General features: G+C 43.7%; 4 protein-coding genes across 5 annotated transcripts; 1 reads left to right on the top strand and 3 right to left on the bottom strand.

The window, feature by feature from the left end:
• Nucleotides 1–21,959: 21,959 nt before the first annotated feature.
• On the bottom strand, nucleotides 21,960–40,985 carry LOC139366389 (ras-related GTP-binding protein C). Its single transcript, XM_071103833.1, has 7 exons — nucleotides 40,569–40,985; nucleotides 38,297–38,500; nucleotides 34,533–34,732; nucleotides 30,690–30,804; nucleotides 25,631–25,773; nucleotides 25,219–25,367; nucleotides 21,960–24,819 (listed from the first exon to the last, which is right to left on the bottom strand). Exons 1-7 carry the CDS (start codon nucleotides 40,749–40,751, stop codon nucleotides 24,668–24,670), a joined length of 1,146 nt encoding a protein of 381 aa, XP_070959934.1. The 5' UTR covers nucleotides 40,752–40,985; the 3' UTR covers nucleotides 21,960–24,667.
• Nucleotides 40,986–42,206: 1,221 nt separating this feature from the next.
• On the top strand, nucleotides 42,207–46,964 carry LOC139366383 (c-Myc-binding protein-like). The gene is made up of 5 exons (XM_071103820.1): nucleotides 42,207–42,335; nucleotides 44,905–44,977; nucleotides 45,072–45,120; nucleotides 45,438–45,567; nucleotides 45,680–46,964. Exons 1-5 carry the CDS (start codon nucleotides 42,321–42,323, stop codon nucleotides 45,722–45,724), a joined length of 312 nt encoding a protein of 103 aa, XP_070959921.1. The 5' UTR covers nucleotides 42,207–42,320; the 3' UTR covers nucleotides 45,725–46,964.
• On the bottom strand, nucleotides 46,943–48,433 carry LOC139366379 (gap junction alpha-9 protein-like). Its single transcript, XM_071103808.1, has one exon. It carries the CDS (start codon nucleotides 48,431–48,433, stop codon nucleotides 46,943–46,945), a length of 1,491 nt encoding a protein of 496 aa, XP_070959909.1.
• A 4,259-nt stretch (nucleotides 48,434–52,692) lies between these two features.
• On the bottom strand, nucleotides 52,693–61,066 carry LOC139380860 (rhomboid-related protein 2-like). 2 transcript variants are annotated; one of them, XM_071124003.1, is made up of 8 exons: nucleotides 60,942–61,066; nucleotides 59,249–59,500; nucleotides 57,935–58,083; nucleotides 55,655–55,767; nucleotides 55,143–55,243; nucleotides 54,979–55,039; nucleotides 54,791–54,852; nucleotides 52,693–54,043 (listed from the first exon to the last, which is right to left on the bottom strand). In XM_071124003.1, the coding sequence occupies exons 2-8, from the start codon at nucleotides 59,483–59,485 to the stop codon at nucleotides 53,867–53,869; spliced, it is 900 nt and encodes a 299-aa protein (XP_070980104.1). In that variant the 5' UTR covers nucleotides 59,486–59,500; nucleotides 60,942–61,066; the 3' UTR covers nucleotides 52,693–53,866. The 2 variants fall into 2 exon arrangements, with proteins under 2 accessions (XP_070980104.1, XP_070980097.1); XM_071123996.1 differs by lacking the exon at nucleotides 60,942–61,066 and adding an exon at nucleotides 60,554–60,761.
• Between the last annotated feature and the right edge of the window lie 10,725 nt (nucleotides 61,067–71,791).

Here is a 71,791-nt window from a genome sequence, read left to right as displayed (position 1 = left end):
TCTGGCAGGATCGGCTAGAACCCATCGAGTCGTGTATGGGGGGGGGACAAAAAAAACATCAATAAGTCCCAAAACTATTTCATCTCACCACTCTTTCAAGGCATTGACACTCAGTCAGTCAAGGATTTCTCAGAAGGAAAGTGAAAAGTCAGTGAAAAGTCATGGCCATTATTGCATCACATGTCCAAGGAGGACATGTCTGGTCATGTATACGCATTTGGTATTTGCAAACAACAAACTCCAGACATTTGGCATTTGTATAACCTGGTTCCAGATCTGTTTGTGCGATCTTGCTAACTCCTATGGTCATTGTCAAGCACAACAAATGGCAAGACAGCACAAACAGATGTGGGACCAGTCTAATTTTGGATGCTCCACATTGTGTTTCAGGGATTTCAAACCGACAAGGCATTCATTAAACACCAATTACAGCACCCTAACAATATTGGTCATATTAAGATCGAGGAGGATGGAACATTCTTAAATCTAACATTAAAACGACAGAACCCAGGGTGCACCAACACACCCCTCACTCAAACGACAGGCTCGCTGTCCAGCCTCCATGGCCATACTGGCTAGCACTAGGCTGCTGTACCTCTATACCAGTGTTGTTTATGCCATGGTTCTCTGGTTTGGTGGATAACACATTAGCACAGTACCAGCAACTGTTGCGAGAGGCCAGGTGATGAATGGCCATGGCATGAGTGAGGACCTCTAGCCCCCCTCAGGCGTCTGTGGGTGACCCATTACAACTTTTCATTAAAACGTCTGCCCGACTACCGGCATTTATTTGACCATAATTTATGATGCCATTATGGGCTAATTAGTGCCACAATCCCTGTGCCCCGTTCAGCTCAGCACAGCACATGGTTAGCGCTCTTGGCTCTTAGGCACACGGCTACCTTTCTACTTCTAAAGCTAGTAACAAAGACTATATTATCAGTCATGCGACATTGTAAATCATAGACAGGGTTAGACAGTTGAACTCAGCTCATTATGTATTCATACGTGATATTCTTCAATTATCAATGGGTATATATATCATTCATTTAAATGATCAAAAGCTGCTGTAAGTATCACAGAGCAGGCCTTTAAAAGTAGCTGCTTCATGTCCTCAAAAGGAACAAGAGACCCACTAGAAAGTGACTTCCTCTATCAGAATTTTAACCAGCTAGAAGGAAAACCAGCCTCAGAATATCATAGATTTTTTTGTTTCACCTTCATTTATTTACAGTACATGCATCTTATTTTATCAAATCTATTTGTCAAACAATGGCAGGTCCAAGAAAGCAGCAGAGACACATTAGAGACGTGTCTGCTTCTATAGACTGCAGCACTCAACATCTCCTCTATCTACATCAAGTGAGCTAGAGCAGTGGGGCAGGACTAAAGACGACTGTCCTCTCCTCTCCAGCTTATCTATAAGAAGAGGAGATCTCATCAAAGCCGGAGCACCCAGGCGTGAAAGTCAACCCACTGCACGCTTGTGTTTATTTATTCATTAGTGACACGAAGCTTAGCAAAGAAGAGAGAAAAATATAAAGTTCCATTCAAATAAGCATGGGGTCCCTGGAGCAGGGAGTGGGAGCTGGAGGGATGGGATGACTTCTTTTAATTTGGGGACCCCCTCGGGGGAAATCGTGCTTGTGCACACGCAATTACGACAGTCATCAGTGAAGCATGCACGTGAAGAAGAGGGGCAGTGTGCGGAAGAAAACGTCAGGATAGAGACAGAGAGAGGAAATTATTTGAAGGATTATCATTTCAAGTTCTCTCCCTCCATCTCTCTCTCTCTCTCTCTCTCGTAAGCAATGCATAGGTAATCTAATACTGTTAACTGACAGTTTGGTGGTGGGGGGAGGCGGCAGGATCATTATCATCTTATTATGGGAGCTACATAGCCCCATATTAGGGTCAATGCCCTTCATTTCAGTGAAAAAAAACGATTGTTAACCTCCGTAATAGCGATACACAGAAACCATTTAACTCACCCCAGGGGGATGCCTTGGGCTAATCAATGGCCACTTTGACGGACAAAATGGCCGCCTTTCAAACAATCGCAATCTGACGCTTTAAACAGTCACATTGCGTCGTCGCTCCAGTAAGGTTGGAGAGATAAATAAACAGAACAAAGCATGCCAAATGAACTTGTGCATATCATTAGCCACATGACTGAGATATGAGACAAACAAAGAGATTCACATGTTCATATTTTGACTGTAAAGCACTATTAGCATGTCTCAAAATACTATAGAAGCTAACCGTGAAAGCTGCTTTGGTGGTTTTGGCTGCATGTTTTGACAAGTTGATTGTTTTAGAGAACATTGTGGCATGAATTGGAAATCAAAAATACTTTGGAAATATTTTGTTCAGCCACAGTATCAGTAGTGGCACATCGGGAACCACAACCTCCCCAAATCTTATTTCCGCAATAACCTTTTTCTTTGAGTCAGGTCAAACCAAATTCATTTAACTAGACGATATAACCATAGATCTTATATGGATGACTCTCCTAAGTCAACCTGGGGTTTTTGATTTTAAGAAAATCATCATTCTTGAGTTTCAATTTCATTCACCAAATCTGTTTTTCACAAATTCCCCTCCGGCCATATCACACCTGCCTAAGTCATCTTTATTGCGGTGGCTCTCCAGTGGCCCCTCTGCATGGTAAAGTGGGACCCCTAGGCCCTGTATCGCCTCTGGCTCATATTGAGAGAGACACCAAAGTGAAGATCCTCTCAACAGCCCATCTCAGTGAGCCGATCCACTAAGTGAGTTACCTATCTTAGAGGCTAGCTTAGATAGAATGAAGGACTCCCATGTCAGTTATATTAACCCTCCTTTACACCCCAAACTCCTCCACCCCTCCAAAACCTCTCACCCACTCCCCTTACATTCTACAAAAAAAAATCCCCTCTTTCTTTTTCTCTCGCCCCCAAGCAATTCTCCCTATCATACCCCCCAGCTAAATCATCTCTGCTTTGCATAATGCACTATTTAAACTGATAGCGGTGACATGAGCGGTGGAGGGCACTCAGAGGAAGATGGGATGATGGAGACAGAGAGAGAAAGAGAGGAAGTGATGGTGTTTTATTCTCTTCCCAGGTCCTTCTTAAGAGCAGCCCGGGGACATGGACCTGAAGCGCTGACCTCTGTGACAGTTATTATCCGCAAGGTCACGGACCGGACCCCTGTCCCACGAGCAGGACACAGACCCTCCTAATGTAGTCCCCCACAGGCCTGCCCCCCCCCCCGTCTTCCCCCCTCGCCTACTCTCAGCACCAGCCCCTCCCTCCTCTCACTGTTGTTCCTACATGGAGATATAGAGGCGTAGCAGAGAGACAGTACGTGACATCATTCTGATGAGGCTGTCAGAGAAAGAGAGAGAATCTCTCCCGGTCTTTCTCATCATAGATTTATACTGCTGTGGTTTTCCTGAGTAGTGGTGGTTCCATCCTAGGATAATGTCTGAACTAAGGGCTCAATAAATGTGTTACTGTCGTTATTAATGATGAAAACTGTGTTACATTGAGTTTAACTGTATCTCTATGCACAGTGTACAAAATGTTAAGAACCCCTTCCTAACATTGAACCCTGCCCCCCAACCCCCCCTTTGCCCTCAGAACAGACTCAATTAGTCAGAGCATGGACCATACAATGTGTCAAAAACGGTCCACTGGGATGCTGGGCCATGTAGACTCCAATGCTTCCCACAGTTGTGTCAAGTTGACTGGATGTGGTGGACCATTTTTGAGTATAAAAAACCCAAACTGGTGTACCTGGCACCTACTACCATACCCTGTTCAAAAAGCACTTCAATTGTTTGTCTTGCCCATTCACCCTCTGAATGGCACACACACACAATCCGTGTCTCAATTGTCTCAAGGCTTAAAAATCCTTCTTGAACAGGTCTCCTTCCCTTCATCTACACCAGTGGTCACCAAACTGGTCGATCTTCAAGGCATTCCTAGTCGATCACCAAACTGGTCGATCTTCAAGGCATTCCTAGTCGATCACCAAACTGGTCGATCTTCAAGGCATTCCTAGTCGATCACCAAACATTTGAGGAAAAGCCAACGATAAAGGCTTTACGCTCCTTTTTTGTTGTTGTTCGTGTTGAATTTTTTATTCAGCACTGTCAACACGGTCTTCCTAACGGGCTCGTTTAGAGGCGAAGGTGGAGTCATGTGTCCTCTGAAACATGACCCGCCAAACAGCGATCCTTAACACCCGCCACCCGGGAGCCAGCCGCACCAATGTGTCGGAGGAAACACCGCTCAACAGGCGACCGGGGTCAGCCTACAGACAACCGGCCCGCCACGAGTCGCGGCTAGGGTGCGATGAGCCAAGTAAAGCCCCCCCCCCCCCCGGCCAAACCCTCCCCTAACCCGGACGACTCTGGGCCAATTGTGCATTTTCCTATGGGACTCCCGTTCACAGCCGGTTGTGGCACAGCCTGAGAATGAACCTGGGTCTGTAGTAACGCCTCTAGCGCTGCGATGCAGTGTCTTAGCCCGCTGTACCACTCGGGAGATCCCTATCAACACGGCATTAAAAACATAAACTTGACTTCTCCCTACTTCCACTCACGCTGCAGCTGAAATGAATGAGGAGAAAAGTATCAATAGGCCTGCGTTTTATTATTAGCAGCTCGTCTATTTTAATATGAGGATGTGGTGAGACTGGAGTTTCTCCATCAGGCGGAAGACGGTGTCCCATCTCTCTGGTCAGTCTCACTGGAGGAAAGCAGGGACCGTGAGAGGCAGACCCTCTGCTGCGCTCTCCCTCCCACCGCTCAGACTAATGCTGTGTTCAAGACAACTGGGAACTACAGTTACTCGGGAAATCAAAGTCGGAATTCCAAGTCTGGAAACTCTGGCATCTTTGTAGAGCTCCGACCTGAAGATCACGGATATCATTATTTGATCAGATGCACCATCAGTCCAGTACAATAAAAAGCTAATTATTTCAATTTATGCTCAGCTGTGCCTCAAGTGCTACACGAACTGATCTATTTTGTGATATGTTTTTAGACGCACAATATTGGTGGGCCAAGAATATCGCCAATATGCTGTGAAAATGTATTAGGCCTACAGCACAAACCTCATTCCTGCAGAACACTTTTGAAGTCATGTTTTTTTTTAAAGAAATCTAAGCGGTAGAGCTCGGTTTGCATTTTGACTGTGAAAGTGATCTTTAAGGGAGCATAGCCTGACTAGATGAAAGCTATGTTCATGATATTTTGTACACTCAGTGTATTTTACTATATTTGTTCACTATGTATTTCACGACATGTATGCAATGTATACAATACAACAACAATTTTTTTTAAACCACTTAAATTCAACTAATTCTAATCCGAAAATAAACTAATTATCTAAGCGTGTGATGCCCTACTCTGAGAGGAGAAACAAAAAAAGAGAAAGACAGTTCAAGTAAAGACAACTTTATATTCTAATCGAGAAGTGTGGGCAGAGACACACAACCCAACCTCATGAATTCAAATGGTGGCTGCCCCAGAACGCCAATGTCGTCTCTCCTCCCTCTCCTTCCTGCTGCTACCAATTTTTATTTTTCATATGGGTCCTTAAAATGGCAAATGTAACTCATTGCGTGCCCTTCTTTCACTCCCAGCTCCCCCCTGGAGACTGAGGCGGTCAAAAGTCAAGGAAATTCAGATTCCAAACAAACCAAACATCTCAACAATTCTATAGGCAACGGAGCAAACTCCGGGCCCCCTCCATGACAGATTCCATAATATTCTAAATGGTAATTATTAGTTTTTAGGACATGACTGCCACAATGCAAAATAAAAAGAGAGAGAAAAGGGAAGGGAGGAATGAGAGAGAAACAAAGACAGAAACAGAGAGAGTAAGAGGAAGGAAATGAAGAGACTGAAAGACAACAAGAGAGAAAAGAAGAGAAAGAAAGAGGAAAAAAACTGAAGATATGTAAATAGGGAGTCAGAGTTCAGGAGGAAACGGTCTAAATAATGTGGGGCCCTGACCTGAGGGCTGGGTGTTTGGGGGCCAGTGGCCATCTCTCAGTGGTTATTATTATGTTTGGGAGAGGTCATCAGTGTGTGAGGAAAGAGGGCTCTCTCTCTCTGAGGCAGCCCGGGGAATAAGGAGAGTTGAGGGCCAGCGGAGGGCACGGCCAGGGTCACTGGCTGTCGTTAGCGATGCAACGATGTTAGCGACGCTCACCTCACCTTCAAGTTTAGGCAGGCAGACAGGCAGGCAGGCAGGCAGGCAGGCAGGCAGGCAGGCAGGCAGGCAGGCAGGCAGGCAGGCAGGCAGGCAGGCAGGCAGGCAGTACCACTATAACTCAGGCCTTACTGGGCAAAGTGCCATTTGTTTGGAAGTAGTGTACACACATCCAGTAAATTGCAGGAGCAGCGCACAAAAAAGTAAATAAAAAAGCATAGGTAAACTGTTAGTTGCTCTTGTAGTTTTAATTGTGCAACATATCAATTACACCTCCTGAATTTTCAGTTCCAAATACTTTCCCCTGGTAACTTTTGTTCAGTGTAAAGTAACTCATAATGGATCATGAATCGGTTTTTAAAGATTGAATTTGATTATAGATCTTCAATGATCACAGTTGTGCTCTATCGCCATGTGTACCATAAGTGGGAATGAACCAGGCTGGACAAAGGCTTGAAGAGAAAAGAGAGAGAAAAAAAGAGAAAAATATAGAAAAATATAGAAAAAAAGAGAAAAAGAAAGAGAGAGCGAGAGAGAGAGAGAGAAAGAGAGAGAGAGAGAGAGAGAAAGAGAGAGAGAGAGAGAGAGAGAGAAAGAGAGAGAGAGAGAAAGAGAGAGAGAGAGAGAGAAAGAGAGAGAGAGAGCTTGAGTGGTAGATGAATGACAGCAGAAGGGCTCTTACATAGCAACAAATTCATGACACAGCGCATGGCCGGCCTGTCCAAAAACACGGGACACGACGATTAGAACTCATCTCGGCTTACAAAAGGCTCAAAAGACCACAAAAGGTGTTATTTTCATTGAAGAGATGGAGCTGAGCCCCATAGGCGCTAAAAGAGCCTGGGTCCCTTTCATTGTCAAGCATTTATTTTCTTTTTCTCCAACAACACCCTGCTCTTTATCAGCACAATTACGCCACAAACAGTCTCATCACGGACCCAACTGTCCTCTCCAATCGGCTCCATTTCCACAGGCAACCTAATTAGTTCTAGAGAGAGAGAGAGAGAGAGAGAGAAAGGAGGAGGGGGAGGAGAGGGAAAAAGCCCCAGGTATCATGTCCACCTGTGTGTGTTTGCGAGTTTCTCGTCCCACTTCTTTTTTTTGTTGCCCGGAGAAATGAAGAAAGCCTTCAAAGGAGTGATTGTGCGGCGTTGTGGCTGAAGTGGTCTGTTGGTAAGCGGCAGCGGGGCGAAGGCGGACAACACAACAAACATGGCGGGATCTAATCAGGGCCCCGGCTAATGTAAACAATGTCATTTTTTGCCCTTAATGAGCCAATTTTCCTCGGATACGAGAGGCTAACAATTGGGGCAGCGGCTTTGATGTGTTTCATTTGAAGGTTTGTTTGTGATCGCTGGCACTTTTGTTGGAAGCCACACGCGGGGGCCTCTTTCATCTCCCTGCTTGAAAAGGGAGAGCCACGAGGCACGTCTGACTTGGGTACAAAAAAAAGGGAAAAAAAGAGAAAGAAAAAAATAGATGACAAACACCCCTTTTTTCAAAAAACAATCTCTCATCAGCTGACCTACCCCTCCCTCCTACTCATCCTAGCCTCCTCAGAACACACACACAACGGTGGTGTCCAGAACTAAAACAACGCGGGCGAAACCAGGGTCGGGTGTCTATTGCGATCAAATGCCGTGCTCATTAAAAAAGGCGCCCCAGTGAGTGCGGAAGCTTCATTAACATGGCGCTGACAAAAGGTGATGTAGACCAAAGAGGCAGCCGGCGGGCCAGGTGTGTGTGGCGCGGCGCCTTTCAAGACCGCACCGAGCTCGGACTCTGACCGTCAGCCGACACTGACCAAGAACAGGCTTGTTCCGGTGGCGGTGAGAGAGAGAGACAGAGAGAGAGAGAGAGAAAGGAAGACAGAGAGAAAGAGAGGGAGACAGAGAAAGAGAGCGGGGGAGAGAGAGAGAGAGAGAGAGAGAGAATGAGGAGACAGAGAGAGGGGATGAGAAAGCAGAGGAGACAGAGAAAGAGAAGGAAACAGAAAGAGAGCGAGTGAGAGAGAGAAAAAGGGAGACAGAGAGAGAAAGAAAGAGAAGGGGAGAGGCAGGAAGAGATAAGGAGAGAGGGAAGTAGAGAGAAAGAGAGAGGAATGGATACAGAGAGAAGGAAATAAATAGAGGTATATGGAGAGAGTGTGTCAGGGTAAGAACCTCATCACGGTCACCCTCTCATCTGTACATCAATCACTTAGTATTCATAAATTAATCAGTGAAAAGAGGGATATTTTTTATCTGATCTCGTACAGAGCATTTTTCTAACACAGTTCCTGACCCAGACTAAAATATATCATTATGTCTGATGTCACTATCAATGTGTCATTCCATTAGCAATTACCAGAATGAACATACTGTACACTGAACACCCGGCTCTCGTACGTGACTTGTTCCTTTTAGCCACTAGTGGAGCAAAGGGCCTATCGTACTATTTCATTCATACTCCACAATAATTCAACCTCCTACCCAAGGTCTTCGTGAATCACCTGTACGAACGCAGTCAACTTTCTAAGTTGGAGAGTTGGGACGGTCTGACAGAACAAAAAAACAAGAAGAACGTGACAGAGGGAGGCAGAGCGAGAGTGAGAGGAAAAAAATAGATGAATGCATAATGTTGGAGGGTTGGCGGTAGGAAAAGCTGGGTTGATGTCCAAAGGCGATGGGAGCGTGTGTGTCCAGGCCGGTTCCAATCAATCAGTGTAGTGGAGGTGAAGTAAACTCCAGGCTAGTCAGCCCAGGACCCAGAACACACCTCTCTGCCTATGAGTCAGGGGCCCTCTGGGGCCACACACACCACACCTGCCGGGCCCTGCAGTAACCAACTGTCAAGTCTACAACTACACGTGTGCCCCCATGTCTGTTAACTGGTGTGTTTGTATGCGTGTGTGTGTGTGTGTGTGGGAGGGAGAGAGGAGGGTGCTGTTTGTGTGTGTGTGTGTGTGTGTGTGTGTCCAGGAATAAAGAAAGAAACAAAAGTTGTATGGCTCAGCTGGTGAGGTGGGAGGACTGAGAGACCCTTAAGGGTATATAAGGGGGGAAGGAGATGACCAATAATGCTATATTAACCTCTTCAATCACCTCTTCTATCACCCCCCCCCCCCCACTACAAATCAACTATAAACAGCCTGCCAGGTGTGTGACTGGTCTGAAAACACACACACACACATTGAGGTACACCACAAAAACAACAAGATTCTCCTCCCTGGCTCCTTTCAAAAACATGCACTCCCTCATCAAACAGTCAGTGCTCTGTCTTACAACATCCGAGTCCCCCAAAGAATCCTTTCCATATCCGTTTCAACATAACAATTTGTGAAATAATAGTGGACTATCCTGAAAAATGAGACAACTTACTGCACTCACTTCCAGGGCATGACTTAGGAAACCCCCAGCCGACCGCAGAAGAAACGCTGAAAAACAGAGCTGTTTTTTTTTGGGGGGGGGGGGGGGGAATCAATAATGTCTTGTGATATGAACCATTTCCCCATTGGATTTTCCTTTGCTCTGCACATTCTTCCCTGTGCGCCCCTGAGGTATATAGCAGTACTTTGTTACAGTGTTGTAGCTGTAAGCCTTGGAGACCGTCTTGCTGTGCTGGAGCATATTAGCCAGGCCCATGTCAAAGAGGGCTAGAGCTGGCCTGGCATGGGATACATGTGTCTGTCTGCTCGCTGGGCAGAGAGTGAGAGACAGAGAGATGGAGAAGAGATTTGGGGGGGGGGGGGGGGGGGGCAATGTCCTGATCAAAAAATACATGGGGATATTGGGCAAACTTCACCTTTGTTCAGGCCTACAACTTGGGTAAAAGTGAAATTCTATTGTTGTACCAAAAATGTATAATCACATCACTTTTTTTTATGGCAATATGGTGTCAGATTTGACAGTAAAAGACAGACAGCTGGGAGAGCTGCATGGCAGTTCAGGTTGAAGAAGGGGATGAGACCGAATGAGAAGAGGTGACAGAGGAGAGAAGGCTGACAAATTCACAGCTGATGGCTATTTAGAAGCAAAGCAAACACATTTCCCCTTACAGCAGAAGCCAGGGCTTGAACACTTCTCATTTTCTTCTGTTTATTTCCCCCTCTCCGCGGTAAATTTGTTTGTTTTGCATAATACTATTGTGGTGGAGGGATCGTGGTGTGGTGTAGGGGGTCGTGCTGTGGTGTAGGGGTCGTGGTGTGGTGGAGGGATTGTGGTGTGGGGACCATCTCTGACCCCCTCTCCCAAAGCACCCCATCCCCTCCCTCCTCCTAACTCTGTCTCCCTGCCCCCTCAATCCTCCCCCTCCGCCCCCCTTACTCACCGCCCCTCCACGCTCCCTGTCCCCGTCTCTCCAGGACGGCAGTTGTCAATCATGTGCTTCTCCCAGAATCCCTCTGGAACTCATTGTGCCCGCCGGTCGCCGGCGGAGGCGAGCGCCTGCGAGGCAGCGGAGAGCCGCAGATGGAGGGAGCGCTGTCAATCATTGTCACTAATTATTAATTTCTGTCACTCAGCCCCTGTGGCTACGACACGCTCCGGCTCTCTCCCCCTCCCTCCTCCTCCTCCTCCTGCTCAGTCCCTCTCTCCCCATTGCTTGTTCTCGGCCCCTCTCCCTCCCACTCGCACTCAGTCCCTCTCTCCGGCCCTCTGTCTGTCTCACTCGGTCCCGCTCCCCCCTCTACTAGCCTCTCCCAGTGGCAAGTTGATTTGGTATGCCACCCCGGCAACTGCAAAGTTCAACCTTTCATTATGTGGCGCACACACACACACAACACTTTCTCCACCCGGGTCAGTCCCCTTGACTCACTGCTCCGCCTTTTAATTGTATGCTGCATGCCCTCCCCCCACTGCCCTCCTGCACCCCCCACCCCCACATCATTGTTCCTTACGGAGTGCAAAAAGAGCGAGGGAAGACCTGGTGGTTAGGTTGAAAAGTCCTGTCCGTTGCATTGGTTCAGGTTTTGATTTGACTTTGATGAACTCGCCGCCCGTTTCAATTTGCATGCGTGTGGCTTTGGCGCTCTGATGTCATTTAATGGGTGGTAATGAAGGATCGTGACCTTGTGTGTTTAACTGATGCAACACTGGTCCACTTCCTCTAAAAGGTTTGAATCCGTTTCTTCTCACCTCATTACTGGAGGTGGTGGCCAGGCCGGGCGAAAGGCCTATCCACAGTTAGCAAAGACACACATTCAGAGGTACACACACACACACACACTTGTGCATGTATGCAAGCATACACATCCATTTATCCACACACATACACTTCTCCTCCTGCCCCCTCGCCACTTCCTCCCTGGATTACTATTCGGGACGGGGACATGGCCCTGTTCTAATGAGGGGCAGAGGCAGGGGCCAGCTGGACATCAGTGATCCCGGAGCTCTCCCTACATCCCTCCTTCCACACACCCAGTGCCACAAATTCTGCATTAGCCCTCCTCTACCCCTAACCTTCTGTCTCTCACCCCCTCCCTTCCTCCCACCCTCCCTTGATCGCTCGCTTCCTCCCTCCCTCCCTCCCTCCTCGGCGTCTGTCTGCCTCTCGGGTCGGTCCTTCCTGGTCCCTTCTCTTTCCTCTCTCTGACATCTGTTACTTTTCTTTCGCATCTCCTTTTTATTCCTCCTTTGTGTCCCCTCCTCATTCTCCCTCTTCATCACTTCTTCGTTGTCATTCCTCTTCTTTTCTCATCTGATCCGCTCTCTCCCTCACAACAGTGTTTGTGTGTCTCCCTACTCAGCACCTCTGTGGAGACAGGGTTTATTGGGGTAATGCATTTATCACTGCTGCAAGGCAGGGCCTCACCTCCTCCTTTGAACTGGTGAGTAATGAAAATGGGATCATTTCTGACAACACCTACTGTGGTGTGTGTGTGTGTGTACAGGCTTGCACCCCCCACACACACAAACATCCACTCAAATACACAGAGAAAGACGTGCGTGCGCACACACACACACACACAAATAGAAATGGCATGTGTTAGCACACACACCTACACACGTAGCCCCATGAGTCAGCCATGCTCCCAACTTAAGGTGGTGGACTGAGTTTAGTGAACATGCACCACATTTGTCATGTTCTCTATTCCATTTACATTAATATTCCATTTAAATTGGATTTAAGAAAAAAAAAAAAAGTAGCTCTACAATTGTTACATTTACCAATCTTAAATTGTAAAGAAATGTTTTGTGCTAAATAAAAAGTCAGTCTGTCCGAAGAAGGCGAACTGTTTAAAATGTGAACATTGTGCCCCTCGTCTATTTAACATGTCTTCTGCAAGTTCATTAACTGACATGAATTTATGTGCTTTCATTCTCTTGTTTAAAATGAAAATGTGACAGAGAATTTCATTGTCTAGCTAATTGTGGGACAAAACGTATGTAAATTGCTCACCAATTACACAGCACTTCGGCATATGCAATGAAATGTCCCCATTATCTGTCCTCTGTGCGGTTTAACTTGTCGTTCTTACATCTGTCGACATTCAACCGTTTTGTTCAAATTTGACTTGAATATAGAGAATATTAAGCGTTCCACTGCTGAACCCACAAGACATGTTATTAAATTACTTGACCACTAAACATCAGGAAGCCTCTATACCATATCAAATATCAAAACATAAAAAAAACACAAAATATCTCATTTAGGGATGAAAAAAATAACTATTTATGCCTTCTTAAAATAAAGCATTAGGACACACCTGATAACTAGAAAAGGGGAAGAATGTGTTGAATTTTGTGCCAATGGTCCTAGTTGGATTTACAACAAAAAAAAGAATTTTAAAACAGGTAAGGGCTAAGGGGCGATTGCCAGGGGTGCTTGTCCAGTCTCATTCTATTTACTGTTGAGTTGGGGATTTCTTCTACGCAGCTCAAATGATCCCATCACCACAGGTGTTAAAGCCGGGCTCTGATTGTCCGTGACAGAGTAAACATCACGAGGGCTTCAGGAACGTCAAAGTCTGGGAGACGGACAAGGTCGGGGCAGGCCTGACACTAAAGTTTCATCAAAACACAGAGCTTTGAAAACAACCTAAAAATGCCCCTACTTCTAACAAGCCCAAATACATTGACACAATACTACCTGTATGCATGTGTTCTAAATGATTACTAATGTGCAGCGATGACAAATACATCATTTGCCGTTACTAAACTGCAAACTGGAGTATTGCTGACTACAATGCCAAAATGTGCAGAAAAACGAGGAAATGTGTTGCATTGCGGATGCCGGTGATATTTGGTATTCATATGCCCCTCAAGGTGTGCCCACGAGCCATGTGTGAAAGAAAGGAGAGTAGGGAACTGGAGGAGAATTGCCTCTGCAGTGTTGAAGATGCCATTAATGCTCGCTGATCGCTCTCCCACATTTAAATAACAATACTGCAGTGAGGGAAACCACTGGTGTGGATCCAAGCTGCAAAACACCCATCTCCCACTGTTTCTGTGTGCACGTGTCCAAGTGTGCACACATGTGAATCCATCAGTGTGTGTGTGGGTGTGTCCGTGCGTGTCAGGTTTTGTGCATGCATGTGTGTGTGCATTGAGTACAAGTGAGTGTACAGTTCCAAGGGCCTACACTCCAATGTTCTGCACAAATTTCAGGGCCATACCATTAGCATGTCGATCTTGTGTTATTGTGTTCCTGTGTGTTGCTTGCCTGGCCCCAGATACTGTATAAGGAGCAAGAGGCTGAGAATGGACCAGTGGATGCAATGGATGTAGGCTGGGCTATTGTCTGTGTCCACCTGTCCGTGCCTATTGGTCTCTCTCCACCTCTCCACTCGTGTTCTCTGTGTTACGTATCAGCACATCTCCATCCACTGTCACATTCCGCTCCATTCCTCTACAGTCATCTTCCTCTAATCCTCTGTCCCATGGCTGGTTACATGTAGTTGCTCTCGTTTTCTTGTGCACGCACACACACGCTCGGCGGCAGGATGCAATCCGTCACACTCACTTCTCACTTGCACTCTCTCAGTGTGTTGCCCCTGGAATGCTCTAAGGGGCAAACACACACACACACACACTCTCTCGCTTAAATAAAGAAGAATAAAGAAGACAGATCACTTCCGATGAGAATACTAAGTATACGACCAGACTATAAGAAACTCGTCAGTACAACAAGATAGTTAGCTTTAGAGCAAAATAGAGAAAGCAGAGTCCCAGGGACAGAGACTAAGTATAGAACGTAGTGTCTCGCAGTGCCATTTGAATACATGGCTCCAGTAGTTACCATGGAGAGACTGCACTTCACACAGCATCAGGACATCGCTCTGCTGGATGTCCATGCTGCTGCTTCACAGTGCCATAGAAGGGTGTGCGTGTCTGTGCACACACACACACTTCTACATGCACAAGTGTGTGTGTGTGTGTGTGTGTGTGCGCGCGCATCAGGGCTCCATGGTTCTCATTGCAGTCTCCCTGTAATGCGCTCCTCTTCCTGAGAAGACCCAGCAGCATTAGACTCCTCTGTCTCCTATGCTCACATACAGGCCTCTCTTAGAAAAAGGCCTCATCAACTGCACCGAATCCTTTAATAGATGTTGTCTTCTTAAAATCGGGATTTGAACATGATTTTTCGTTTTTTTTGTCTTCTCCAATGATGCCGATCATTGTCACCTAAGCAAGGCATGACGTCATACCGAAGGTCTGTTTCCAGTCACACTGATTAAAAAGAGAGAGAGAGAGAGTTTAGAACGCAGGGCTGGAGGGGGTACAGTAGTGCCCTGATTAGTCTGGCAGCAACAGTGTCAGACACTCAGCAGGGGGGGGGGCTGTGTGTTTGTGTGCAAGCCTCAATGGTGGTTGAGGCTGAATTGGCGAAGTAGCAGTAATGAGTAAAGAGAGGCCTAAAGCCAAGATCTGTTTCCTCACAACTAACTGGATTTATCATTCACCTGTGGAGATTCAAAGACGATGGGAGGAAATGTATCACTGCAGAGAGGCCTTCACTCCTCCATCACAGACTGTCTGTCTGCCTCGCCCTCCCTCCCTCCCTCTCTCTCTCTCTCTCTCTCTCTCTGGCTAAGGTCCAGAAACTCCAACCCAGTGTTCAGTCTCAGTCTAGAAAATGACTGGAGGGCTGACATTCCACTGTCAACATCCATCTCCACAGTCTACATCACTGTCCCATGTCACCACACCACACTGAGCAGAGCTAGCACAAATTTGTTATACCCCAAAAACGCTGCCTAATGACTCTCTCCCTCTGCCAAGCCTGTTAAACATGCTGCCACATCCCCCGTACGGCCCCATTTTGGTTCTCCAAATGACCAGAACATCCTTGGTGAAGTGGAAACTGCATATGTTATAAACCCAACACCAGATGAAACGCGGAGAGCATGCAATATGGTTTTCATGATCCCTCTGAATACTGAGCGAGAACTGGGTGAGTGATCCAAATGTCTAGCAGTAACTACACTGGTCATGCATACTCAAGCACACACACTCACAGTCAGTTGCACACACACAGTCAGTCACACACACACTTGGAGGAGTATGGACGAGTGTGAACAGGCAAGTCTAGTCCCAGTGATAATCCAGTGCTTCTCTCGCGTTTCATTAACTTTGCACACGCAGACACACACACACACACACACCATCCCATATCCCCTCCACACACCCACACATCCGATACACACACAAACGCACACCACTTTACCCCCTCCACACACACACACACAAACACAGGGCTGCCTGCCTGTCTGTCTGTCTCTAGGCCTGTGTCTGCATCCAGTTGTATCTGCATGAGGCTGAGATAATGGCATCTGTCACTGCTCCTTTTGTCACTGTGGCTGCTCTGCTACTGCCCATTAGCTGGCTGTTGTCTGACTGGCCCTACACTACATGGTCTACTGGCTGACCAGCCACGGAAATACAGGAGACGGCTGCCTCTACCTCCCTCTTTCTTCCTCACCGTCTCTCCTCTTCCTCTTTTCCCCCTCCAGTGCAGGGTCAGAGGGTGGGAGGGGAGAGGAAATCAGGCAAGGGGGTTTGACAGTCAGGGCCCAGATATAGGTGCTCCTGCCCCCCGCACTGAGACCCATGTTTCAAGGCTACTGAACATGACAACACAATTGCAGTGGCATCGTTTCAGGGTATCTATATAGGAGAACAGGGGAATTGTGTACCAAGCAGACTTCTACTTTCAAATGAGTACAAATGGGATTCCATATACTTACTAAATTTGTTACATAATGTTATTGAATCGTAATTACTCTGATATAAGGCTGATCTAAGACCAAAAGTGACTCATGATTTGAAAACCATACAATCCTAATGAATTAATCCTAATTTGCTTGAAAGTACGACAGTACACACGGTGAGGATGTATTGCCTGACAAATAGAAAGATATCAATTAACTACCTTCACATTTGTCACAAATTCCAACATGCCTACCCGAGTCGACTTCATTTCCTCCTCATCACGTCTAATACTAACACACAGATCAAAAAGATAGTTCACGGGAGCTTTATTAAGGGTTTCACTGACTGTATCGTTGCTATAATGACAGCGCACGCAAATAAGATAAAAGGTTCAACTAGACGTGCATGTGCTCGCAACGTAATGGAGCCGAGAGTGTGACATCACAGACAGGCAAAAGTATGTTTCTGCTGGTTTAATTTCATTATTGGGTGAGTTTTCTTATTAGATGGGATGAGGAGGAGACAAGCGTCGGTTTTGATAAAGCAAGGCAATTTCAAGAGCTGCTATAGCGCCAAATTACAGCTGTACATCAAGCTGCTCTTCCTCTCTCTCATTGTGCAAGTCTGCGATGTTAACATTTGATTTGCATGTTGCCCACCACAGTGAGAAAGAGTGATGGGGGAAGACGGAACATTAGTGACTCAGGAAGATTCAAAAACGTAGACACTAGTGCCATCCAGAGACCGAAAGGAAGTGCTACAGGGATTCTGGAGTATGAAACGTGTCACTGTTTATATGGCAGTCATGTCAGCCTGCCTGAAAAAAGTTTTAAATGCGATTGACTTTGATATAATTCACATTATGTTGGACAGTAAAAGTATGTCATGTCATTAATAAAATGTCTGTTGCTGTGCCTTTCATCACTATATTTTGTTTTGCTTACAGACTGGAGAGCTCAGCTGGTATCAACATAGGCCAGCATCACACATAGGCCTATGTACTTACAGTGCATTCGGAAAGTATTCAGACCCCTTGACTTTTCCACATTGTTACATTACAGCCTTATTCAAAAATTGTTTTAAAAAAATAAATCCTCAATCTACACACAACACACCATGATGACAAAGCGAAAACAGGTTTAGAATGTTTTGCAAATGTATAAAATAAATAACAGAAATACCTTATTTACATAAGTATTCAGACCCTTTGCTATGAGACTTCAAATTGAGCTCAGGTGCATCCTGTTTCCATTGATCATCGTTGAGATGTTTTTACTATTTGATTGGAGTCCACCTGTGGTAAATTAAATTGATTGGACATGATTTGGAAAAGCACACACACACACACCTGTCTATATAAGGTCCCACAGTTGACAGTGAATGTCAGATCAAAAACCAAGCCATGAGGTTGAAGGAATTGTCCGTAGAGCTCCGAGACAGGATTTTGTCGAGGCACAGATCTGGGGAAGGGCACCAAAACATTTCTGCAGCATTGAAGGTCCCCAAGAACAAAGTGGCCTCCATTTTTAAATGGAAGAATTTTGGAACCACCAAGACTCTTCCTAGAGCTGTCCGCCTGGCCAAACTGAGCAATCAGTTCTCTATGGGGGTGCCACAGGGTTCAATTCTCGGGCTGACTCTCTTCTCTGTATACATCAATGATGTCGCTATTGCTGCTGGTGATTCTCTGATCCACCTCTATGCAGATTACACCATTCTGTATACTTCTGGCCCTTCTTTGGACACTGTGTTAACTACCCTCCAGACGAGCTGCAGTGTCATACAACTCTCCTTCTGTGGCCTCCAACTGCTCTTAAATGCAAGTAAAACTAAATGCATGCTCTTCAACCGATCGCTGCCCGCACCTGCCCACCCATCCAGAATCAATACTCTGGACGGTTCGGACTTAGAATATGTGGACCACTACAAATACCTAGGTGTCCGGTTAGACTGTAAACTCTCATTCCAGACTCACATTAAGCATCTACAATACAAAATGAAATCTAGAATCAGCTTCCTATTTCGCAACAAAGCATCCTTCACTCATGCTGCCAAACATACCCTCGTAAAACTGACCATCCTACCGATCCTCGACGATGTCATTTACAAAATAGCCTCCAACACTTACTCAACAAATTGGATGCAGTCTATCACAGTGCCATCCGTTTTGTCACCAAAGCCCCATATACTACCCACCACTGCGACCTGTAAGCTCTCGTTGGCTGGCCCTCGCTTCATACTCGTCGCCACACCCACTGGCTCCAGGTCATCTATAAGTCTTTGCTAGGTAAAGCCGCGCCTTCTCAACTCACTGGTCACCATAGCAGTGCCCACCCATAGCACACGCTCCAGCAGGTATCTCTCACTGGTCACCCCCAAAGCCAATTATTCCTTTGGCCGCCTTTCCTTCCAGTTTTCTGCTGCCAATGACTGGAACGAACTGCAAATAAAAAAATCACAAACTGGAGACTCATATCTCCCTCACTAGCTTTAAGCACCAGCTGTCAGAGCAACTCACAGATCACTGCACCTGTACATAGTCCATCTGTAAATAGCCCATCCAACTACCTCCTCCCCATACTGTATTTATTTATTTCGCTCCTTTGCACCCCAGTATCTCAACTTGCACATTCATCTTCTGCACACCCTACCACTCCAGTATTTAATTGCTATATTGTAATTATTTCACCACCATGGCTTATTTATTGCCTTACCTCCCTCATCTTACCTCATTTGCACACACTGTATATGGACTGTATGTTTGTTTAGTCCATGTGTAACTCTGTATTGTTGTATGTGTCAAACTGCTTTGCTTTATCTTAGCCAGGTCACAGTTGTAAATGAGAACTTGTTCTCAACTAGCCTACCTGGTTAAATAAAAGGTGTGATTTAAAAAAAGGTGACCAAGGACCTGTTATTAACTCTGACAGAGAGCCAGAGTTCCTCTGTGGAGATGGGAGAAACTTCCAGAAAGACAACCATCTCTGCAGCACTCCACCAATCAGGCCTTTATGGTAGAGTGGCTAGACGGAAGCCACTCCTCAGTAAAAGGCACGACAGCCCACTTGGAGTTTGCCAAAAGGCACCGAAAGGAATCTCAGACCATGAGAAATAAGATGCTCTGGTGTAACCAAGATTAAAGTCTTTGGCCTGAATGTCATGTGTCACGTTTGGAGGAAACCTGGCACCATCCCTACAGTGAAGGATTGTGGTGGCAGCATCATGCTGTGTGGATGTTTTTCAGCGGCAGGGACTGGGAGACCAGTCAGGATTGAGGGGTAAAAGGAACAGAAAAGTATAGAGAGATCCTTGATGAAAACCTGCCCCAGGACCTCAGACTGGGGTGAAGGTTCACCTTCCAACAGGACAACGACCTTAAGCACACAGCCAAGACAACATAGCAGTGGCTTCAGTACAAGTCTCAATGTCCTTGAGTGGCCCAGCCAGAGCCCGGACTTGAACCTAATCAAACATATCTGGAGACCTGAAAATAGCTGTGAAGCAATGCTATCCAACCTGACTGAGCTTGAGAGGATCTGCAGAGAAGAATGGGAGAATCTCCCCAAATACAGGTGTGCCAAGCTTGTAGCGTCATACCCAAGAAGACTCGAGGCTGCAATCGTTTCCAACGGCGCTTCAACAAAGTACTGAGTAAAGGATCTGAATACTAAATGTAAATGTAATATTTAAGTTGTTTTATTTGTAATAAATTTGCTACAATTTCTAAAAACCCGTTTTTGCTTTGTCATTATGGGGTATTGTGTGTAGATTGATGAGGGGGGGGGGGGAATCATACTTTTTTGTATAAAATGTGGAAAACATCAAGGGGTCTGAATACTTTCCGAATGCACTGTATATAGTGTACCATCATCAGATCACAATGACTTTAGGTCTATGACCAATGTCGGCAGTAGAGCCCAAAAGCATTGACTTCAACTTTAGCATAGTAAGCCAGGACCTCAAGTCTTTATTCGCACCATACCTAAAAGGTCAAACCTATTTCAACTTGTGAAAAAAATAAAAACATCTTAAAACTGCAGAGCAATACCTTAAGTATTCACATAACATCAGGCTGGCAGGCGGTCTATCAGAGAATGTGATTCGTCTACAATTTGAGACATTTACATTAGTCATTTACCAGACCCTCTTATCCAGTGTGACTTACAGTGAATGCATTCATCTTAAAATAGCTAGGTGGGACAACCACATACCTCAGTCATAGCTGATTTTTTAAATAAAAATGTACTTACTATCAGCAAAGTCAGGGGGTGCTGTGGGATTATTTAGGACACGCTTTGAAGACGGAGGCTTTCAGATGTTTTTGGGAAGATGGGCAGGGACTCTACTGTCCTACCTTTAGGGAAAAGCTGGTTCCACCATTGGGGTGCCAGGACAGAAAAGAGCAATGACTGGGCTGAGCGGGAGCTGCCCTTCCGTAGGGGTGGGATGGCCAAGACACCAGAGGTGGCAGAATGGTGTACTCAGTTTAGGTTGTGGGGTTTGAGAGACCTTATACTTTGATTGTTCATTTATGATGTTACTATGTCGAAGTCACATTGTAGATTCCTTGGCATGGTTACTACAGTGGGAATGCATTATTTATCTTAAATTAGAGCCTATTTGAGGAGCCATCAAACCAACGCGGGGAGGTTGGAGGAGAGTTTAAAGAACCGCGGGGAAGCCGTCGCCAAGATGAATGCAGGATTTTTATAAGAAATTAGAGGCTTAATGAAGTGGATCAAAAAAAAGCTGTCAGTGTTTTATTGCATCTAAATTGTGGGGAAGTGGTGTTTAGTTGCCTCGCCTACCTCTGCACATAATGGGTCATCAGTGGCTGTGAGGATTATTTTAACTGGCAAGGCACTTTCATAGCAGAGCCATTCAACTGATATTTTGCACAGTAAACCAGTGGGGGTTTATGGTTTGGTACATTTTTTTGTTTTTTTTAAGACCACAATGTTGAACCACAGCAACTCAACAAAATTTGCCATTTTTTGGGGCTAAGGTTTCAAATAATAGCATTGTTGAAATGATAGGCTAAATACGTAGGCCTATGATTTGATTAGCCTATGTTATTATAAATGGAAAATATATATATCAAATACAGATGTTTTTAGGCAAGTTGTTGTTTTTTGAAAAAAGTGTGTCGTATTTATATACTTGACCTTCAGCACAGGCCATTGACGAAGGCCATTGTTCTCCATCTCTCTCGGTTCGGGGCAAGTTCTTTCACAGCGAACCAGTGGAGGCCGCTCTCAGTCATCTCTGCCTGGACATCTCACCTCCCAAGTGTTTCTGGTTCGATCCCTGTGGTTGTGGCTAGGGTTAAAAACATTTGCATCGAGTCTATCATAGCCAATGTAGTCATCCCTGAAATGCATAGTGAAATTATTCAGGTAGTTTGGCAAACAACTGAATTGCAATACACAATGAAGAAATGAGAACAGTCATTTGGCACCATCTAGTGTTCATTTCCAGGTGTCAAAAGAGCCTGCAGATTTGGCAAGCCAGCACGAGCCTATGATACTGTGCCAGATACCAGATTTCATACGATACATCATTGTGCCCTAGTCTGCCAAATAACTTATGTACTAAAACATCAAGTAAAACCAGAAACATTTGCTTTTGATGTGCAAGTATTTATTTCATGTGAATGATAAAACCTTTGGCAGAACTGACAACAGTGGATTTACTATAGTCCCAAATGTCTACTATTTGCAAAAATCAAATGAACAAAACAAACACAGGCAAAAAAAAACAACCTTTCTTGCATTCAGGGCAGAATAATGCAATTTGGTCATTTTTTCCCAGGATTCATTTTCATGGTTAGACCTGGTCTCTCTTACCCACAGTGAAATACAATGAGCAATGTTATGTTGAGAATCATTTAGCTTGACGACACGTTATTGCATACATGCTTGGAATGGGTTTTCATATTGGCTTCATGCTGCGTTTCTTGGTTTTTTTTTTGTGTGGATTGCTGTGATAAAACTGACAAAGTCCTTGAGCAGAACCCTCAGCTAAAGTGAAACCTTCATAAAGTTCCAACAAATTTGTAAGTCAAGATGATAGATAACAGCACAAAGATCAAATTCTAAATCCACCAGTGTTGTGCTGTATGGTACAGAGTACTGGAAAGTGACTGACCAGAACAAACAATTCACCTTACACGCAACTTGTCTGCGAAGAATACTCCACATCTGTTGGCCTAATGCATTAAACGCCAACCTCCTCAGACAAACAAGCAATGGCCCAACTCCTTGAGGCTCTGAGACAAACCTAATAGACCTAATAGACACCGAAATGCTGATCAACATCAGCAAAGCTAAAGCACAATGGAGAAGATTTTCCAAAGTGCCAGAAGTGGAAAGCCGTTGTTGCTGTCCTATATGCGTCAGACGGCGCAATTTAAAAACAAATATGTTTTTAATTGTACCTTTATTTAACTTGGCATGTCAATTAAGAACAAATTCTTATTTTCAATGACGGCCTAGGAACAGTGGGTTAACTGCCTTGTTCAGGGGCAGAACGACAGATTTTTACCATGTCAGCTCGGGGATTCGATCTTGCAACCTTTGTTACTAGCCCAACGCTCTAACCACTAGGCTACCTGCCGCCCCTGTGCGATGGGGGATGAGTGAATGAGTCACGTAAGGCAGGGTTTGAAGTGGTGACCGGCATTTCATTGCCACCATTCTGTTTATCATGATCATAACCATCATTATTATATGTCAATATGTCAATTGGTGCCACACAACCGGAATGTATAGGTCCCATCAGAGACCTTTCCTAGTTAGGCTGGTCCGTGATCTGTTTGTGCCGTCTTACCAACTCTTTTATTCATTGTCACGCCTTGGCAAGACCGCACAAACAGATCTGGGACCAGATTAGCTCATTCCTAATGGCATCGGACTCCACCTGCTTCAGTAAAGAGAAGGGTCATGCTCAAAGAACTTGTGATGTCATAAATGTATGAGTTGCACACATTAGTTGAAGATTGGTATAGTTGGTTGGCTGTTAGTAGCATTTGGTCTATGGCAAGCATCCATGCGGGGCAGTATTACGATTGAGTGTCAGAAAATATGGCTAAACTGACTACTTTATGCACAAGGGAGATATATATATCTAGAATGTGCTTGTACTGCTTACATCATTTGATAGCCAAACCAAGAGAATAAGCCAATGCAATGGACTATTTTCAGAAGACAAAATATAGAATGTTTTGTCTGTGCAAGATTCTAATGAATCAGATATCCAACTGCAACAAATCCTAGTTAGAATCTATAATGTTGTTTCAGAATCTATAAGCATCACTGATCAAACCGCTGGTAACAGGTTTATTCTTTAGCGCAATTTTCCAACATGGCATAGCATTATACAGTATGACACTACAGCAACTTTGAGCACAGGGCCTGCACTGGCAAATCAACATGGGGCAGTCATGAATCCATAATCCCCAACTATCCTATTTTCCAGACACACACACACACACACGAACAGAAGCAGAAAAAGTGGACACTACAATCCCTTTTGCACTCTGAGGAACCCTGTTTTCTTCAGAATGAATGAAACCAGAAGCAAAGTCTTGGGCAGCATACAGGCGGGTGAGTAGTGATTGAGCTTGCCTGCAGCAAGCTTTCTATCTAAATAAGGCCTTGAGAAAGTGTTACCATGTGCGTTTTGGATAAACACCAAGCATTTCTTCGAGACTTCGACCCATAAGTATGCACAGGGTTACACAACTATACTGATCCCCGTTACAGCCTATGCAGTTTCTTCTCCTTATCGAGGGTTACATCAACGTTTACATTTTTTTTTTAAAGTACTTCTTCACATGGATGAACCAGCAGCTAAAACAGACAACGATATTACCAAGCTTCCTCAGGTCTCTCGGGACTTGAAGCACGTGAGGCCTCTCTCACTGAAAGTTCCCAAATGCCAAATACGATTTTGCTTACGTATACCAGTCCTGTTGGACTTTCATTTAGCTGTTTTTACTCGTGGCAAAGAGTGCCAAACAGCGGAAAACAATGCCTTGCATTCACACGAAATGTACGAATGTTCCTAGTATCTCTGCATTCAGTTTCCCTTTCATCCTAGCTTTGTAAGCTCGCAGTCCTCCTTACCCTCTGAGCTTCGGGTTCAGCTCTGACTCTTCATTTGAATTTTTAGCTCTAGTCCTCTTCCTGTGATTTTTAGGATCTGGGTGCGAGAGTTATGATTGGTTTACTGAAAACCCCAATCCATTAGTCTTTTCCGCACGATCCCTCCCCATCTTTCTTTTCTATCTTTCTGTCCTTTCCTATCCTCTCTCCGTCTGTCTATTTGTGTTTAGACAGTGCTCCGGGGCGTGCCGTTGAGTGTCACAGCCTTGGTGCAGGGCGTGCCGGCCGCCTGGGAGCCCGTCCACGGTGTGGAAACACCCACCTCAAACACCTCGTGGATGGCCTTCCGGAAACAGTGGAAGTTGTAGTCTATCAAGCCTGGGGAGAGATACGTGTCAATGAGAGAAGGGTATGAATATATTTTCACTTCTGTGATCTTAGAGACTTTGAACATCACTCAGTCGATTACTCCATAAGTCACGTATTGTTGAAACAAAGAATAAGACGTGAATAAAGTATCCCCCTATCAAGATAAACCAATAACGCCCTGTGTGAAGAACATCTACAGTGGCAAAGAAAAACTAACCACTTATATGCGTGCTACCGCCTGAGAAGCTTGAAATTCAAGAGACTCAAGACATGATTACTTCCTTAAATAAGATTGTGCCACTCCTCCATTGGCATCGGTCTGAATGTCGCCCTTGTGGGCGTGAAGTCACACATGATCGAGAGACTGCTTAATGCAGTAATGAGGAAGTGCTGGGGTGGATGGCTTGCCTTTGCGCTCAAAGCTCTCCTCTCGGAGGATGCAGACCAACGCCAGGAACTTGGTGACCTCTTTCAGGTAGAGGACTGTGGTGTTGTTCAGCTTGATGATGGCCATGGACTCCTTGTCGTAGGCACTACCACTGCCATCCTCCTTCAGACTGGATCAACACACACAAAATAGAACAGTCAACGTAAGGGAACTCATTCAAATTGGAAGTGTGTTCGATACAGGGACCTAACATTTCAAACTTTATAATAAGACGTTGAACGCCTCATACACGCTTATAACAAGGGGTAAAAGTACGATTTTATAACGTTCAGCTTGAAGTAAAGTGTTGTCACAAAAATGACCACAAAAGCATGCACGCACACAGCTGTATACCATACATATCTGACAGGAATTCAGTTCTAGGGGACTTACCCATAGATGCAGGAGACATCTATAACCACGTCGATCATGTCACAGCACAGCTCATAAGACTGCATGTCCACCGGACTGCTGTCTGTGGCGATGTAGATCTTACTGACCACGTCGAACAGAAAGGCCTTCTCTATGCCCGAGTTCTGATGATGGAAGGAGGGGAAAAGGAAGATAAGGGGAATAGGGTTATAGGGGAGGAAGGGAAGGAGGAGGGACATAGAAACACCATGAGTGCCCATTTGGTTCTTCTAAAAGCAAGCTTGGCAGAAATCTCTCAGAGCTATCTTTCAGTTCATGTCAACAGCTAGGGTTTACTAAGTAAAGAAAATACATTTTATTTACCAATGCAAAACGTATTTTCTTTTTTTTTTACCCCGTTTTTCTCCCCAATTTCGTGGTATCCAATTGTTTTAGTAGCTACTATCTTGTCTCATCGCTACAACTCCCGTACGGGCTCGGGAGAGACGAAGGTTGAAAGTCATGCGTCCTCCGATACACAATCCAACCAACCGCACTGCTTCTTAACACAGCGCGCATCCAACCCGGAAGCCAGCCGCACCAATGTGTCGGAGGAAACACCGTGCACCTGGCAACCTTGGTTAGCGCGCACTGCGCCCGGCCCGCCACAGGAGTCGCTGGTGCGCGATGAGACAAGGACATCCCTACCGGCCAACCCCTCCCTAACCCGGGCGACGCTAGGCCAATTGTGCGTCGCCCCACGGACCTCCCGGTCGCAGCCAGTTACGACAGAGCCTGGACGCGAACCCAGTCTCTGATGGCACAGCTGGCGCTGCAGTACAGCGCCCTTAACCACTGCGCCACCCGGGAGGCCCGCAAAACGTATTTTGACCGGGATCGAAGAGACTTTGGACTCTGGAACGTTGGTATTAGACAACAGCCATAAAAGCAGTGTATGAAAGGGTCATCAGGGCTGACGATGACGATGACATACGTCACAATGTAAGTCACACACCAGACACCATTTCTGCTAGGGCTGGGAATTGCCAGGGACCTCATGGTTAGGGCTGTGCGGTGAATTAATTTTTGTCAGACGGTTATTGTCATGAAAAAGACTTCCAGTCCCACTGTAATTGACTGTTAATGAACAGAAACACGTTTAGCATCTCCAGGCCTGCACACATACAAGCCGCTGATGAGCACCTTTGGAATATCTACATTTTAAAAAGTCTAATAAATCAATTTAATACCCTCACAATAAATCCATTATTTATTTTAGGCAGGTCTAAAGAAACATAACGATATGAGGAAAATGTATTTCAGAAGAACAGAATGCGAGTTGGCCTACTGTATGTTATCTGGCTATGTGCCATGCCATAGGCAGTAGACTTGTTCTTTTAGCAGACAAGATATGCTTATAAGTCCTGTGCCATTATTTGATTTAATACTAAAAATAATATAATTGAACTTAGCTGAATAAAACAGAAAGAATATTTTTTCCCCATTCCAATGTGAGTACGCATATGAAGTGGCTATGTTGAGCGTAAAAGAGAGTGATCATTTGGAACAGGTCTTATATGCAAGATCCAGAGTTATTTGGCAACTTTAGTTGTGAATGTATACAAACCTTAGAATGTCTTAGAAATCAAAACATATGAGTTGCATGATGTCCCATTAACAAATGGGCAGGAACAGGGGAATAACGAACGGAGGCCACTTTCCCGCCAGTTCTTTAAAAAAAACAATTATGCCGGGTAGGTTACTCTGGTTATTACACACTGCATCAACCACTGTTTGAGGAGCATGCAGCCTCTGTATGCCATGGGCTATCCAACCCTGTTACTGCAGCTACCCAGTGCTTGATTAGGGAAACCCAAGTGAAATCTGTTCGGGATCATCGATAATAAGTTGTTTTCAAAACATATTTCATTAAGCTGGAGAAAGGAATGAATGAGAGAGGGGAGAGAGGGGAGGAGATGGAAATGCACAGTGGTGAGATATTCTGTACCTTAAGGTAGTGTCAGCCTATTGATTTGGAAAATATATAAACAATTCCCTATTACTAGGCTATACAAATGCACTACAAGTTGTAGGCGAACTCCGTAAGCCACCCTGCACATTCAACGAACAGCATCGCCTAAACCTATACGTTCTCTCCCAGACTCAACAGCAGTTTGGAGTAGAGGTCGACCGATTAATCGGAATGGGCGATTAATTAGGGCCGATTTCAAGTTTTCATAACAATCGGTAATCGCCATTTTTGGACACCGATTTGCCTATTTTTATTTTTTCTCCAAAACCTTTATTTAACTAGGCAAGTCAGTTAAGAACACATTCTTGTTTTCAATGACGGCCTAGGAACGGTGGGTTAACTGCCTTGTTCAGGGGCAGAACCACAGATTTTTACCAGCTCGGGGATTCGTTTTTGCAACCTTCCGGTTACTAGTCCAATCCTGCCATGCAGGCCCTTCCTTCTGCCCCTCCTCGTTCTGCCGTGGAGTGTAATGCCTGCCTCACATTGCACTCCACGAGGAGCCTACGTGGCAGGTTGACTACCTGTTAGGCGAGGGCAGCAAGAAGCCAAGGTAAGTTGCTAGCTAGCATTAAACTTATAAAAAACAATAAATCGTAACATAATCACTAGTTAACTCCACATGGTTGATGATATTACTAGTTTATCTAGAGTGTCCTGCGTTGCATATAATCGATGTTGTATCAGTTAATTTCCGATTGAATCACAGCCTACTTCGACAAACGGGTGATGATTTAACAAGCGCATTTGCGAAAAAAAGCACCATTGTTGCACCAATGTACCTAACCATAAACATCAATGCCTTTCTTTAAAATCAACACACAAGTATATATTTTTAAACCTGCATATTTAGTTAATATTGCCTGCTAACATGAATTTCTTATAACTAGGGAAATTGTGTCATTTCTCGTGCCGTGCAAGTAGTCAGGGTATATGCAGCAGTTTGGACCGCCTGCCTCATTGCGAACTGTGGGATGTCCATTTATTCCTAACAAAGGCCGTAGTTAATTTGCCAGAATTGTACATAATTATGACATTGAAGGTTGTACAATGTAACAGCAATATTTAGAAATAACAGCAATATTTAGACTTAAGGTTCCGTATTTCACTGAAAGAATAAACGTTTTGATTTGGAAATTATAGTTTCCGGATTCGACCATATTAAATGACCAAAGGCTCGTATTTCTGTGTGTTATTATGTTATAATTAAGTCTATGATTTGATAGAGCAGTCTGACTGAGCGATGGTAGGCACCAGCAGGCTCGTAAGCATTCATTCAAACAGCACTTTTGTGCATTTGCCAGCAGCTCTTCGCAGTGATTCAAGCATTGAGCTGTTTATGACTTCAAGCCTATCAACTCCTGAGATTAGGCTGGTGTAACCGATGTGAAATGGCTAGCTAGTTAGCGGGGTGCGCGCTAATAGCGTTTGAAACGTCACTTGCTCTGAGACTTGAAGTAGTTGTTCCCCTTGCTCTGCATGGGTAATGCTGCTTCGAGGGTGGCTGTTGTCGATGTGTTCCTGGTTCGAGCCCAGGTAGGGGCGAGGAGAGGGACGGAAGCTATACTGTTACTCTGGCAATACTAAAGTGCCTATAAGAACATCCAATAGTCAAAGGCATATGAAATACAAATCATAGAGAGAAATAGTCCTATTATAACTACAACCTAAAACTTCTTATCTGGGAATATTGAAGACTCATATTAACAGGAACCACCAGCTTTCATATGTTCTCATGTTCTGAGCAAGGAACTGAAACGTTAGCTTTTTTACATTGCACATATTGCACTTTTACTTTCTCCTCCAACACTTTGTTTTTGCATTATTTAAACCAAATTGAACATGTTTCATTATTTATTTGAAGCTAAATTGATTTTATTGATGTATTATATTAAGTTAAAGTGTTCATTCAGTATTGTCGTAATTGTCATTATTACAAATATATTTATACATTTTTTTAAATGTTAAATTTTTTTTTTTTAAATCGTCTGATTAATCGGTGTCTGCTTTTTTAATAATCAATATCGGAGTTGAAAAATCACAATCGGTCGACCTCTAGTTTGGAGCGCAGCATAAGGTAACCAGTCCATCCAGTATGCATAGTAATACAGTCCACAGTCAAAGGTGATTACGAGAGTAAAGACCAAACCAATTGGTATGTATTGTATAACGGCAAACATTTTATTTCTGGGGGTTGTCGGGCTCATATATAATATGGGTGTTTTGAATTAATCGTCACCATAGAAAGCGCTGTCCAAATCATTGTGTTAAGGCTTTGAACAACATCTACAATGACCATGTGTTCCACTCAGTTCCAACCGGTTGTTGCACTTCTTCCTTCAATATTGATCAATTACAGTGAGGTGCATTTTAAAAGCATGATACCGTTTTGATGAAAAGTGTTTGATGTGATTTTCAATGGCATTTGCATTGATATCAGAGTGGTTAGAGGGTCAACAGAGCCCTGAGTACCAGGCCATTAGGACCTGATGGTCATTAGCGAGTTGGGTACTACGTACCAACGCATGTCCACAGTGCATAAGTGGAGATTACCGTGACTCAGCGGTCATGTAGAATTTGACTGTGGTCAGGACTCATGACTGCCGGTGTGGCGGTAATACGATCACCACAACAGCCCTACTCATGGTACAATATTATCACAATACTTTAGTGCCGATACAATATGTATTGCAATTCTCACGATTCTATATGTACTGCAATTCTAACGATTCTATATGTACTGCTATTCAACAATGGGATTTTATTGTGATTCGATATTCCACACATATTGCTGCAGAGGGACAAGAGGGAGCCATGAGGAAACAAGTATTGATCAGACATAGAAATAAAAGTGCTGAAAAATACTGGAGTTTTGGTGCAGGTACAGCCAAGTAGCAGGGAGGGACTAGCTGAACTCGTCCAATGAGAAACATTACTTTCCATTTTCCGTTGAAAGAATGTTATGTTGTACACGAATGAACACAACCCAGGTAAAACAAATGAAAGAAATGCAAAAAAGCATTCAAATCAAAAAGCGAGAACTAAATCAAGAGGGAATTTGGTACTTACGGATATAAAGATGTTTAGAAGGTTTTCCAGTGTTGGCAGCTGTGGGATAAGCTTCTGAACCACTTTACTGAAGGCCTCGAATATTGAGTGGTCATAGATACTTGTCAAATAGAAACTGAAAGATATAAAAAAGAATGGGAAGTTACAGTGAGGGAAAAAGTATTTGATCCCCTGCTGATTTGTACATTTTCCCACTGACAAAGAAATGATCAGTCTATAATTTTAATGGTAGGTTTATTTGAACAGAGACAGAATAACAACAATAAATTCCAGAAAAACAGATGTGAAAAATGTTATAAATTGGTTTGCATTTTAATGAGGGAAATAAGTATTTGACCCCTCTGCAAAACATGACTTAGTACTTGGTGGCAAAACCCTTGTTGGCAATCACAGAGGTCAGACGTTTCTTGTAGTTGGCCACCAGGTTTGCACACATCTCAGGAGGGATGTTGTCCCACTCCTCTTTGCAGATCTTCTCCAAGTCATTAAGGTTTTGAGGATGACGTTTGGCAACTCGAACCTTCAGCTCCCTCCACAGATTTTCTATGGGATTAAGGTCTGGCTAGGCCACTCCAGGACCTTAATGTGCTTCTTCTTGAGCCACTCCTTTGTTGCCTTGGCCGTGTGTTTTGGGTCATTGTCATGCTGGAATACCCATCCACAACCTATTTTCAATGCCCTGGCTGAGGGAAGGAGGTTCTCACCCAAGATTTGACGGTACATGGCCCCGTCCATCGTCACTTTGATGCGGTGAAGTTGTCCTGTCCCCTTAGCAGAAAAACACCCCCAAACCATGTTTCCACATCCATGTTTAATGGTGGGGATGGTGTTCTTGGGGTCATAGGCAGATTTCCTCCTCCAAACACGGCGAGTTGAGTTGATGCCAAAGAGCTCCATTTTGGTCTCATCTGACCACAACACTTTCACCCAGTTGTCATCTGAATCATTCAGATGTTCATTGGCAAACTTCAGACGGGCATGTATATGTGCTTTCTTGAGCAGGGGGACCTTGCGGGCGCTGCAGGATTTCAGTCATTCACAGCGTAGTGTGTTACCAATTGTTTTCTTGGTGACTATGGTCCCAGCTGCCTCGAGATCATTGACAAGATCCTCCCATGTAGTTCTGGGCTGATTCCTCACCGTTCTCATGATCATTGCAACTCCACGAGGTGAGATCTTGCATGGAGCCCCAGGGAGATTGACAGTTCTTTTGTGTTTCTTCCATTTGCGAAAAGTCTCACCAACTGTCGTCACCTTCTCACCAAGCTGCTTGGCGATGGTCTTGTAGCCCATTCCAGCCTTGTGTAGGGCTACAATCTTGTCCCTGACATCCTTGGAGAGCTTTTTGGTCTTGGCCATGGTGGAGAGTTTGGAATCGGATTGATTGATTGCTTGCTTCTGTGGACAGGTGTCTTTTATACAGGTAACAAACAGATTAGGAGCACTCCCTTTAAGAGTGTGTTTTAAAAAATCAAATAACTTTTCGTGGTATCTTGTCTCATCGCTACAACTCCCGTACGGGCTCGGGAGAGACGAAGGTCGAAAGTCACGCGTCCTCCAAAACACAACCCAACCAAGCCGCACTGCTTCTTAACACAGCGCGCATCCAACCCGGAAGCCAGCCGCACCAATGTGTCGGAGGAAACACCGTGCACCTGGCGACCTTGGTTAGCGTACACTGCGCCCTGCCCGCCACAGGAGTCGCTGGTGCGCGGTGAGACAAGGATATCCCTACCGGCCAAACCCTCCCTAACCTGGACGACGCTAGGCCAATTGTGCGTCGCCCCACGGACCTCCCGGTCGCGGCCGGTTGCGACATGGCCACCGGACTCTCTGGTGGCACAGCTAGCGCTGCAGTGCAGTGCCGTGCCCTTAAACACTGCGCCACCCGGGAGGCCCAATCTCAGCTCGTTACCTGTATAAAAGACACCTGGGAGCTAGAAATCTTTCTAATTGAGAGGGGGTTAAATACTTATTTCCCTCATTAAAATGCAAATCAATTTATAAAATTTTTGACATGCGTTTTTCTGTTTTTGTTGTTGTTATTCTGTCTCTCACTGTTCAAATAAACCTACCATTAAAACTATAGACAGATCATTTCTTTGTCAGTGGGCAAATTTAAAAAATCAGCAGGGGATCAAATACTTTTCCCCCCTCACTGTAGCTATAGGCTTGCACAGGTTAGGACTGAGTTGATGACTTAGTTCCTTGTGCGCTGTAATTCAAGTAAAAACACAAAGTGAGACTGGATCATATCACAAAACAGTAGGGAACATGAGAAACGGAAAGCATTTCTCAGCTTTAAAAACACAAAGATAAGCAATCACTTAATAATGACCATGATGCTACATTTTGGGACAGTTCAACTGCAGAATTGAAAATATTAGCAACGTATTACAAAAGCATTAAGGTAGCGTAACATTTTAAAGAATTCTATAAAAACAGTAGTGATTGTAACTTCATTGTCCCAAATTGAAAATTGGGAAACTTCAGAGACCGCAGTTTTAACCAACAGATCCAAAGACTTCACACAGAGATGTCTTTGCAATGCAGAGAACAGAACAGAACACAACAACTCAACTCAACATGACATCCTTCCTCCCAGCTTCACTATAAATCCACCATTGATCCAACTGTCTGGCGTGCACCAACAGCAATCTCACCTTTCATAAAATAGGCCTACATCTCAAGAAAGGAAAAGCACACAGCCCGATTGAAAAACCTAGTACTGGAAAGCTGCAGAGCGTGTTTGAACCAGTTTGTCTTTTCATAAAATGACTCGCTAGGCTCAGTATCATTAATGTATAAAGGGCCTAGGCCAATATCTGGGAAATGATCATCAGGGCATGTGATGATATCCCCCATCAAAAACAACCATTTCAGCAGAATTCAAATTTGAGGCTATGGTTTCAATTTCAGAAGAGAAAATAGCAAACATTGAAGGCAGTATAAGCGTAACGGTACATGATATATAGGCGACATGTAATCCTTCTGATCCTTTAACATAGACAGTTTGCAACATGAACACTCGCTGTGGTGTTTGTTCGTTAAGAGGCCGGGGTGGAATCTGACAGTAATGCTCGGAGTATGACAACCATGCGCTGGAAGTATACAAGCAAACCCTATGATCCAGGACCACACACTGACAAGTGTGCTTGTCATTAATATGTTACTGCCCCACTCACAGTCAAATGTTGGACCAAAACAAGGGACGTGTTTTGCCCCACATCGCGTCAAATATTTTCATCCATGTGTTGTGTAAGGCAAGTAATTTCTGGGAACCCAATCTTACAAGCCTAAAACTGGCCAACATTCCTTATGCAGAGTGAGAGAGTTATAACAGCTAGGCTAACACGAACACAAAACTACCTGAATCTATTTTCACTGTATCAACATCAGTGGAATCGCAAGTGTGATCTGATTCACTCAGATTTCAGCCATATTCCAAAACCAATCATGATATATAGAAAATAATCAAAGTGACAAGAGGCCACAAGAAATTACTTGGCTGCACAGATGACTAGCTTATGTTGTGAAAAAAAAGATGGCTGACCAATGCTAAAACTGCTAACATTTTAGTCAAATGCACATCACCTGAACTCCCATGAGGTCATTGCTGGGTTGAACAGTAGAAAAAAATAAGAGAATTAGGCTTACAATAGAATACTAAACCAACAATAGCAAGGTAATAAGCTGAGAAGGCTAATTAGTTTAGTGTAGCTGCTCTTTCTGTAGGCTTTCAATGCTTTTCCTTTGGCATACTGTAAACTCAAAAGGGGAGGATTAAAGGGACGGTTAGATTTTCTGAACTATCCCTTTGAGGGTGAGTGTCTGTGGATCTACCTGAGGTGAAGCTTCTCTAAGCTGGCGTCTGCCAGGTCGTCGTTGGCTCTCTGGTGGATGTCCCTCTGGGTCTCGATCTTGTGGTCGTCGGAGAGGCCGTCCACTTTGTGGATGAACACCTCAAAGTTAATCTCAGGGTTGACCCTGTAGGCCCGCGACACGGTGAGGTGGAGTCTGCCCAACGCCTCCACATAGTCATCCTGGGCAGAAAGAAGATCAAAGAAGAACACAAGCACAAACAGAGACAGACACACATAGAAAAAGTGGCTTAAAACAAAGTAGTGTACAAGTGTGCCTAAAAAGTAGACTACATGCATCTTGCTGCCTGCATGCACATTTCCACATCCATACTATCCAACATGCATAACGCAATCCCCTAGGCTCATATCCTACTTGTCACAATCCCAGTGGTGGGGAGAGTTTGCCAGAATTCCTGGAGAATTAGGCTACTTTTTAGATTAAAGCAATCAAAGATTTCAACATAACCATCATAATACTTCAGATTGCGAAATCTCAAAGTCCCACTGCAAAAGTGAGTGACAACATTGGATGTGTTGAGCAAGCTTGTCAATTTATTTCCCTGCGAATTCTGCATCTGCACTGAGAGATACTGAATGCTAGTGAGATATGGAGTGCCACTCTGCCTCAGTACAGTGGCTTGTACAAACACTTCCTAAATTTAACTCAGCTGGAAAAGTCTTAATAAACTGGCAAAAGGATACAGTAGGTTTGTTGGACATACAACACCTAGGACACGTTAAGTGGTTACAACCTAGTTAAACCGCACAGATAATTACCATTAACGGGATAATCCACCCACAGAAAGAAAAATCATGAAACTCCTGACAATTTGGTGATCGCCTAGGTTCTATCAGTGGGTAAAATAACAATTTCCCTCATGATTTAACTTCTAAGTGGTCCGTCTGAAATCAGGAAATCTTGTAGGAACAGGTACAGCTACATGGTTCTCGTCACTGGAGATATGGAATAACACAATATGACACTTCATCACGCTTTTATAACAATTAGGCCTACCTGCACTCCAGATCTCCAAATCAGCCAATAGATGGTATGGGCATACTTGTCTAGAACACATACATCCATTTAAAAATCCTCATGACAAAGTATATACTGTTTTTTTTCCCCCTTAGATGTTCTCAATCTAAACAGTGAACCAAATGTATTCAACTCAGTTTCTCCTTCAAGTACTATATTGCAATGTGCCCTGTGTGTCTGTTGGAAATGTGGGAAAGGGCCGTTATTGCTATAGCAACGTACTCTGTACTCACTTTGGGGAGAGGCAAACTCGGTGAGAGACGCCTAAATTGATAGTGCCGTTTTAGGCAATTTTACAGCTGGCTACTTCACATGCTGATATTGACTTTGGTATTATTGTGTGTAGCTATGTTTGCTAGCTAGCCAGCCAGCCTGCCCAGAGAGTATTGCATTGTGGGTTTTGTAGTTGACAAGAACTGCAACAGACTTGCGCAACAATTTTCACATTGCTACCAACCTTATAAATGACAAAATTAAACATTTGTTCACCCCCCAAAAAATGTTGATTTAAAACCAATTCCTGGATTAACAACCTTATTATTAAGGTTGTGCGAAAACACCAGCAATGTAGACACGGTGTCCTGTTGCAGGTTATAGGAATGTGACAAATGGACAATTTTTCTTAATGTTTAAACTGCAAAACAAAAAAAATCCATTAATGCAATTAAACATTTTTTTTAAATGTACCTCAATTCCACCATGCAAAGTTTGCATTTCCTTCTCAAAGTGTTGCCATACAGGACTTCATTGTTGTCCCTTGCCTTTTTTTACGAACTGTTACTATGATGACGTAGTGGTGGATAGTTGACACCAAAATAATTTATTCCTTGATTCCTTCCACGTCGACTCCCATTTCTAAGTGTCAAGATTAGATTCAGCTACAAACACTTGCGTGCTAGCGAGGGACGGAGAGAAGGGCACAATATAGGCAGGTCGGCCACCAGACAGACAGGCAGAACTGTGCACTTAGCCGATCTATCGATAATTAAAAGCTGTATCTCACAATGGAATGCTGTACCTCACAATTTCTTAGCTTGCAATGTCTCACAACTTCAGTAAAGCAGGGCCTATCATCAATGAAAAGGCTATGATATTGAGCCAGATGCAACAGTTCGCTCTCACAGTCACACACAGTAAATGCACGGGTTCACTGCACGCTGTTCACAGCGAGGTAGCAAGGGCACCAAAACAGCAGAGAAGTTGATCCTCACGTTTCAACCCTCCTAGAGTTGACCTAAACTGCCCTACTATGCTGTTACTTTGTTCATCTAAGTAAAAAATAAAAAAATACATCGATTTTCGGTTAGGGATTTTTCTTACATGCTGACCAGACACGTCGCAAAATGCATTTTGAAATCCATGTTATTCAATTATTGCGCCAACGAGCATCTGCGACGCCAAGGGCTAAAATAGAACTCATTTCTATTTCTGACACAGATCGCGCTGAAAGGCCTGCCTCTCCCATCTCCTCATTTGTTTATAGAAGCAGGTACCCACGTGCCATCTCCTCATTGGTTATACCCAAGTGGGTGATTGAAAGACGAACTGTTTTGCCGGTGGTCGTGGTAATACTATGAAAGTGTAGATGCCGATCACCATATAAGTTCAAAGATGAAAAAGGCTGGAAGGAGGAGAGATGACTAGAAACGAGTCGGTTGGCCGTTCTGTGTGTGGATTAATTGTCGGAGTAGAGGACCTTGTGCATATCAGGTAAAATAACAACTCAATGTTTATATCCCAGGACAAATTAACTAGCAACAGCAAGCTAGCTAAATAGGACAAATTAGCTAGCAAGTGCAAGCTAACTAGCTAAATTGCCATACATGTTTAATGTTTTTCGACCTGTCCCCAAATTAATGACATTGGTTCAGAGTTTGTTTTGATATTTTAACCTGCGTATCGTGATCGCGTTTGGTGTAGGTGGACAAAATAAATGTGTGCACGATAGCGCATGAACGCAGCCGATTTGGGTTCCGTGTTAACGTTAAGGATGCCAATTTCCTTTAAACGTTTTAACGTTCACACCCCTAGTTCATTAGGCACCAAACGGAAGAAAATGGAGTGAAACAGGGGGGGGAGACTACCTGGACACGTCTAATGAGAAACGCTCAATTTCGTATTCCATTGAAAAATGTTTGAAAGCATTTTTCTTTGCCTGCTCTACTAAACACAAACCAGAAAAATAGAAAATGTAGTGACACTTGTAACTTCTTTCAATGTGATCATTAAATTGAGATAAATGATAAATGGCCTCCCTGATTAAATTAGCTTTGATTTAGATCATGGTTAAGATCCCTTTGTTCCAGCAGTTAGGATAACAATGTGCACTGTCTTCAGAAAACATCTGTGACAATCAATTGTCTTTGAAGTGTTGGGTCATTCAACGTTTCAACATCAGAAGCTTATCCTGTGCTGCAGAGTAGAAGTAGTCTAGCCCACACTTAAATCATCCACTTCTCTATAAACACGAATTAAATGTATGAACTATACAGTTTAGTCAGTTTGAATACATTTCATTTAAAGACCATAGAACAGGTTCAGACATTACCCATGACATGAGTATTGTTAAAATGCTGTGGTCTGAAGGGCTTTTTCCCTTTATAGTAATTCTATTTATATTTCATAATTTATAAATTATGGTGTTCAACATGTCAGTAAGTCAGTCAACCATTGTGTTTTTAATACACTTTTCCACTCAATCTTTTCACCTGTGCGTCAATGACAAATATCAAAGCACCCGTGCCTCTGAAGATCATCTCGTAGTCAAAGGTGGGGTCGAAGAAGTCCACTTGACCCGGGAAGTCCCAGATCTGGAAGTTGACAAACGAGCTACTGGAGATGTCGTCCTTGTAGATCTTATTGGTGCTCTCCAGGAACAACGTCTCGTTAGGAGACATTTTGTGGAATACCACCTGAAACAGGAAATTAGACAGTGCTGTAAAGACAAAATGACCACACCTAGACCTACTGCTTCCTTCTCAAAAGACCAAAGAGAGACACTCAATTTTGAGAGTTTGTAGTAGTACCTGGGGTCACTGCTACCAGAGGAAAAAGCCAAATCACATGTTTTGGAACTAGCAAGAGGCTTAAGGGAAGAACGTACTCTGCGGCTCAGTATTTAGGGTCATGGATTTAGATGGGCCTTCAACAACAGTGTAGCTCTGCACAACCATAGCCTATGAATGAAAATATATGAGAAAAACACAAATAAACCATGTAACTAAATAGTTTGGCGCCCTTAGAAAAACACGCTCTGGTACTTTGGAGACTAGAAGTATTTTATTTTTTAAACCTCTCGCCTTGGGCTGGATGTGTCAATGTGTAGTTCATACATGCATAATATATGAGCAGAATTACTGTTTTACCTCAATGTGCCACCACGTAGGTTACTTTCAGAACTACTGGCTAAAAAGTAGGAAAGAGTACCAGAAAGTCTCTTTAATACGTTACGTGTTGTAAGTCTTGTATCTTCTACTACTGAAGCAGAAATACCTTCAGATTAATTTCAGGTTACATGATTTCTTCCTCCTTGTATCAAATGGGTGAAGGCATTGCCCCCAACATCTTAACAAGAACGCAAAAAAAGTCTGCTACAAAACAACTACATCTAAAACTAGCAAACAGGGATGGAACATTTTTATTCTAATGAGTGAAGTTATATGGTGCGTCTAGAATGAATTGCATTTCCCTGGAAAGAGCATACTTATTGAACCATATAAGTGATAATATGACTTGTAAAATGTGTGGCTGTAGCTCTGCTGTCATGAGTGAGGTTGTTTAGCAATATAATGCTGATTGCGAGTGTCTCACAAGATCTGGAACGCCAGATAAGAGATTTTAGACAGGCAGACAGTCACGTGCCCAATCCATGCAAGTGATCGCACCGAGCAAGAAACATGTTTTCACCTGATAAATGATCAACAAGTAACCTAGCAAACGTTTATTTTACATACATACGGTTGAATTAATTGTATGTTGTTTGCAGTCGTTAGCTGAACCAACTAGCCAGCTCACTGGCTAACATCAATTGAAATAGTTGGCTGAACCTCCCTAGAAACAGTGGTGGAAAAAGTACCCAATTGTCATACTTGAGTAAAAGTAAACGATCTGTAACGATAAAATGACTCAAGTAACGTTAAAAGTGAGTCACCCAGTAAAATACTACTTGAGTAAAAGTCTGAAAGTATTTGGTTTTAAATATACTTAGGTATTAAAAGTAAATGTAATTGCTAAAATACACTTAAGTATTGAATGTAAAAGTATAAATAATTTCAAATTCCCTATATTAAACAAACCAGACGGCACCATTTTTTATTTTATTTTTACGGATAGCCAGGAGCACACGCCAACACTCAGACAACATTTACAAATGAAGCATGTGTGTTTAGTGAGTCCGCCAGAGCAGAGGCAATAGGGATGACCAAGGATGTTCTCTTGATAAGTACCTTTAATTGGACCATTTTCCTGTCCTGCTAGCCATGCAAAATGTAACGAGTACTTCTGGGTGTCAGGGAAAATGTATGGAGTAAAAATGTATTATTTTCTTAGGAATGTAGTAAGGTAAAAGTTCTCCAGAATAATATAAATAGTAAACTACAGATACCACAAAAATACTTTAGAAACAAATTAGTTTTACTTAAGTACTTTACACCACTGCCTAGAAGAAAGAATGCAACACCACGGAGGTTTTAAACCAGACCATCTCTGTAGATGCTAGCTATACTGAAGTGTTTGCTTGCATGTCATATAGCAAGTTACTGCTACTCAGACCAGGATGACATCTGGTATTTCACATAGAAGTAAAGTCTGGCATTCAGAATGGATGCATGTTACTATATTAACCTCAGGAATGTTTAGAAGTTGTGGCAATGTTAGCAAGCTATCCCAATAACTGGTGATGATAGCTATAGTTGCTGATTGAACTAAAATAAGGCGTTATGTAAAGACATATTAATCATGTCCGCCGACATCGCTTCCTACCTTCTGTATTGACGACTTGCCACTTCTTCGCAAACCCATTAACAGAATTCTAGGTTTGCTGTCAGATGGAGTTGGGCTATCCTCGATGTCGGCCTCCTCTTCTCCATATCCAAAATCTTTGGGAAACGAGTCCGCAACGCCGTAGCTGTCTGCCAACGGTTCCACTTCGTACTGAATCGACATTTTGACCCAACAACTCTCGCTTCCCCAATCCCCCCTCACCCTATTAGTTTTACGCAGTCCTGCTTTTACCGACAGATCCTTCCACACCGCCGATAAAACCTAAAATACAGTTTAAATGCATCAATTATGCCAATGTTACTTGCAAATCCAGAGTGTGTTGTAATATTCTCCCTTATCCTTTAGATCTTCGGGTCCCCTATGTTTCCCTTTCGCCGAAAACCTTGCTCTTGAACCACCTCCGAATCTAATTGGATGATGTACATAGGATGCGAATAATAATTGGATAACCAGGGTGTCAATCTGTCGAGACTGGTTCTACCCTTGTCAGATGTTTTGCAGTCAGCTGACCAAGTAGACTAGTGCCAGAGAGGAAGAAACGAAGCGAGAGGGTCAATTCCCGTCAAAATATGTCCCCGCGGGAATACAGCGATAAAAGCAGACCGAACGCCGAACTTAATTTAAACACGATAAAAAATTTGACAGATAAGCAGACCGTCTGCCTTCGCGCCAGTTAGTGCGGAGACAAGAGCATCTCGTCATTATATACAGTATCTCTGCTAGGGCACAGGTTTGTTTTGTGACCTTTCACCTGGAGTTATTTTGGCTGGAAATGTATAGTTTGACTGTTTTATTTTATTTTGACTGGGGGGGTCAATTCACGATGGATGTATCTCTTTGAATCATAGTAAAATTGTACAATTAAGGTTGTTCCAGTAATTCCAGTATTGTTTTCCATCTGTGGAATGAATCCACATTCAATCAAAATATAAAGCAGCACGCGCTCCAGCAGGTATATCTCACTGGTCACCCCCAAAGCCAATTCTTCCTTTGGCCGCCTCTCCTTCCAGTTCTCTGCTGCCAATGACTGGAACGAACTGCAAATATCTCTGAAGATGGAGACTCTTACCTCCCTCACTAGCTTTAAGCACCAGCTGTCAGAGCAGCTCACAGATCACTGCATCTGTAAACAGCCCTTCCAACTACCTCATCCCCATACTGTATTTATTTATTTATCTTGCTCCTTTGCACCCCAGTATCTCTACTTGCACATTCATCTTCTGCACACCTTACCATTCCAGTGTTTAATTGCTATATTGTAATTACTTCGCCACCATGGCCTATTTATTGCCTTTACCTCTCTCATCCTACTTCATTTGCACATGCTGTATATAGATTTTTCTACTGTATTATTGATTGTATGTTTGTTTCTTCCATGTGTAACTCTGTGTTGTTGTATGTGTCGAACTGCTTTGCTTTATCTTGGCCAGGTCGCAGCTGCAAATGAGAACTTGTTCTCAACTAGCCTACCTGGTTAAATAAAGGTGAAATTAATCAAATAAAAAGTGAGAACTGTCTGTGTGAAGACTACAAAATCACCAGCAGAGGGCAGAAAAAGACAGTACAGAAAGTATTTCAATAAACTACACTGCGCATGCTCTAAACCCGAGCGTGCTTGTGTTGACGTCAAGGCTAACAGGGAAAACTGTCTGTTGCAGGCAGTGAGAGTCGTAAGAACCTCAGTTAGCAGTAAAACCTCAGTTAGCAGTAAAGTTTAACGTTAACTTCATAATGGCACACTACAGAGTAAGTGGACTGCATAATAATGTTTTACATTGGCGTGAGTAACGATGTAGTGTGTAAAATACAACAATGGCATTGTAAAACAACCAGGAGAGCTTAAAGTTTTCCCATGCGTTAGTGTGCTAATTTAGCCTTTTACACATTTGCTAGGTAGCGGACTAAACTCCAATCCATGGTGAAGGAATTTTCTGATTAATTTCACCAACTGAGTGGAGCCGAGACCAGGCTTTGTGGAATGTAGTCTCAACTACATCGATTCGCTCAAGATTAACACTTTAAAAAATAATAATTATGAAACGCCCACCTTGTACCAATGACTTTCTTTGTGTGCTAAAATCATACTTTTCCAATAAACGGTAATCAAATACCACAGGTACAGTCAGTTTCCAAACCCAGAGTCACAACATCGCGAGACTTCAAAGAAAGCTTGCGAAACAGACCAAACCGGGCAGGTTTGGGATGTAAAATGAGATGAGTGAAAATGTTTTCCGTAGTTAATTTTCTTGAAATCTAAAGGCACAAGCTAGATTCGAGCCAATATCTTAAGTAGTTGAACATGTTATTAGTCCAATTTCGTGAAAGTCACAAACTGGCACGTTTTAATTTTCGTCAAAAACAACTTTATATCAAAGGACTGCCTTTGGGTTGATGGGCTGCACATGCGCAGTTCAGCGTGAGACGACCGTTCGATCCGACAACGTATTTCTACGCATGCGCCAACGTCACCATGAAGTCGCCTACAGTGTGATGGAGATTTCAATTGACGGAGCAGTTTTAGCTTATCTTCATATTGTACTGCCTTTGGGGTAATATTGATACAACCACGGAATGTTTCCTTGTTGAGATTCATTTAGCACATGCGCATTTGCGATGAGTTGCCATCTTAGAGCAATGAGCAAACAGTCGTTTGTTGTATTTGAACGAACGTATATTGAAAAGTATGGATTTAAAGCAAACAAAGCCACGCTAACATGAGTACAAGTTTTATAATTTAAAGTATTGACCTTGGGCGAATCGATGTAGTCTGAGCTAGATTACCACAAAGCCTGTTCTCGGCGACACTCAGTTGGTGAAGTTAATCAGAAACAAACGTCACCATGGAGTTTAGTCCATTACTGGCTCGCTAACTTAACCTGTAGCTAGATAGTTTATTACCGAGGTACAATACTCAGTTTGGATGTTTTTTTTTCTTCTTCAGTACACAGTAAGGAAGGCTATAATATTTATAGCAATCATACTAGTCCCATTTAAGCTTGAATTAGGTTCCTTGGTGGAATCATTGATTAGAAATTACTGGACAGGTGAAAGCTGTGGTGTGGTGAAGCCCTTGAGTTCACCTGTTCAATCATGTTTTATTAACAGTGATTACATCAAGGGAGGTATGAATGCACAGGGTCTTGTTCCTTCCCTTTCTTGGGCAAAATGGTGCCAGCAAACATCTAGCAGCATCATGGATGAACTAGCTAATTACGGAACCCTGAATAAATTGTAAAAAATCAAATCACATTTATTTGGTCACATACACATGGTAAGCAGATTAATGTGAGTGTAGCGAAATGATTGTGCTTCTAGTTCCGACGATACAGTAATATCTAACAAGTAATCTAACATTCACAACAAGTACCTCATACACACAAATGTAAAGGGATGAGTAGAATATGTACATATAAATATATGGATGAGTGATGGTGTGCAGCATAGGCAAGATGCTGTAGATGGTATAGAATACAGTATTTACATATAAGATTAGTAATGTAGGATATGTGAACATTATTAAAGTGGTGTTATTTAAAGTGACTAGTGATACCTTTATTAAGTCCATTTATTTAAGTGGCCAGAGATTTGAGTCTGTATGTTGGCAGCAGCCTCTCCATGTTAGTGATGGCTGTTTAACAGTCAGATGACCTTGAGATAGAAGCTGTTTTTCAGTCTCTTGGTCCCAGCTTTGATGCACCTGTACTGGCCTCGCCTTCTGGATGATAGCTGGGTGAACAGGCAGTGGCTCGTGTGGTTGTTGTCATTGATGATCTTTTTGGCCTTTCTGTGAAATCGGGTGCTGTAGGTGTCCTGGAGGGCAGGTAGTTTGCCCCTGGTGATGCGTTGTGCAGACTGCACTACCCTCTGGGGAGCCTTGCGGTTGAGGGCGGTGCAATTGCCGTACCAGGCAGTGATACAGCCCGACAGGATGCTCTCGATTGTGCATCTGTAAAATTTTGTTAGTGTTTTAGATGACAAGCCAAATTTCTTCAGCCTCCTGAGGTTGAAGAGGCACTGTTGCGCCTTCTTCACCACGCTGTCTGTGTGGTTGGACCATTTCAGTTTGTCAGTGATGTGTACGCAGAGGAACTTAACTTTCCACCTTCCTCAACTACTGTCCCGTCGATGTGGATAGGGGTGTGTTCCCTCTGCTGTTTCCTGTAGTCCACGATCATCTCCTTTGTTTTGTTGACATTGAGTGAGAGGTTATTTTCCTGACGCCACACTCCGAGGGCCCTCACCGCCTCCATATAGACCGTCTTGTTGTTAATCAGGTAATCAAGTATCATTTGTCTCAATGCCAATGTGTCTACAGGCTTCAGAGTCCAAACGAGAGCAGTTTCAAAGATACCTGGAGAAGGCTGGTGTCCTTGACAGCCTCACCAGTGGTGTGTTTATTTCAAATATTTCATTAACTTTAATTGTTAATTTTATTTGACCTACGCAAATTACGAAAACGGCTTGTGCCTTTCCTTATTACAGTGCTGGTGGCATTGTATGAAGAGACGGAGAAACCCAACAATGCGCTTGAGTATCCTTTTAAAAATGTTTGCTCTGTTTTTGTAATGAATATTTCCTACATAATGTAGACATGTATAGCTATGTTTTTGGAAGGTGATGAAACTTCACTGAGGCCCCTCCTCACATTCAGAGTCTGACCTTTCTGTTGCCTTTAGTGGTATAGCAACCCGACGTGCTCACACAGATGACAGAACAAGTGTTGACTGTCACAGCTCATGATGGGATGCTTTTATAAAATATAAAAATTACTCATTTTCAATGACAATAAGGTTGAGAATGAGTTGAATTCCTCCCTCAGCACACTGCAATTTCTTTAATATGATCCAGTTTCCTCAAGCAGCACTTGGGTGTGGCTGGCCAGGAGTCTGCAGACACTGAGGCACTCCAGCAGGACCTAAGAGACATGAGGCAGAGGTGTGAGCTGCTGGCCGAGGAGAACAAAGGACTCAAGAACAGGGTAGGCCTGCCTATGATTATTTTTCATTGAGTGTGAAGATCTGTACATGGTAGGCTTGAACTTTTCAAAACTAACAAAATAATTGAATCTCTGTTTTTACACACTTCCTTAGCTTCAACGCTATGAGCCTACACAAGAGGATGGAGCTGCCGACTAGGATGTGCCTCGGCTTTATTGAAGTAATTTTGTTAGAAACTCAGATTTTTATGGCAAGTCGAAGCCAACAACTGGAGGCAAAGGATTTTATTCACCTCTGTTCTTTTTTCTTTTTTTTTTGTATATTTGATATATTGAAATATAATAGCTTTTGTCCTTTGACTGTCTCCCCCTCATAAAAGCAAACCCCCTTTTTCTGCTTTCAGTGTACTTAACCTACTGTACACCAATGTTTTGTATCTAGTAAACAAACATTAACGTAATGGGTGTTTTCCTTTTTAATCACGTTCACATATTTGTTACAATATAGAAATCTTACCTCATGATATCACTTTTGTACTGTGTGCACACAGAGGCTCTGCTGGCATTACTTGAAATGCATAAGAAACTGAAATACCCCACAACCCTTAAAAGAAAAGCTGTGCCTAAAAGAACGTGGAGGGCCATTGTAACCGTCATACATGGTTTTACGATGATCGTATGGACATACAGTAGTTAATGCAAAATAAAAACCAAGATATACGCTTTTATAAATATGAAATTAGGTCATTCATTCATGCAATGTACATATACATAATTTAGTCTACATACTCTATTTTCAGTGGTCAAAAGCTACTTTGGCTGCGTTTAGACAGGCAGCCCAATTCTGATCTTTTTCCACTAATTGGTCTTTTGATCAATCAGATCTTTTCATATCAGATATTTTTCAGAGCTGATCTGATTGGTCAAAAGACCAATTAGAGAAACAAAATTCTGAATTGGGCTGCCATGAGGACATATTTTCATGGTTTCTCTCTAAACAATGGTGTTTAAAATTAACTGAAACCTACAGAAAGCATTAACGGTGTCACTGCTGTGTGATCTGTACTGTTCCAGTGTTTTTCTCTCTTAGCCACAACACATTTAAAAGCAGGTCAATATTCCCAATAGCTAGTCCCCACACCCAATGTTTGATCTACTGTGTCTTACGTCATCACAAAGCATGACGAAGGCTTTGAAGCTGGTGAATACAACAATAAACTACCACATAGAGATCAACAGAAACAGAGGTGACATCTTATAAAACACATCTATCCATTTTGCTGGACTACTGCAACAGATTTCCCTCCGAAGCAGTTCGCACAATGTCACAACTCATGTCATGTTCTTCGGATCCCTGTGTTTGAAATAAAGTATTTTTTTGTCTGAGGGACAAGGGATAAGGTTTTACTCTTAGCATTCAGACTTGTAAGTCTGTAGGAGCTCGCCTACTACTTGCGTTGCTTGTGGATGATGGTCGGCGATTGGAAGAGGGTGTTCTCGGACTGTGCTGTGACCCTGAACTTGAGTCCCCCAGTGAGTCTGGGGTGGAGGGACGCATTTTGGGTTCCGATTTCGACGCAGTCCGGGCTTGGTACCCACCACTGGCCTTAGCACCCCTATAAGAATCTGTGTCTGAGCTTTTGCCCTCCACCACTGTGGAACAATTTGAGGGAGCGTTGACCCTCCATGTTTTCCTTCCGGCGCCTACTAGCAATGTCGGGCAGGAGGAGGCATGAGATGCATCCCTTGGGCGCCTGGGAGAGTCTGGGCTCCCCCTCTTCTCTTCCTCGCTGTGAGGGGGAAGGTGTGCAGACTCCTCTGGCTCCTCCTGCTTTGGCGGGGTCACTGAGTCGCAGGGCGGTGAGCGGCTGTCACTGCTGGTGTTATTGGAGTTGGAGTTGTGCTCCGTCGGGCTATGTGCAGCATCTTTGAGTTCTTCCACGCTCCGTTTACCAGCCAGTTCACCCTGAACAGGGAGGAAGGCAGAGGGGTTGATAAGGGGGGGGTAGGTGTGACCCTCCTGGGCCCGCTCCAGTAGGAGGTTGTAGCCACTGGGCGCGGAGGCCATGGTGGGATTGCAGCCGGAGGAAGCAATGCCTGTCTGATGCACCACGGAGTCTTTCTTGGTTTTGCTTGAGTAGAAGTCGTCAAGCTCGTCTTGCAGGTGTGGATAGTAATCCAGGATGCCCTTCTTGACCTTCTTGTAGCCCAGGTGCATGATCTCCAAGATGTTTAGGAAGAGGGAGACTACAGCAATGCATTGCATAAAGACCATGAAGACACTCTTCTCTGTGGGCCGGGAAACGAAGCAGTCCACCGCGTTGGGACAAGGCTCACGCTCGCACTTGAAGAGAGGGGAGAGCTGGAAGCCATAGAGGATGTACTGGCCCGTTATAAAGCCTACCTCCACGGCGGAGCGGGTAATGATGTGGGCCACGTAGGTGCGCAGCAGGGACCCCGACAGCGGAGCCTTGTTGAGCTTGCCTTGCTCCAGCTGCCTCACCTCTCGCTCAATCGTTTTCCGAGCAGCCACCATGTCCACGTCCACCAGCTCTAGCTCGCGACGTAGCAGGACCTTCTTTTTCTGCCGCTCCTTCTCCAGGGCTCGGAGGCGGTAGAGAGCATGGCCCATGTACACCAGTGAGGGCGATGAGACAAAGATGACCTGAAGGACCCAGAAGCGGATGAGGGAGATGGGGAAAGCCAGGTCGTAGCAGACGTTCCGGCACCCGGGCTGCTCCGTGTTGCAGATGAAGTCGGCCTGCTCATCGTTCCACACGTCCTCGGCCGCCACACCCAACACCAGCATGCGGAAGATGAATAGAATGGTGAGCCAGATTTTTCCCACCATAGTGGAGTGGATATGCACCTCCTCCAATATCCCCCCTAGGAAATTCCAATCCCCCATCTTTACACGGGCATCGTTGTGTCTGTGAGTGGGAGGCAGAGAAAGGATCGAGGCAATTTTGTCATTTAAAGAGGCTATATGGAACTTTTGCCTTTTTTGGATGGTTCTTGAGCCCAAGGCCCCTCAATGGACAGAAATATTGCTCAGAAATTCTAATTGGACATAAAGGGGCATTCCTCCCCAATAATGAGCAAAAGCATTGTTTTTTTTGTGAAATACAACATTTATTCATATTAATATCTATATATAAAACATTCAACCAACTTTCAAGCCACAATTTGGTGTGTAACAATTAGCAACTGAACTTTCTTACACTAGTATCTTCAAAAATACATCATAAAAAGTACATGTAAATGTTATTTTCTATGCAGTTTGTTTTAAAACCTGTATTTCATTAACAAATACTCTATGAAAAATATATTATTCCACAGACTATTTTAATCCCACAAAGGTTGATTTACCAATTAAAATAATGCATCAGTCCTTTCATATCAATAAATACAATTTAAAACTAAACTTGGTTAAGTCATTGACATATAAATAATGAATTGTAACATACCTTTATCAGGGGAAAAAAAGGCTATGTACATCGAAGACAGATGTAAATTTACAATGAATATGGAGCATCACATATTTGTAAAGCAGATATCAAAATGTATGAATAAGCAAGCCGTCGATTATCATGTTTATTATTTGCCTCTCTTGCTCCTTTCAGTAGTCCTGTTTTGCCAAAAATAAAGCCATTCCCCTCGGTGATTTAACTTATAAACAATGAGAGAAATCAATGAGAGAGTCATTTCCATTTACCTTGCAGCAGGATGGACAGACTGCCGGTGATTTGAATCCCCACGGGTCATCCAGCCGCGATGAGGCCACCAAAAAGCTTTAAAAGAAAATCGTTTGTGCCCCCTCCACATCTGTCGATGCGCATCACCTGAACTTCTGTGACCCAAATTTTACCAGGGTTTCCAGTGCAGACAGTACACCACGTATGACTGAACAGTTGAGACAGCTGCCAGTGCCAGATTCTGGTCAGTCAGCGAGATAAAATCAATAATCAGAGTTCTACCAATACAGTACAAGATAAATCATAGCCACACAGCAATTGTTTCAGCCTATTCATGCTTGCCATTTATTGATTCAGGGTTATAGGTTAGTTAAATAATGTCCTTAATTAAAAAGAAACAGTGGAATTACTTGGTTAAAAAGATATTTGGCTTCTCCTAAAGGACTAGCTGAACTTAAATTTCAACAGTCCAGTGTGGCTTGAATGTATAGCTAGGAATATAAGAGTGAAGCATGGAAAGGTGTTGTACTGGACAGACTGCCTACTTATTAGGTTCCCTCTTGTCTGCCGTCTGTAGATTCTATAGGCTATACGCCATAGCCCCCGTGAGAGATGTTTGGTGCAGTTTATCTGATGTTTGATGATCATGGTATACATAGGCAATGTGATGGGAGTTTATTTTGAAATCAGTTACTGGTTCTGGTATCCCTCCCAAACAACATAACGCTATGGGACTGTGCCACAACTCTTTCAGATCTATAGTTTTTTACTCTTCTAATGCAATCAATGGGTCATGTCCGATTTCATACTCTGGTGCTTCCCCTCTGTAATTAAGTTGTCTCTGGCAGTTGACACAATATTTGTATTAATTTACAAGAAATCGATTACTCTGGCTTGTTGCAATTGAAGTCAGTCCATTCAGGAAGTGAGTTGAATTTAAAATCAGAACATTTGACAACTTTTGACATAAATAGCTTCTCCTTTTCAGTTTATTGAGAAGTAGTGGAAAAGAGATTCCCTTTTTCATTTAATTGGAATTTCAGTTTACTTCTAAATTGACTGCCTCAATTCAAATTGAGCCTAAACCTGATTACCACAGATGTTAAGGGTATATTCAAAACTTTGTCTGCTTTTTTTTGTCCAGGAGTTGGCATAATCCTGGGTCCTGTAACTCGACCTGAAATCAGTTACAAAAGTGTTTATAAAGCAGTTACAAAATGAAATGCAGTTCTGATCATTGTATGTGTTAGCCTACATATAGTCTCATGTGATGGCCAGAAAACACAACTTTCTTTGTGGTTTTCCTTTAACCAGATCATACTATCATTATTTCCAAAGGAATGGATTGTCGATGAGATTTTGATAATCGACTTTGGTCAATGCACAGTGCAGTTACATGGATCTGTCATTTTGTCTATCAACAAGTAGACTAACACCAATAGGAGTTTGCCAATCTGTGTGCTGTGCAATTGATGTCTATTAGGGATGGGTGCAAGTACTAGATTAAAAGTTTATATTCTATTACTAATAATCAAATTCCTGTACACTAAATTTAGAAATGTAACTATAAAATGCAACATGTCAAGTGTTGGTCCCATGCTTCATGAGCTGAAATAAAAGATCTCAGAAAGTTTCCGTACGCACAAAAAAGCTTATTTCTCTCACATTTTGTGCAGGCATTTTTTTTACATCCTTGTTTGTGAGCATTTCTCCTTTGCCACGATAATCCATCCACCTGACAGATGTGGCATATTAAGCTGTATGAGGTGCACTTTGTGCTGGGGACAATAAAAGGCCGCTCTAAAATGTGCAGTTTTGTCACACAACACAATGCCACAGATGTCTGAAGTTTTGAGGTAGTGTGCAATTGGCATGCTGACAGCAGGATTGTCCATCAGAGCTGTTGCCAGAGAATGTAATTTTAATTTCTTTACCATAAGCCACTTCAACTACGATTTAGAGAATCTGGCAGTAAGTCCAACCAGCCTCACAACCACAGGCCACTTGTTACCACGCTAGCCCAGGACCCCCACATCCGGCTTCTTCACCTGCGGGATTGTCTGAGACCAGCCACCCGGAAAGCTGATGAAACGGAGGAGTATTTACATCTGTAATAAAGCCCTTTTGTGTGGGGGAAAACCCATTCTGATTGGCAGGTCCTGGCTCCCCAGTGGGTCCCATTTTTGTTCTGTATATTTAGCCGGTTAAATTTATAAGCACTGCCACAATTCAAGCTCTGTTTATAGTTTGTGGAGTGTATCAAGTGCAGTGAAAATACATGACACTTTCTTTTCAGTTGTGTTTCAGAACAACCAGTAATTGGAACAACCAATTGCATACAGGATACATTTTTCCTTCAAACCCGTTTCACTTAAAACTAATATGAGCGTACTGAAAATAATTTTTCATGAGAGTACTCGAAAACATTCTTTCAAATGCAATCCCTAATGTCTATCTCAAACACTTTCCATATTTCCAAAGCACCTCCCACTCATTTATTTTAAATTTGGCTCAAGAATCAATTACATATATCTACTGGCCCAAATCCAAACATTTTCTACTACTATCTCCCCATGATGAGTAAACCAGATTGTCATGCTCTAACTAATGACCTGCACAAAAGGGAAAATGTGAAAATATTGGTTCTCAGTACAAAACCTTAACCCCAAATCCTGGGTGGATTATTGCTGAGCAGATGGTGTGCCAGTCTGGTTCTGCTTTACTACAGGAGCTAGCATTGTTCAATCCCAAACAGACTGGTACCCAATATAGACTGGGTACCATTCACCTGAGAACCCTGTGTACTGCCCTGAAATGGTCTCTCTTTAGAATATTGGTCAAATCATTTGGCAACACTAGGGGGATTGATTCACTTTCCAAATGAGTCAGATTCAAATACATTTATAGTCAGGGATTCACATTAGGTGAACCTTGTTTGAGGATTTTATTTAGCCTATTTTCCAGCAGTTTGTTTAATTTAAGAACCAATATTTATGACAACTTGGCCATTACTAATTTATCAGTACTTTCTGAAGTTCATTATCCCTCTTAACCAATGGTTTAAGTGTCCACAAAGCAGACTAGCAAGCACACAATTAAATAATGGCACTGTATTGATGTTCCGAGTCTGGAACTATGGAATGTTCCACATAAACTGGCTGGAGTGGTGGCTGTCATTGGGGTACGATCAATTGTCTTTTTTTGAAGCCACTGTTAGCTAATAATAGAAGCGTGGCACCCTAGGTCAGGTCAGACATCAGTCAAGCAAATATTCTGCTCCGTACCCATTCACTAACCCCCATGTCTGGCTTGCTATAGGCCAGATGAATTAAGATAGTTCATCTTGGCAAAACATATTAGTCGTATAACACCAAATAGAGTTTACACAACAAAAAAACTCATAATCCAATCATTTTCATAGAGATCGGATTATGCGTGGCTTTGTCAACACAGATCTAAGATCCGAAGGGAATTTTGGAAATGTAAAATAACATTTAATGTAAAAGTGATGAAAAGATACAAGATTGAGTCTGGAGATAAAAAAAGAGCTTCAAATACAAAACAAGTAATTTACAATTGGAATGTTATGCTATCTACCTGACATTTACTTTGAAAGTACATTGTAAAAGTTGTAATTACATAATAAATACCTAAAGTATGTATTGGTTTCTTAGAGGTTTGTTGAACCGCCATTTGGTTTCACATACCAACTAACAAATATCACCACAAATAAGTTTAGGAAAAACATTTGAAGATATCACCAATAAAAAAATATGCCATACAAATGGCATAAGATGAGGCCTTTTCAATGACCTTTTCATTTTCCTCATGGACTGTCATACTAAACAGTTATGTAGACTAAAACACAGTGGCACAATGGAAATTATATAGACAATGCCTAATATACAATGGAAAGTGCTGCCCTCTACTGTTCCACTGTACACAAACATCCTAAACAACCAAAGGATTAACAGACTGACTGAAATTCAAAACTGCTGGCAAGTAGCAAAAGCTAAAGAGAAACACAAATGAATATCATGCCTTCAATAAATTATACTTGAAAGAGGCTTAGCCAAGGATATGTGAGCAGATTAACATTGATATGTGCTATAGTCAGACAGTGTCTCATCCTGTCAACAGGGAAGTGAAACAATAACCTGGCATTGGGCCATTCTCATGGCTTGTTTACGAATTGACACGCCGTTAACCAACAGATGACACACTTGCTCCTGATGGCTTGAACATTCCCCCAAAACACACCTAAACACACACACTTGTAGGCCAATCTAAAACTTAGAGGAAAGGACCTGCTTGGGGAAATAATGTCCTACCTCACTGACTAATCAGGACAAACATCATATGGAAATAAATACCCGTAACACCAATTAACTGAGGTATATTGAGTTCAGTACAAAACCTAGAGATCAAATTAATAATGCATTTCATTATCAACATCACTAAAAAAAAAACATGTAACAAAGATCATTTGCGCTGAGTGAAATACTACACTTCAACTAGGAATCCCTCTTTCAATTTAAATCTCTTCTCTCCTGCAGTAGAGGTTTACATTTTTTTAGATAACCTACCAAGTCCCTGAAATGTCCTATTTCCGTTATTCAAAACACATTCATTTGTATAGTGTGAAATTATGCAGGGGAAAGGAAGAAGTTGAAGAGCACAGCGAACAAGAGGAAGACTACGTAGCCGACTATGCAGAGCCAGAAGCGCGGGTCCTTCAGGAGCTTCTGGTTGTAGGCGCTGAAGAACACGTAACCAATGGTCATCCCAGCCACTCCTCCTCCGATGTGCGCCACAAACGAAACCTGAGGGAGACCAGGGAGAAGTCTAATATCAGTCTAATTTTCCCTTCAAACCAACAAAGTCATGCTGTGCTACAGCCTTACAATTAGCATCCTCTGCCCTTTCGCTGTGGTTAGTAGTGGACAGTAAAAATAGCAGGACCAGTTTAAATGCAGACAGTACATTTGAAACCGCACTTCTCACAAAGACCAAGGAAACATGAAATAAAAGCAAGATGAGAGAGGGGAAGCAGGTGATAGATTAGTAGCTTATAGCCCAGTCAGTTAGGCTGCTGGAAAGACAAACAGCTGCAAACCTTATCTTGCTCTCCGCTTCTCCTAAAGCAGAAAACAAAATCAAGGATCACACTCATCACAGTCTAGTGACAGGAATGGCTTGGGTGCAATAATTCAGGGGGAACAGACAGGATGTGTGTGTGACAGAGTGTGTAGAGGGCAATCTGGTTTAGAGATTAGTCAGTCCTGTGTAACTGTAAGCCGTATAATGCAGTTGGGTGGTACTGCTACTGCAGTTTTTTTTCTCTCTAGTTTTCTATTTAGGCACACTGATAAAAGCCAGATCTACTCACTGTTATATTGGTCTAGGGTTGGACTTTGCGTAAGAGCCTCTCCAGTTGTGAACTAAAGACTGTTCTAAAAAAGCATTGCTCTCTGCTGAAACAATACTTATCTGTCTGTGGAAAATCTTTCAATGCCATGCATTTTAAGAAGAGAAAGGGCATGCAGGACAAACAAAAAAAGATGTCTTACCTTCAAGCCAACGTCGTGAGTAAGAAATCTTCTGTAAAGGGCGAATCCGACATCTGTCCCGACTTGAGAAAAAAAAATTGAACGTTTAGTTACTGAAATACAACCACAGAGGCGTGGGCGCTGCTGGAACAGTAAACCTTGAGGCACTGGTGGGAAAATAAGTTGAGTGGATCTAGGAAGGGACCTACCGATAATCACAATCACTCCAATACGAAACACTCCAAGGAGAGGAATCATCTCTCTGAAGTTCTGTAGGCCAGGGAGTTACGCAAGAGGAAAGAACAGGGAAATAATGAGAGAGAGAAAAAAAAAACTGCTAAAATAGTAGAATCAGCAGTTAGCCAGAACTCACCACAACAGCGTTCATGAAGTATCCACCTATGAGGGCATATACCCCCCCAGAGGCCCCTACCAGAGCACTGTGGGGATCAAATATGGAGCTGGCCAGGGAGCCTGAGGACAACATGCATGAGAAGGTCATCTATAGCATTATAGACATTTCAGCCATGAAACCCAAACAGGAAAAATCGAACTTTTGAGAAGCGAAAGAATGTCAGAGACTTAAGTGTGAAACGTGATTACCATCTACACAGCTCTGTGCCTGTGAGTTGCTAGCATTGTACAGTCATGATCAGCAAAAATCCAGAAGAGGTATGTAACAAGTGAGCTAATAATAACTAAGGCAACCTGTCGCGCACATTGCACATTGTTGGTTAACCAATCACATGCTATACTATTCATGTCACTAGCTAAAACAGAGTCAACTTAAAAGCAACTTCATTCAGTCGTAACAGACCTTTGAAGACAACTGTGTCTAATTGATTGTGCGTCAATGGACAAAAGGGGGTGTATGTGGATGCCCACCTGCTAGGACGCCTGCCATGTAGACCATGCCCACTTCAAAGCCTTTGTGGACCAGCTCCAGTGGGATGCCCAGCAGTAGCTGCATCACCAGGTTGCCCAGGATGTGCTCCACGCTGTGGGGAAGGAAGACATAGAGAGGAGATGGAGACATGGGAGTTGAGACTTAGGAGTAGTGGTGGCGCCAGGAATTTTTCACTGGGGTAGCTTGGTCATTGCAAAGGGGTGCTTGCAATCTATGAAGTACTCACACACGCACACAAGCTAAAATACAAGCTAGCTAGATACTATCTGTACAATGGTAGCCTCTGCGCCCTGGGATACATGCACACTGGGGCCAGTGTCAAAGAGAAGTTCATCAATCATTGACATTGAAGCCACAGAAAATCTATCAGAAGCAGAAGTGTCAGCTGGTAAAATTGCCAACCAAAGTGAAAACAACTTTGCATTCTAGCATTAAATATTTTCCAGCTAATAGGGTGGCAGGTTGCCTAGTGGTTAGAGCATTGGGCCAGTAACCGAAAGGTTGCTAGATCGAATCCCCCCTGAACAAGACAGTTAACCCACTGTTCCTAGGCCGTCATTGTAAATAAGGATTTGTTCTTAACTGACGTGCCTAGTTAAATAAAGGTTAAATATTTTTGTTGAAATATCAACGTTAAATCAGATAACCACCAGCTTCTTATGTGGCTGCTAGAAAAACTAGAACGCAAGCGTCAACAGCCAATCCAGTAGGGGCTAGAAGCTATAGTCAGCTTTTATTGGTCAAAATCGACACGATATCGCAGAGTATATGCATAAAGTTCAGCTTGCCACAACTTTGGTCCCACCCTGTTCACGCTCCCTCGCGTCACCCAACTGCCCCCCCCCCGCCCACTTCACTAAAAATGAAATGAGGCTCCATCGTTTCATCACCCACATCATGTTATGTGGATACGTAAGGTCAGGCTGCCTATATGAAACAACACAGTTAATGTTAACTGCAAAACGTTTAGCTTTTAGCTGACGGCTTGGTTGGCACGTATTTGCAAGCAGAGTACATTTCAACACATCCTCAAAAACATTATTTTACCTGAGAAGATCCTCTTAAATTATTTCTGGTAAAAAGTCATTATGGGGTACATTCCACAATTCTGGAGAAAAAATGCTATCGAAAATCTTCATAAAAGGCATCAGGTAGAAGTAAATTAAGCCATGAATACGAATATAATTGTACATATCTTAAATGACCACAATTTCATGAATTTGATAATATAAGATTGAAGCCCATTCAAAAACAGCACAGGACTTTCACCAGGAAGTAGGCGAGACTTTCATAGGGTATAGCTAGCTATAAGCAACTTTTACATAGTCCGAAGATACAGTATCTCAATTAACAGGATTTTACAACCATTCAAATTCATGAAATTCTGGCTTAGCCAATGAGGAGGCACGGCGTTATGTAGGCTGTGCCGTCTTGCTGAGCAGTCGGAGCACGTTCGTGAGAACAGGATTTTGAGAGAGAGAAATCCTGTGGATTTAGCACTTTGTGACATCGGCTGATGTAAAAATGGTTTTATAATTACGTTTGATTGATTTGATTGAAATATTTTAACTTTCGTTATATATTGACAATTTAAAACAGGCCTATTCTAGAGGGGGCTTCCACCACCATCTTGCTACCCCCTAGCGCCGCCAGTGTGAGAGTATGATTGAGTGGAAAGCCGAGTGAATGTCTTACCAATGAATCAGAACCTGTGGAAAGACTCACAAACACAAACAACGTGCACACTGCAATTTTCTTTTAAAAGGTTATTTTTTCTTGAGCCGACATCCAGTGTTTACAGTGAATGCAAGCTCTGTGAACATTTGGGAAATTGCCTTTTAAAGCCTTTCACTTGGATTGAATCGTGACCTCAAACTCTGAAGAACCCAGAACTGCTTTAGCAGTGGCCAAGTGTTATATAAACAGATGATATGGGAGAGAGTGAATCATTTCAGTGAGATGTGGCAAGAGGAATGACCTGCAATGCTCTACTCTTTTGGACGCAGATTAAGCCACAGGAGGTTGGTGGCACCTTAATTGGGGAGGGCAGGCTCATGGTAATGGCTGGAGCAGAATCAGTGGAATGGTTTCAAACACATGGCTTCCATGCGTTTCATGCCATTCCATTTGCTCTTATTATGAGCCGTCCTCCCTTCAGCAGCCTCCTGTGGATTACGCCTAGTCCTGGACTAAAAAGTTTGGTCAATGGTAAATCTCTAGTGGGTTTGGGCATCTGTGTGAGGTGAGGTGACCCTTACCCAGCATGGACAAACATGTAGGAGACGAAGCGCCACGCCTCCTCCCGCCGGTCAGACTTGTAAGTGAGAGGGCTGTTCCAGATGCCCTCGCCCAGGGTGACCCACTGCTTCTGGGGCTTCCACACCGCATAGTATATAAACACTGCTAGCTGTCCAGACAGACACAGGTTAGATCAGTGACTAGCTACATAATGACAGGAGGGGTCCTGAAAGGCTAAAACAGTTGCTTTAAATGTAGCCATGAGTCAGCCTTTTGCATTGTGTTGCAGTATGGGCAGAGCAGACCATTATAGCAGAATACAAACATACTCCAAACTGATAATACACAATGGCAACAAAGTTAATGAGAAGAGCAGAGAGAACCCTAGACAAATTCCTTTAACAAACTGTGTCGACGTCGCACATTTTTCTACTCACAAACTCATTTCACCTTTAATAACTAACACACATCTCAATTATTTTGCCATAACAAGCTCACCATACTACTAAAATATCTGGGAAATGTCATGGACACGGTGTATGATCACAATCACATTCCTTGGGAGGATAGCCTTAAACCCTGGTCCCAATGTTAATTGTGCTAAAACTCTATTTTCATTGAGCCAACGCATAGGTCTAGGGATTGCTCTAAGAATCTTGGATGAATTCAGACATTGAGATGGATAAGCTGGTCGAGACCTCCCACAGCAGAATGAGAGAGAGGAATGTCTGGTACAAGAGCTCTTCAGTTTGGACCTTAGCCACATCCAAACTCAGAGAGTGTGAATACACAAATACCAATGGTTGGCCATTTAATCGAGCTCGCCAGCTTGTAGTCCTAAAAAACGGAAATGATTTACCTCTGATTCGTTCAGCCATTCCTATGGGGGAAATTAATGGGGAAAGAATAGGGTTTTGGGATAAACATATAAAATAAGGTCTGAGGTTAACACAGGCCAAGGAGAGACGTTTTATTCTAAGAGATAATATCAGTCAAAACTCACAAAAAGTGACATTAGCTGATTAAGATTATCTCATAGAACAAAACGTATAAGATCTCCTAAGCCTGTGTTTACCACAGACCTTATTTCTGGCATTTTTTTTTTTTAAATTCATTTCCCCATAGGCTTTGTCCAATGAACCATGGTGGAGGTATAATATCAGCTGCACCTCTCTCTTTAAATACCATGTCCAGAGCATTTCCTGAAATCGAAAATTCACTCAGGTATAACACAATCATAACAACGTATGCAGATGCAAAAGAGGCTACTTGTTGTCAATGCTGCGCTGCCATTAGTAGGATGCGTATTAACCATGATGCGTTTTAACCCTCACCTCTCCGATGCTGATGAGGATGATGAAGATGGGAGGGGGGCAGCAGTTGGCTCGCTCCCGGTACTGTTCGTGGAGTTCTTCCGGAAGCATCCACTTGGAGATGGAGCGATGGAACCTCTCGCAGCATCCAACCTTCCTATTCCCGTCATCATCACCTCCCGCATCGCCCATCTGTCTCCCATCTCTGTCTACAGGGTCTACGGCGAGGGGGTCCTGCTCTTCAATGTCTCTGTCCATCACTCAGATCGTAGCCTAGACAAATAGAGTGGATGAGTCTTACAGTCAAATGAATTGACAGGAAGAACACAATACATTTCAGATCTCTATGAAAGTATGTCATTGTCTTTTCAGTATTGTGTCGATAGACACTGGTTTCCTAGACACAGATTAAATTGGACTTCATCTGTGTCTGGGAAACTAGACAACAGGCAGAGGATTTTCTTATGGAATAAAACCATTAAAAGGTGAGGATTGCACCATTCAATGTAACAGCAATTGATTTGTTAAGAGTGTATGTTGTGTTAAATGGGTTAGTTTTGTTAATCTGACGCAAACCCAAGGGTGAGATATTGTCTTCCGAATTATTGGTTGAGTAGCTACAGGGTTAACGACACATTAGTGAGGTATTTGATGCTGTGATAAACATGAGAAAGAGCTGAAGTTCAGCTTTGACGTATACAATTGTTGTCTCTAGGGACAATTACAGTAGCTATACAAATCTTCCTGGAACACAGAGCAGATGCTTTTTGGAATTATCCTAATAAAGGGCTCCCCAATTACATTCAGCCATGGGATGATATTTACTTGAGCTGATGGTCATGGGGCCGGAAAATTTACTGCAAGAATCCCAAACAGATATAGTATTTGGCAAAAACAATAATTAAAACATTGATTACATTGGGATACAATCATATATGCCACTCTATTAATGTGTGGGAATACTGGGTAACAGATTTGTTTAATCTGGGGGGGGGGGTACAAATAAATTCGGACCGCCCATTGGGGAACCCTGGCCTAATACATCAATGGCTGATATATTGGGCTACTTTGGAGTCTGCCACTGTAGGGTCAATATGAGTGACAGAAATACAAGCCCATCAATGCAATTTCAAAGTTAATTTTCCTAAACCCTTTTTTTGACAACGTGGCTTTTTTTTCAATTTACCTGTATATGAACCATGTAAACGTAACCCACACACACATGATCATGTCCCATTCAGTACAGAAGTTGGTCTACACATTTTCCGTAATAACAGAGGCCTATATAGCAGGCAATGGTGTTTGGAAAGTTTAGAAGTAACTTACGTAACGTTACTGATTGGTAGTGCTGTCGTGTAAAATGATTCAACTCAACGTTTCCACTAGCATCTTAAAATATATAAATTACTGTAGAAGTTTCTCTTTAATACTTTTTATTTTGTTTTTATATTTTCAAGCAATTCTAAAACAGTCCGGACATTCCAAGGCGCGTAAAATCCTCACTACTGTCCTTGGGAAAATGACGGTCAATTCTGATAAATGACTTGAGATAATTATAGACCTCCCTTCGCTTTTCCTGCTACGAACTTCCTTCCTTTTCCAAACAAACCACTGAAGCACCCCCAGTTGAAACGAATAGACTACTGAATCTCATTTCATAAATCTAAAAAGTTGAATGTAGAGCAAATTTCGCAGGCATTTTGCAACAACTCACCTGTGCTTCCGGTAACACCTGAGACCGGTGACGCCATCATGGGCTTGAGGCTTTGGCTGGAGGTCCCCATTGATGAAATGTCCTCCATCAACAACATATTATTAAAAGTGTGATATGCATCGTTGTTTCGTGGACCACAGACAAACGAGTCATATACTTGTTTATCAACGATTCTGGTGTTCAAATATTTTAATTGTTCCAAAGGAAAAGCTTGTTGTACTATCAAGCATCCTATCAATGCAATTTCTGCACAATACGAGTTGTACCACTAGAGGGTGTAAGAGCCCATTACAAAAGAGAGACACCCATAATTATTTTAAAAAAAATAGTTTTACATGTACTGACTATTGGGCTGCTTGTTGATTTTGACATATACACCCAGTGATGCCAATTTAGCAATTTTGTTGCTAGATTTAGCAACTTTTCAGACTGCCCTGGCAACCTTTTTTCAAACAGCACCTATAGCAACAAATTTAGCTACTTTTAAAAATGTATTTGGAACTTTTAGCAACTTTTGAAAAGTGACTCAAATGCTCAAATGCATGCATTTTCCCTCTAAATGACACAAAAAAACGATACTCTCTGTCACACTCAGTCACAACACACGTGCCTGGCTGCAAAAGTGCATTGTTAGTGACGTTTGCAGCAGGCGCTCAGCTCGTGCACATGCAGCAGCAGGCCAGAAGCAATTTCAGCAAATTGCAAATCATTGTTGGCTGACTGCAGCAGCACGGGTTTGACAGCCAAACCCAAGGAATATAGTTGGTCACGAATGTTTGATCTTGAACAGAGCTTACAACATCAATCAACATGTCTCAATCAAAACTTTTTTGACCTTCCTCCTTTTTCCGCAGCAACCAGTAATCCGGGTCAACAGCATCAATGTAACAGTATAAGTTTAGACCGTCCCCTCGCCCATACCCGGGCGCGAACCAGGGACCTTCTGCACACATCAACAGTCACCCTCGAAGCATCGTTACCCATCGCTCCACAAAAGCCGCGGCCCTTGCAGAGCAAGGGGAACTACTACTTCAAGGTCTCAGAGCAAGTGACGTCACTGATTGAAACGCTATTTAGCGCCCACGCTAACTAAGCTAGCCGTTTCACATCCGTTACACTGCCATGGGCCGGGATGTCATCGAGGTATACCAGACACTGCTGTCTGGGGATGTCATCCAGCACCCTGTCAATCAAACACTCAAAAGTAGCTGGAGCGTTGCACAGGCCGAAGCACAGGACCTTGAACTGCCAGTGTCCTCTGTTAGTGGAGAACGCAGTTTTGGCTCTGGCTTCTGGGGAGAGGGGCACCTGCCAGTAGCCACTGCTGAGGTCTAGTGAGGAGAACCAGGAGGACCCCCTAACCAGGTCCAGCGACTCATCGATACGGGGTATGGGGTATGAGTCCTTCCTGGTTACCTCATTCAGCCGCCTGTAGTTTGCACAGACCCTCAGCTTGCCCCCCCCCCCCTTCTTAGGAACCATGATGACTGGGGGCAGTCTGAGGGCTCAATGAAGTCTGCCCGCTGCATCTCCAACACAGCCTTGTCTGCCGCCTCCTGGCGTGCCAGCGGGATACGGCGGGGACGCATCTTGATGGGCCGAGCATCACCTGTGTCGATCTCAGGCTGCACCAGATGAGTCTGACCCACCTCTTCCTCACTCAGCGCAAAGCTGTCTCTGAATTCAAACAACAACTGCCACAATCGTTCCTGCTGCTCGGGGTCAAGACCAACACAGTTCTTCCCCCACATCTCCCTCACTGCAGACAGTGTCCTCTACTCTCCCATCTGGGGTAGCTGGGCTGGGGGGGCGCGGCCCGGGCTCACGGATGGATGTGTTGTGGAGGTAGCTGGGGGAATGTAACACACAGCCGTAGGTGACAGAGGGGCTGGGGAAAGTCACACACAGATGTGTGGGGGGGGGGGGGGGGGGGGGGGGGCAGCCATGAGTCTCTGCTGCTTTAACTGTTGGAGTAAAGGGTTTGGGGGGGGGGGGGGGCATGGTGACTGCCGGCCCTCCCTGGAAGCTTAGTGTGCCCCCATTCAGGTCTAACTGGCAGCCTGTGTCCTAAGAAAGTCCAACCCCAGGATACAAGGGTCCTGCACAGCCGCCACCCACACAGGATGATGCACAGACCTGCCCCCTACTGTCAGAGTCATTATTCCCTTCCTTTTCATGGGTGCCAGCTCACCTGTGGACTGTGTGGAGCTGCACAGTTGTGGACTCAAACTGAGTCCAACCTCGCATAATATCCGGCCTCACCAGGGTTAGTGTGGACCCAGTGTCCACCAGGGCAGAGCAGGGCACCCCCTCCACAGTGACAGGGGCATGACAAATGTCCCAAACACAGGTCCGGCCCACCACAGCAAAAGGCTCCATCCGCTTGCCCTCGTCTGCTTCTGGGGGAAGTGGAGCCTTGCTTCCCCGTCTGTGCCGGTGGGCTCCTCCTGAAGATGATGGTGGTTGGGAAAGAGAGCCACACTACCCGGTCTATGCGGACCCAGAGCCGTTTCCCTGAGCTCTGGGGGACATGGGGCAATCCCGGCGCAGATGGCCTGGCTGGCCACACCCCCAGCAGACCCTGGGACCAGGGCGTGTGTTTCGTGCCGCCTGTAGCGACACAGCATGAATGAGTTCAGTCATTTCAGCCACCCATGCAGGCTTTTCCAGCTCTGGGCTGCTCTGCCCCCCAGCCCGCACAGTGGGTCTGTCTCCCTGCACCCCACCAAAGCCCGAGCTGAAGCTCCAGCCACACCAGCTCCCTCTCCAAAGCCATCTCCAAGGCTATCTGCAATGACTCAGGATGAGCCAGCTGGGTCTGTATGCGCAGCTCCGTAGGAGAGAGCGCCTGTATGAACTTTTGTTACCTGTGCTAGCTTGCTTTGCACGGAGGGGGGCATGTGAGCATATGCCCGCTGAGAGAGGCACTCAATCCGTGAGGCACAAAGGCAACTGCAGTTCCCTATCTTCAATTCCACCCCCCCCCCCCCCCCCCCCCAACGGTTGGTAACATGTTGATTGGTCAGCTGTTTGAACCAGTAAAGGGTGCTTTGCTATTCTTGAATGTTCTCTCTCTGTGTGTGTGTGCGTGCGTGCGTGCGTTCGTCCGTCCGTCCGTCCGTCCAGGCGGTAGCAGGTTGTAAGGGCTTAATGGTGTGATATTATGGGTCAAGTACTGTAGATAACTGACTAGAGGACAGAATAAGACCTGGTAAAGAACTTCAGAGGGATGACTGGCTCTCATATTGTCTACACCTGTGTCTTCTGGAGATCAGCATTTTTTGTGACTTTGTGGTCAGGTTCAGTGGCGGTCAGTGCCGTTTAAGATGAGGGAGGATGATGATTTTTTATGAGCATGGCCTTATTTCTATTACAGATATTGGATGAGTGTCATACATATTCCATTCACCCTGGGCAATGAAACATCAATAGGTTAAGTCGACTAAATGATACTCAAATGTTCCCTGTACCCATCATGAGGTTGCTACAACCCAGCCTATGAATGACATTTTACAACGTAGGTGCACAGGTAATGAGAATTTTGAGTAATAAAGGTGACTGACAGTGACACATTCAATACCGCCCTGTGATACTCTTGCCTGAATCTAGCTGTTCTAGAGGGGGGGGTACTGTCACGTCTGCTCCCGCTCTTCCCCCCTGGCGCTCGATGGCGCCAGGCTGCCCTGCATCACGCACTCCTGCCATCATCAATCAGCGATATTGTACTCACCTGGACTCACTCATCACCTGTTTATTACCTCCCCTGTATTTGTCAGTTCCCCTGCTCTGTTCCCTGCTGATGCATTCATTGTCTTTTCTTTGTGTTACCTGTTTGCTGATGCTGTTCCATTTTTGTTCCATGTTCGTTATTTATTAAATGTTTTACTCCCCCTACCTTCTTCGTCTCTCCAGCGTCATCCATGTGACATAATGCAGAAGCCGCTGTTAAGTGGAGCAGAACAGGGGGACCCAAGAGCAGACTCAGACGAGGAAACAGAGATGAATGAACCAAGGTATTTATATAACACAGGGAGATATGGAGTGCAGATCCGGGGAAGCTTGGATGAGTTGTAGGAAATCAGATGTGGAGGCTGAGGTTGGAGTGTGCTGGGTTGGGACAGGGTAAACGGGTCCGGAGGGGAATCCAAGGGAGCAGAGGCAGAGGCGCAGAGAGGCAGAGGCGCAGAGAGGCAGAGGCGCAGAGAGAGGGAGAGAGAGAGACCCCTAGGGGGTGTGACAGCCGAACGGTCTAAGTCGCTGGATCAAGGCACCAATCTCTTCGGGGGCGTGGGTTTGAATCCCACTGCTGTCAGTGGCCTACTAACTGGAACAGTTGGATGTACTCTAGAGAGTAGTTTGAGAAACACTGGTATAAGCTGTTTGGGCCAAAAGGTAACCGGAGCCCACAACTGTTAGAAGGTCAAAACTTTGACCTAAATGTCACTTTTAGAAAGGTAGTCAAGCTGTCAGTCAGGGCTGTTGTTGGCTAGTTGCTTTCTGGGTATAGACCTTTAGACGCAAAATGCATTGGCTCATGAGTCAATAATTGGCATGCATTAAAATAAAACTTATTTACATAAGTATTCAGACCCTTTGCTATGAGACTCAAGATTGAGCTCAGGTGCATCCTTTTTCCATTGATCGCATCCTTGAGATGTTTCTACAACTTTATTGGAGTCCACCTCTGGTAAATACAATTGATTGATTGGACATTATTTGTATAGGCACACCTGTCTGTTGACGTGACTATCATTAATGTGATGACTGCTTTTTATCGAAAAATTACATACCATGTTTAAATGAATCATGTAACAATTAACTAATTAGGAATTTGGGGCATCACGGGAACAGTTGTTTACCAAGTTACTATCTCCCGACTTAAACTCTAAAGATCTCTTACATAAATAACAGTCAATTATAAATTATTACCTCACCAGTCTCATTCTGAACGTTGCATAATCCTTGGATATCTGCATAACCCTAACTAACCTAAGTGACGAATCAAGGATACACAAATTGGCTTAATTATTTATTAACTAACTAACTAACTAAATCACACAGAATATGTAAACACACACAGCATAGGTTATTGATTACATACATAATACAATGAAAACAGGTCCCTAGGGGACTAACAAAAGTATGACCGATTGGTTACACAATGGAAAGGGGGAGGGGTATGCAAGGAGAGGGAGAGACAAAGAGACAACTTCTCACACACATTTGGAAGCTACGCTCACGGAAAGAAATATGAATACTTTGCACATGAACGACCACTCCATTCGGAAAAAGAAATGCAATATATATTTACACGTAGATGTCTTTCTCTGTCGTCTGTTGAGACCACTCGATCCGTCTATGGGAAATGCTTCAATGTAAGTCTCTGGTTGTCCACCAGAGGTCACAATGTCCTTCCTAGTTGTAGGATTTCTTCTGTTCTGGAGTGTTCTGTAGAATGGATACTTCAGGTGTACCACATGGTGTTCAGAGGGATCTGTCCTTCCCTCTCATCTTTGGTTGAATGTCCTAGGCTACTTTACATGCAAAGTTTCATGTTTTGGTCTGGTTTACAAAGGTTCTAACCATTTCAATGTGTGGACCTCGGCCTCACGTTCTCTGGTCTCAATGGTTGATTATTCAGGGTACAGCTAGGATCACTTTGCACGCCGGCAGTAACCCGGCATGTTTTGGTCTAATGTAAATTCCGTTAGCAAGTCCTTTTAAGCACTCTGGTCTTTGGGTCGTTCCATCAGGCCAACACAATGTCTGGGCTCACGTGGGCATGGTTACTGACTGGGCCCAGGTTTATATGAAACACCCATATCTCACTTAGAAGGCTAAAATCATACTTAGAAGAAAATCCCTAAAAAAGTAAGAGATAAAAATAACAAATAATTAAAGAGCAGCAGTAAATAACAATAACGGGGCTATATAAAGGGGGTACCGGTACGGAGTCAATGTGCGGGGGGCACCGGTGTCGAGGTAATTGAGATAATGATGTACATGTAGTTAGTTATTAAAGTGACCTATACATAGATAATAAAAGAGTAACAGCAGAGCGTGGGGAGGGGGGGGCAATGCAAATAGTCTGGGTAGCCATTTGATCAGGTGTTCAGGAGTCTTACGGCTTGGGGGTAGAAGCTGTTTAGAAGCCTCTTGGACCTAGACTTGGCGCTCCAGTACCGCTTCCCATTCAGTAGTATAGACAATAGTCTGTGACTAGGGTGGCTGGAGTCTTTGACAATTTTTAGGGCCTTCCTCTGACGCCGTCTGGTACAGAGGTCCTGGATGGCAGGAAGCTTGGCCCCAGTGATGTACTGGGCTGTACGCACTACCCTCTGTAGTGCCTTGCAGTCGGAGGCCGAGCAATTTCCATATCAGACAATGATGCAATCCGTCAGGATGCTCTCGATCGTGCAGCTGTAAAACCTTTTGAGGATTTGAGGACCCATGAACTAAACTCTAAAGTATCCTGAGGGGGAATAGGTTTTGTCGTGCCCTCTCCACAACGGTCTTGGTGTGCTTGGACCATGTTAGTTTGTTGGTGATGTGGACACCAAGGAACTTGAAGCTATCAACCTGCTCCACTACAGCCCCGTTGATGAGAATGGGAGCGTGCTCGGTCCTCCTTTTCCTGTAGTTCACAATCATCTCCTTTGTCTTGATCACATTGAGGGAGAGGTTGTTGACCTTGCACCACATGGTCAGGTCTCTGACCTCCTCCCTATAGGCTGTCTCATTGTTGTCGGTGATCAGGCCACCATTGTTGTCATCAGAAAACTTAATGATGGTGTTGGAGTCGTGCCTGGCCGTGCAGTTATGAGTGAACAGGGAGTACAGGACCAACTAACATCATGTCAGTGATTCTCTCGTTAACACAGGTGTGAGTGTTGACGAGGACAAGGCTGGCGATCACTCTGTCATGCTGATTGAGTTCGAATAACAGACTGGAACCTTCAAAAGGAGGGTGGTACTTGGAATCATTGTTCTTCCTCTGTCAACCATGGTTACCTACAAGGAAACATCATTGCTTTGCACAAAAAGGGCTTCACAGGCAAGGGTATTGCTGCCAGTAAGATTGCAACTAAATCAACCATTTATCAGATCATCAAGAACTTCAAGGAGAGTGGTTCAATTGTTGTGAAGAAGGCTTCAGGGTGCCCAAGAAAGTCCAGCAAGCGCCAGGACCGTTGATTCAGCTGCTGGATCAGGGCACCACCAGTACAGAGCTTGCTCAGGAATGGCAGCAGGCAGGTGTGAGCGCATCTGCACGCACAGTGAGGTGAAGACTTTTGGAGGATGGCCTGGTGTCAAGAAGGGCAGCAAAAAAAGCCACTTCTCTCCAGGAAAAATATTAGGGACAGACTGATATTCTGCAAAATGTACAGGGACTGGACTGCTGAGGACTGGGGTAAAGTCATTTTCTCTGATGAATCCCCTTTCTGATTGTTTGTGGCATCCGGAAAAAAAGCTTGTCCGGAGAAGACAAGGTGAGCGCTACCATCAGTCCTGTGTCATGCCAACAGTAAAGCATCCTGAGACCATTCATGTTTGAGGTTGCTTCTCAGCCAAGGGACTGGACTCACTCACAATTTTGCCTAAGAACACAGCCATGAATAAAGAATGGTACCAACACCTCCGAGCAACTCCCAACCATCCAGGAACAGTTTGGTGACAAACAATGCCTTTTCTAGCATGATGGAGCACCTTGCCATAAGGCAAAAGTGATAAGTGGCTCGGAGAACAAAATATTGATATTTTGGGTCCATGGCCAGGACACTCCCCAGACCTTAATCCCATTGAGAACTTGTGGTCAATCCTCAAGAGGCAAACAAAAACCCACAAAGCTCCAAGCATTGATTATGCAAGAATGGGCTGCCATCAGTCAGGATGTGGCCCAGAAGTTCATTGACAGCATGCCAGGGCAGATTGCAGAGATCTTGAAGGGTCAACACTGCAAATATTGACTCTGCATCAACTTCATGTAATTGTCAATAAAAGCCTGACACTTATGAAATGCTTGTAATTATACCTCAGTGTAACCTGACAAAAATATCTAAAGACACTGAGGCAGCAGACGTGAAAATTAATAATTGTCTCAACTTTTGGTCGTTTGTACTTTACTCCGTTCATCTTTCCCCCAATCCTGACTAGTCTCCTCGTCCCTGCCGCTTAAAAACATCCCCATAGCAAGCTGCTGCCACCACGTTTCACCGTAGAATGGTATTGGTACTGCCTGTTCCCCCCCGCCCAGACGTGACGCTTGGCATTCAGGCCAGAGTTCAATTTTGGTTTCATCAGACCAGAGAATCTTGTTTCCTCATGGTCTGAGTCCTTCAGGTACCTTTTGGCAAACTCCAAGCAGGCTGTCATGTGCCTTTTAGAGTGGTTTCCTTCTGGCCACAACGATAAAGGCCTGATTGGTGGAGTGCTGCAGATATGGTGGTCCTTCTGAAAAATCCGTGCCTCGACACAAATCCTGTCTCGGAGTTCTACGGACAATTCCTTCGACCACATGGCTTGGTTTTTGCTCTGACATGCACTGTCAACTGTAGGACCTTATATGGACAGGTGTGTGCTCATTTCCAAATCATGTTCAATCAATTTTATTTACCACATGTGGAGTCCAAGTTGTAGAAACAGGATGCACCGGAGCGCAATATCAAGTATTTTGCAAAAAGTATGAATAAGGTCTGTTTAGCTTTAATAAGTGTAAATAAAATTGATGTATTTACCTAATTTTAGAACAAGGCTGTGTCGTAACAAAATGTGGAAAAAGTGAAGGGGTCTGAAATATTTCCGAATGCACTGTAATAGTCTTCAACTGATTACGCAACCTTAAAGCGCATGCACTGCACAAATAAACCTTCATTTGACAAAATACTAACTTAGTCATTTACTTTATAATTAAAAAAGACCAAAACAGTTTGTTCAACAATGCATAACAAAGTCATTGAGGGAAACCATTTTAAATCACATACATTTTATTTTCAAAAGAATTCCACATCCTCAGGTAAAGAGTTGGAAAAGAAAAAGAACCTGGTTGGATGAGGCCAGGGGGCTTTAGTAATACAGCTTCTGCAGAGGGGGCAGTGCTGGCAGGTTATAATACAGAAGGATCAGAAAAGCCACTACAGCACTGGGGAAAACGACAGAGCTGCTTTCGTCAAAAATCCAGAGCAATAGCATATCTCGAATCATTACACTTTCTTCTGATTCATTAGCGTTTTGGCCAGCAGACAGTTTGGCAAAAAAATAAAAAATAAAAATGGATAAACCATGGCACCCAAAAAGCATTAAAAAAAACACATATCTAGTTGAGGAAGGGGCAGTAGAAGAGCAGCCATCTTGTGAGAAAAGCTGGTACGTCGATGGGGAATTCAAGAGACATCTGAAACAGAGGGATGAATAATGGATGAAAACAGCATGAAGACAGACATGAGATGACAAGATAATGCATTAGAACTCTGAACAGAGAAATCTATTTTATGTGGCTGTAGGGATTGCTTTGTTTACTCTTCAGAAGCAAAATTGTGTATGGTAGAATGAAGACTGAAACTCCTGATACTTACAACTAGCAGGCCTTGCGCCGTATCTTCGCATGATCTGGTCTTGTGTGAATTTCACAAAAGATTCATATTGTTCTGTAACAGAAGATCAAAACTGTGAAGGTGCAGATTCAAGTACCAGATATACATCAACACATATTGGTGTCCTTTCTACATGTGATGCAAACAGTTGATCATTCCAGTCAGAGCAGATTTATATTCTATAAACATTAGCAGTCTTGGCTAGTAGTGTCTAGTCTATAAATTCATATCTGCCAAGAGCAGCCCTAAATTAAACAAAAACAAAATCAGCAGGACATTAGATAAAGGCATGAAATGTGTTCTGGGGGAGCAGGTCTCTGACCTCTTCCCTATAGGCTGTCTCATTGTTGTCGGTGATCAGGCCACCATTGTTGTCATCAGAAAACTTAATGATGGTGTTGGAGTCGTGCCTGGCCGTGCAGTTATGAGTGAACAGGGAGTACAGGAGGGGACTGAGCACGCACAACCTGAGGGGCCCCCGTGTTGAGGATCAGCGTCGCAGATGTGTTGTTACCTACCCTTACCACCTGAGGGGCGGCCCATCAGGAAGTCCAGGATCCAGTTTCAGAGGGAGGTGTTTAGTCCGAGGGTCCTTAGTTTAGTGATGAACTTTGAGGGCACTATGGTGTTTAATGCTGAGCTGTTATCAATGAATAGCATTTTTCACATAGGTGTTCCTTTTGTCCAAGTGGGAAAGGGCCGTGTGGAGTGCAATAGAGATTGCATCATCTGTGGATCTGTTGGTGCGGTATGCTGTTTGGAGTGTGTCTAGGGTTTCTGGGATAATGGTGTTGATGTGAGCCATGACCAGCCTTTCAAAGCACTTCATGGCTACAGACGTGAGTGCTTCAGGTCGGTAGTCACTTAGGCAGGTTACCTTAGTGTTATTGGGCACAGGGACTATGGTGGTCTGCATGAAACATGTTGGTATTACAGACTCAGCCAGTTGGTCAGCACATGCTCGAAGTACACGTCCTGGTAATCCGTCTGGCCCAGCGGGCTTGTGAATGTTGCCCTGTTTAAAGGTCTTACTCACATCAGCTGCGGAGAGCGTGATCACACAGTCGTCCGGAACAGCTGATGCTCTCATGCATGTTTCAGTGTTACTTGCCTCGAGGCGAGCATAGAAGTTATTTAGCTCGTCTGGTAGGCTCGTGTCACTGGGCAGCTCTCGGCTGTGATTCCGTTTGTAGTCTGTAATAGTATGCAAGCCCTGCCACGAGTGTCGGAGCCTGTGTAGGGCGATTTGATCTTAGTCCT

This window comes from Oncorhynchus clarkii, chromosome 2, assembly GCF_045791955.1.
Source record: "Oncorhynchus clarkii lewisi isolate Uvic-CL-2024 chromosome 2, UVic_Ocla_1.0, whole genome shotgun sequence".
Taxonomy (NCBI): domain Eukaryota; kingdom Metazoa; phylum Chordata; class Actinopteri; order Salmoniformes; family Salmonidae; genus Oncorhynchus; species Oncorhynchus clarkii.
The sequence above is the reverse complement of the archived record's forward strand: the minus strand, read 5'-3'. Positions and strand labels throughout refer to the sequence as shown.

Coding starts and splice junctions, on each gene's coding strand:
- LOC139366389 (XM_071103833.1), bottom strand. CDS start 40,751: ATGTCGATTCAGTACGAAGTGGAACCGTTGGCAGACAGCTACGGCGTT. Junction 25,368..25,630: donor GATGTCTCCTGCATCTATGG/GTAAGTCCCCTA, acceptor GTGTTGATCCAG/TCTGAAGGAGGATGGCAGTG. Junction 24,820..25,218: donor GGAGAGCTTTGAGCGCAAAG/GCAAGCCATCCA, acceptor ATCTCTCCCCAG/GCTTGATAGACTACAACTTC.
- LOC139366383 (XM_071103820.1), top strand. Junction 44,978..45,071: donor CCTTGACAGCCTCACCAGTG/GTGTGTTTATTT, acceptor TCCTTATTACAG/TGCTGGTGGCATTGTATGAA. Junction 45,568..45,679: donor ACAAAGGACTCAAGAACAGG/GTAGGCCTGCCT, acceptor ACACTTCCTTAG/CTTCAACGCTATGAGCCTAC.
- LOC139366379 (XM_071103808.1), bottom strand. CDS start 48,433: ATGGGGGATTGGAATTTCCTAGGGGGGATATTGGAGGAGGTGCATATC.
- LOC139380860 (XM_071124003.1), bottom strand. CDS start 59,485: ATGGACAGAGACATTGAAGAGCAGGACCCCCTCGCCGTAGACCCTGTA. Junction 58,084..59,248: donor TCCTCATCAGCATCGGAGAG/GTGAGGGTTAAA, acceptor CTGTCTGGACAG/CTAGCAGTGTTTATATACTA. Junction 55,768..57,934: donor TACATGTTTGTCCATGCTGG/GTAAGGGTCACC, acceptor CCTTCCCCACAG/CGTGGAGCACATCCTGGGCA.